Raw genomic sequence first — 72,089 nt, 5'->3', positions numbered from 1 at the left:
TAGTCATTCTTCTTCCGATACTTACACAACTTCGGAACACCATCGCAATTCCACCCTCTCCTTAGGGACCACGATCTAACCCGAGACATGTGTGAATATACATTTCCAAGAGACTTTGTTGCATTTTTTAGAAGTTTTCGAAAGTCATTGATAATACAAGCGATAACACAACCGGAATTCTACATAGTGCGATACCAGTTTTTGTATCGCACTACGCAGTAAGTACAGGCGACACACCCCTATTATTACTGCAGCATACTACCCTTACACACTAAATAGTATACTAGTGTACTGTTTAAACACAGCTACGGAAAGCGGAAAGGGACAAATGGGTGATAGTCGACTCTTGTTACTATTGTTTCATGTTGTTCTTATTTATTTGTCACTATTTATTTAATACTTTATTGTTTTTTTATTATTATAATTTTTTTTTATTATGTATTAAATATAGGTTATTATACTCCCATGCATAAAATCACACACACACAAACACACACACACACACACACACACACACACACACACACACACACACACACACACACACACAACATTTGAAACACTATAATAACACTGAGTTGATCCTCCCTTTGGTCTCAATTCATCAAGTCACTGGTTCCACAAGTTGTTGGAAACATTCGTGCGAGATTCTAAACAATCCTGGAACTATAATGAATAGACATTTGATATCCCCCAGAAACCTCCCAAGGTTTATTTTTTCATACCATTTTAGGAAGTTTTTTCTTACCACTGTTGCCACTGGCTTGCTCATTGCAGATAAACGTATATGTACTAATGTATGGCTCTAAATAAATGTCTGTTTAATCTATTTAATTCTGTGAAGCAGCTTTGGAACAATGTCTACTGTTAAAAGCAGTACAAATAGAAATAAAATTAAGCCCCATTAACCTCAGCTTTTTTTGCTCATGGTTGACATAATTGGAAGCTTATATAGCCTTCGTGTCTTGTGTATCTGTCCTACACTGTCTTGTGTTGTCTGTTTGCACTGTCTTTTGTCTGCACTGTTGGCACATGATGCACTTTTTGTGGCTAGGACAACTTGCTTTGGTCCTTAGCGCCGTGTTTTGTTATGTAGCTCTATGTTGTTTTATGTAGCACCAGGGTCCTGGATTTCACTGTCTACTGTGTCAGCTATATATGGTTAAAATTACAATAAAAGCTTCTTAACTTGACTTGCTAGTCTCTTGCTGTTACAGTTGATTCACCTGGAGTTTTGATATGTGCATATATTATATACACATATATTATATAGTTATAAATAAATTGCTTAACCAGTCACTGTATCCTTCCTGTCAGCTCAATCCAGTCAAACTAGCCATTCTCTCTAGACTCCTCTCATCAACAAGACATTTCTGTCCACAGAGCCCACACTCACTGGAACTTTTTCTTTATTGCATTATTCTGAGTAGACTCTAAAGATGTGAAATTCCTGGGAGATCAGCAGATTATGAAACTCCAACAACCATATTTTTCCCCACTCCGTTTGCCGCAAACAATAAAAGTAGCACTTGATCTATATCCATGATTTAATGGAATGTGCTGCTGCCCCATGAGTAGCTGATTACTGACACTGATAACTGCAGTTACTGGTAACTGCATGAATATGCAGGTGTGAAGGTGTTACAAATAAAGTACATGGCAAGTGTATACATGTTCAATTTCTCTTGTTGTTTTTTAATATAAAATCTACATTTCTAATTATAAATTAATATTTGCTTGATACATATATTTCTAAATATTGAAAACTTGTTTAAAGTGAAAGGTGCCAAAAAGGGTTTATGATTTTAGAAGAGTGCTCCTTTAATTTCTGAAAATGCATACAAACTTCCATAAAAAAAAATACTGGTAGGCATATTATTATAAGTATTGAGAGACTATTACCCATTAACACTTTCAGAATTATACACTACATTTCAAAATAGAGAATATAATTTGTGTATTCAACATTATAGTGTTTAAGTGTTTAAGGAATTGTACTACATATTCATTAAGAAAATGTTACATAAAGTGGGGCAAAAAAGTATTTAGTCAGCCACCAATTGTGCAAGTTCTCCCACTTAACAGATGAGAGAGGCCTGTAATGTTCATCATAGGTAAACTTCAACTATGAAAAGCAAAATGAGAAAAAAAAAAATCCAGAAAATCACATTGTCTGATTTTTGAAGAATTTATTTGCAAATTATGGTGGAAAATAAGTATTTGGTCACCTACAAAAAAGCAAGATTTCTGACTCTCACAGACCTGTAACTTCTTCTTTAAAAGGGGCTCCTCTGTCCTTCACTTGTTACCTGTATTAATGGCACCTGTTTGAACTCGTTATCAGTATAAAAGACACCTGTCCACAACCTCAAACAGTCAGACTCCAAACTCCACTATGGCCAAGACCAAAGAGCTGTCAAAGGGCACCAGAAACAAAATTGTAGACCTGCACCAGGCTGGGAAGACTGAATCTACAATAGGTAAACAGCTTGGTGTGAAGAAATTAACTGTGGGAGCAATTATTAAAAAATGGAAAATATACAAGACCACTGATAATCTCCCTCGATCTGAGGTTTCATGCAAGTTCTCACCCTGTGGGGTCAAAATGATCACAAGAACGGTGAGCAAAAATACCAGAACCACACAGGGGGACCTAGTGAATGACCTGCAGAGAGCTGGGACCAAAGTAACAAAGGCTACCATCAGTAACACACTACGCCGCCAGGGACTCAAATCCTGCAGTGCCAGACATGTCCCCCTGCTTAAGCCGGTACATATCCAGGCCCATCTGAAGTTTTCTAGATAGCATTTGGATGATCCAGAAGAGGATTGGGAGAATGTCATATGGTCAGATGAAACCAAAATAGCACTTTTTGGTAAAAACTCAACTTGTCGTGTTTGGAGGAGAAAGAATGCTGAGTTGCATCCAAAGAACAGCATACCTACTGTGAAGCATGTGGGTGGAAACATCATGCTTTGGGGCTGTTTTTCTGCCAAGGGACCAGGACGACTGATCCGTGTAAAGGAAAGAATGAATGAGGCCATGTCTCGTGAGATTTTGAGTGAAAACCTCCTTCCATCAGCAAGTGCATTAAAGATGAAACGTGGATAGGTCTTTCAGCATGACAATGATCCCAAACACAGTGGCTTCGTAAGAAGCATTTCAAGGTCCTGGAGTGGCCTAGCCAGTCTCCAGATCTCAACTCCATAGAATATCTTTGGAGGGAGTTGAAAATCAAGTGTTGCCCAGTGACAGCCCCAAAACATCACTGCTCTAGAAGAGATCTAAATAGAGGAATGGGCCAAACTACCAGCAACAGTGTGTAAAAACCCTGTGGAGACTTAAAGAAAACATTTAATCTTTTCCATTGGCAACAAAAAGTATATAACAAAGTATAGAGATTAACTTTTGTTATTGACCAAATACTTATTTTCCACCATAATTTGCAAATAAATTATTTAAAAATCAGACAATGTGATTTTCGGGATTTATTTTCTCATTTTGTCTCTCATAGTTGAAGTGTACCTATGATGAAAGTTACAGGCCTCTCTAATCTTTTTAAGTGGGAGAACTTGCACAATTGGTGGCTGACTAAATACTTTTTTTCCCCACTGTATATAAAAATGGTGGATTTTCTTAAAGAATGTTGTATATTCTGTATAAACTATAAATCACTAAAGTGTTTAATCAGAAGCAGATTTGGTAGGAGGTAGGTAAAATGCTTTTAAGTACCGGTATATATTAACAAAATACATATTGTTGTAAGTCTATTTTTATGATAAAAAAATATTTTGTTATTTAGCATAGCATAATAAGACATGACTATGTGTATGTTCATCATGGTCCAAAGCTTCATTAGTTATGACCACAATAATATTATTAATAATAATATGAATTCTATAAAATTAAAGCTGTAGCACTGGGAATGTAATGAAAAATAAGAAAGATTAGAGTCTCACAGAGTTAACGAGGCTGGCGGCAACCTTAGAAATACACCATGTGTGAAGGACGGGGGGGGGGGGGGGGGGTTCAAAGAAGGACGTTATGCAAAACATATTTACTGCAAATATACATGAAAGTTTTTTGAACAGATAGTACGTTTTAATTTCACTTCCACTTTCCGATTTTGTCAAACTCAGGGCTGTTCACTTCCCCTTGCATTATGCATACGTAGACATTCAAACATTGTGTTAGCATTTGCACATGCCCCCTGACCACTCCATGTTTGACATTATATATTATACATTTCACATGAGATATTCTCTATTAAAGGGAAATAACAGCATATATTACTAACCTGAGTACACAATTCACATTTCAGCAGCCATTTTAGTATATCTTCTCAAGAGACAGTACTATAGAAATGAAAATTAAGTAAATATTTTGGGGTTGTCAATGCAGAGCTTGTATAGCAGTACTGATTTACTGTCCTCTAAAAATAACTAAAATACAGCAATTAATGTCTAAATAGCTAGCAATACAAGTGAGTACACCCTAAGTGAACATGTCAAAACTGTATCCAATGTGTCCGTGTTTTGTGTGATGTCATTATATTTATTCCATACAGGATTGGTCAAGGCTCGGGTTACCAACAACCACCACAGGTATTGTTAATCGACAGGGTACCGGTGGAAATTGGGCTACTTTTGGCTGAAGGAGGAGAAGGAGAGGAGGAAGACATCTACAGAAACAGCGGGAAAAGTACGAGTAGGAGTAAGACCAGGAACATTGGAGGTGGTGTGGATGGAAAGAGAAATGCTGTAGGGGTGATCCTGGAGGAAGAGTACAGTAAAAATGTAATGGAATTTCTGATAGGGTGATGAATGTGAAAATGGAATTTGAAGGGGTGCTGTAATTTTATTTTATAAAAAAATGAAATATCAAATTTAAATAAGTTTTCAGACATTTTACTCGGTACTTAGTTGAAGCACCTTGGTGTGACACAGCTTTGTACACATGAATTGGGTGATTCTTTGCAATTATTCATGGCAAATACTCTTAAGCTGGGGCAGGTTGGATGGAGACTGTCAGTGGACTGACATTTTAAGGTCCCTCCAGAGATGTTCAATAGGGTTCAATTCAGACTTTTGGCTAGGACACTCTAAGACAGGGGTCACCAACGTCGCCCGCAAGGACCACATGAGTTGCCCAGGAGCCTTTTCTAAAAATAGCTGTTTCCTACCTTGTTAAATCATTGTTGATAATTATTGTGAGAAATCATTAACATTATCAGTGTCTTCACATAAATTAGGGGTGTCAAACTCAGTGTCAAATCCGGCCCGCGAGATGATTTTATAAAGATCAATTTATTATTGTTATTAATGGCCCGGCGATATGAAGCGCTGATAAACATAAACTACATATCCCATAATGCAGCGCTTCAGCTGCCTTACCGAACACTAGACTACCTGGGAACATTCCAGCGTTAATCAAGTCGAGCTTCTGTTGATGTTTTAAACCCTATTGTAAAGTTATTGTGAAGCCCCTCACAATGGTGAAGAGAAAAGTAAACACCGGTAAACACGTGTGTCTTATTTGTGGAGCGAATGTGGTTGTAATTAAGGAATTTAATCTAAGATGGAACTATGAGACAAAACATCAGGAGAAGCTGGAGAACAGAAGATACAGAAAGCTGGTGTGAAAACAGAGGAGAAATCAGAGTCATATCAGCCGGTTATTTACTGAGGGAGAGTTTCTGAAGAGCTGCATGATGAAGGTGTGAGATGTCTGATGTTTAACAGGAAATATTTTTATAGAGAGCAAAATATTTTAAGTTATTTAAAGTTTAAGATTATTTTTTATAAAATGGCATGAAAGCAAAGAAATCTGATTGTTTTGATTTGTTGTTATTTTAACGTTTACATAAAAGCACAATTTTTATTGATTTGTTCAGGATTTTTCGCAGCATGTTCATATTTCTAACTTGTATAATTTTGACAGGAGATATTTTTATGGAGAGCAAAGTATTTTAAGTTATTAAAAGTTTAAGTTGATTAATTCTGGAATAATATTCCTGTCTGTTTTTATTCATATTTATGTTCAAAAAACATTGTTTTAGTGTGTTCAATAAATGTTTATCCTGTTCGGCCCACAACCTAAAGTGTGCTTTGAGTTTTGGCCCCTTGTGCAATTGAGTTTATCACCCCTGACATAGATAAATATCATTCATTATTAATAATAACATATAATTAAAGGTAAATTGAGCAAATTTGTTATTTCAGAAGTGTGTATCAAACTGGTAGCCCTTCACATTAGTCGGTACCCAAGAAGTAGCTCTCAGTGTCAAAAAGGTTGGTGACCCCTGATCTAGGACATTCACAGAGTTATCCCTAAGCCACTCCTGTGTTGTCTTAGCTGTGTGCTTAGGGTCAATGTAAAATAGGAAGGTGCACCTATCATACCCACAGTATGATTTTGGCAAGGTTTTTGGCAGGTGATGCCTGATTTCTCCTGACATAATGTTTAGAATTAAGGTCAAAGGTTGAGGTTATAATAAATTAAATAAATTAGTTAAAAACTGGTCAAGCACACAGCAAGTCACCATTCAGGTGACACTGTTTTGAACTTGTTTTTATTGATACTTGGTGGTATGTACTTAACACAAGCGTACAGTTCAACATTAGTTCAACAGCAAGCAAAACATTTTGAGAAGAATAATTAATGGAAGTCTGACTGTGACTTGCCAAAACACTCTTATTTGTGTGATTTTTTTAAAGTACTTGAAAAGAAGGTTTTGGCCTCATGATAATTTTAATAGATATCAGTTTATTTTAATTAATATAATTCTATTAATATATTGATGTGCTAAGAGTAACATTAGAGTCTTTTCACATAAACTGATTTGATTAAGTAAGAGTCTTGTGACAAAAATTATAACTGGAACATTATAGCCATAATAAATCATAATAGTTTGGATACTTAAGTACATTTGAAGCCACAAACGTTGTACTTTTACTCAATTGAAAGTTTGAAGAGAGCACTTTAATTTCAATGGAGAAAATACTTTACCTACTGTATCTGTACTTTAACTCAAGCTTCTGTTGTTGCAAAGGATCTGAATATTTATGTACAAACCCGATTCCAAAAAAGTTGGGACACTGTACAAATTGTAAATAAAAAAGGAATGCAATAATTTACAAATCTTATTAACATATTTTATTCACAATAGAATATAGATAACATATTAAATGTTGAAAATGAGACATTTTGAAATGTCATGCCAAATATTGGCTCATTTTGGATTTCATGAGAGCTACACATTTCAAAAAAGTTGGGACAGGTAGCAATAAGAGGCTGGAAAAGTTAAATGTACATATAAGGAACAGCTGAAGGACCAATTTGCAACTTATTAGGTAAATTAGCAACATGATTGGGTATAAAAAGAGACTCTCAGAGTGGCAGTGTCTCTCAGAAGTCAAGATGGGCAGAGGATCACAATTCCCCCAATGCTGCGGCGAAAAATAGTGGAGCAATATCAGAAAGGAGTTTCTCAGTGAAAAATTGCAAAGAGTTTAAATTTATCATCATCATCTACAGTGCATAACATCATCCAAAGATTCAGAGAATCTGGAACAATCACTGTGTGTAAGGGTCAAGGCCGGAAAACCATACTGAATGCCCGTGATATTCGGGCCCTTAGACGGCACTGCATCACATACAGGAATGCTACAGTAATGAAAATCACACCATGGGCTCACGAATACTTCCAGAAAACATTGTCGGTGAACACAATCCACTGTGCCATTCGCCGTTGCCGGCTAAAACTCTATAGGTCAAAAAAGAAGCCATGTCTAAACATGATCCAGAAGCGCAGGCGTTTTCTCTGGGCCAATCTCATTTAAAATGGACTGTGGCAAAGTGGAAAACTGTTCTGTGGTCAGACGAATCAAAATTTTAAGTTCTTTTTGGAAAACTGGGACGCCATGTCATCCTTCCCTTACTTACTGGTAACTGCATGAATATGCAGGTGTGAAGGTGTTACAAATAAAGTACATGACATTTCTGTCCACAGAGCCCACACTCACTGGAACTTTTTCTTTATTGCATTATTCTGAGTAGACTCTAAAGATGTGAAATTCCTGGGAGATCAGCAGATTATGAAACTCCAACAACCATATTTTTCCCCACTCCGTTTGCCGCAAACAATAAAAGTAGCACTTGATCTATATCCATGATTTAATGGAATGTGCTGCTGCCCCATGAGTAGCTGATTACTGACACTGATAACTGCAGTTACTGGTAACTGCATGAATATGCAGGTGTGAAGGTGTTACAAATAAAGTACATGGCAAGTGTATACATGTTCAATTTCTCTTGTTGTTTTTTAATATAAAATCTACATTTCTAATTATAAATTAATATTTGCTTGATACATATATTTCTAAATATTGAAAACTTGTTTAAAGTGAAAGGTGCCAAAAAGGGTTTATGATTTTAGAAGAGTGCTCCTTTAATTTCTGAAAATGCATACAAACTTCCATAAAAAAAAATACTGGTAGGCATATTATTATAAGTATTGAGAGACTATTACCCATTAACACTTTCAGAATTATACACTACATTTCAAAATAGAGAATATAATTTGTGTATTCAACATTATAGTGTTTAAGTGTTTAAGGAATTGTACTACATATTCATTAAGAAAATGTTACATAAAGTGGGGCAAAAAAGTATTTAGTCAGCCACCAATTGTGCAAGTTCTCCCACTTAACAGATGAGAGAGGCCTGTAATGTTCATCATAGGTAAACTTCAACTATGAAAAGCAAAATGAGAAAAAAAAAAATCCAGAAAATCACATTGTCTGATTTTTAAAGAATTTATTTGCAAATTATGGTGGAAAATAAGTATTTGGTCACCTACAAAAAAGCAAGATTTCTGACTCTCACAGACCTGTAACTTCTTCTTTAAGAGGCTCCTCTGTCCTTCACTTGTTACCTGTATTAATGGCACCTGTTTGAACTCGTTATCAGTATAAAAGACACCTGTCCACAACCTCAAACAGTCAGACTCCAAACTCCACTATGGCCAAGACCAAAGAGCTGTCAAAGGGCACCAGAAACAAAATTGTAGACCTGCACCAGGCTGGGAAGACTGAATCTACAATAGGTAAACAGCTTGGTGTGAAGAAATTAACTGTGGGAGCAATTATTAAAAAATGGAAAATATACAAGACCACTGATAATCTCCCTCGATCTGAGGTTTCATGCAAGTTCTCACCCTGTGGGGTCAAAATGATCACAAGAACGGTGAGCAAAAATACCAGAACCACACAGGGGGACCTAGTGAATGACCTGCAGAGAGCTGGGACCAAAGTAACAAAGGCTACCATCAGTAACACACTACGCCGCCAGGGACTCAAATCCTGCAGTGCCAGACATGTCCCCCTGCTTAAGCCGGTACATATCCAGGCCCATCTGAAGTTTTCTAGAGAGCATTTGGATGATCCAGAAGAGGATTGGGAGAATGTCATATGGTCAGATGAAACCAAAATAGCACTTTTTGGTAAAAACTCAACTTGTCGTGTTTGGAGGAGAAAGAATGCTGAGTTGCATCCAAAGAACAGCATACCTACTGTGAAGCATGTGGGTGGAAACATCATGCTTTGGGGCTGTTTTTCTGCCAAGGGACCAGGACGACTGATCCGTGTAAAGGAAAGAATGAATGAGGCCATGTCTCGTGAGATTTTGAGTGAAAACCTCCTTCCATCAGCAAGTGCATTAAAGATGAAACGTGGATAGGTCTTTCAGCATGACAATGATCCCAAACACAGTGGCTTCGTAAGAAGCATTTCAAGGTCCTGGAGTGGCCTAGCCAGTCTCCAGATCTCAACTCCATAGAATATCTTTGGAGGGAGTTGAAAATCAAGTGTTGCCCAGTGACAGCCCCAAAACATCACTGCTCTAGAAGAGATCTAAATAGAGGAATGGGCCAAACTACCAGCAACAGTGTGTAAAAACCCTGTGGAGACTTAAAGAAAACATTTAATCTTTTCCATTGGCAACAAAAAGTATATAACAAAGTATAGAGATTAACTTTTGTTATTGACCAAATACTTATTTTCCACCATAATTTGCAAATAAATTATTTAAAAATCAGACAATGTGATTTTCGGGATTTATTTTCTCATTTTGTCTCTCATAGTTGAAGTGTACCTATGATGAAAGTTACAGGCCTCTCTAATCTTTTTAAGTGGGAGAACTTGCACAATTGGTGGCTGACTAAATACTTTTTTTCCCCACTGTATATAAAAATGGTGGATTTTCTTAAAGAATGTTGTATATTCTGTATAAACTATAAATCACTAAAGTGTTTAATCAGAAGCAGATTTGGTAGGAGGTAGGTAAAATGCTTTTAAGTACCGGTATATATTAACAAAATACATATTGTTGTAAGTCTATTTTTATGATAAAAAAATATTTTGTTATTTAGCATAGCATAATAAGACATGACTATGTGTATGTTCATCATGGTCCAAAGCTTCATTAGTTATTACCACAATAATATTATTAATAATAATATGAATTCTATAAAATTAAAGCTGTAGCACTGGGAATGTAATGAAAAATAAGAAAGATTAGAGTCTCACAGAGTTAACGAGGCTGGCGGCAACCTTAGAAATACACCATGTGTGAAGGACGGGGGGGGGGGGGGGGGGGGGGGGGGGTTCAAAGAAGGACGTTATGCAAAACATATTTACTGCAAATATACATGAAAGTTTTTTGAACAGATAGTACGTTTTAATTTCACTTTCACTTTCCGATTTTGTCAAACTCAGGGCTGTTCACTTCCCCTTGCATTATGCATACGTAGACATTCAAACATTGTGTTAGCATTTGCACATGCCCCCTGACCACTCCATGTTTGACATTATATATTATACATTTCACATGAGATATTCTCTATTAAAGGGAAATAACAGCATATATTACTAACCTGAGTACACAATTCACATTTCAGCAGCCATTTTAGTATATCTTCTCAAGAGACAGTACTATAGAAATGAAAATTAAGTATATATTTTGGGGTTGTCAATGCAGAGCTTGTATAGCAGTACTGATTTACTGTCCTCTAAAAATAACTAAAATACAGCAATTAATGTCTAAATAGCTAGCAATACAAGTGAGTACACCCTAAGTGAACATGTCAAAACTGTATCCAATGTGTCCGTGTTTTGTGTGATGTCATTATATTTATTCCATACAGGATTGGTCAAGGCTCGGGTTACCAACAACCACCACAGGTATTGTTAATCGACAGGGTACCGGTGGAAATTGGGCTACTTTTGGCTGAAGGAGGAGAAGGAGAGGAGGAAGACATCTACAGAAACAGCGGGAAAAGTACGAGTAGGAGTAAGACCAGGAACATTGGAGGTGGTGTGGATGGAAAGAGAAATGCTGTAGGGGTGATCCTGGAGGAAGAGTACAGTAAAAATGTAATGGAATTTCTGATAGGGTGATGAATGTGAAAATGGAATTTGAAGGGGTGCTGTAATTTTATTTTATAAAAAAATGAAATATCAAATTTAAATAAGTTTTCAGACATTTTACTCGGTACTTAGTTGAAGCACCTTGGTGTGACACAGCTTTGTACACATGAATTGGGTGATTCTTTGCAATTATTCATGGCAAATACTCTTAAGCTGGGGCAGGTTGGATGGAGACTGTCAGTGGACTGACATTTTAAGGTCCCTCCAGAGATGTTCAATAGGGTTCAATTCAGACTTTTGGCTAGGACACTCTAAGACAGGGGTCACCAACGTCGCCCGCAAGGACCACATGAGTTGCCCAGGAGCCTTTTCTAAAAATAGCTGTTTCCTACCTTGTTAAATCATTGTTGATAATTATTGTGAGAAATCATTAACATTATCAGTGTCTTCACATAAATTAGGGGTGTCAAACTCAGTGTCAAATCCGGCCCGCGAGATGATTTTATAAAGATCAATTTATTATTGTTATTAATGGCCCGGCGATATGAAGCGCTGATAAACATAAACTACATATCCCATAATGCAGCGCTTCAGCTGCCTTACCGAACACTAGACTACCTGGGAACATTCCAGCGTTAATCAAGTCGAGCTTCTGTTGATGTTTTAAACCCTATTGTAAAGTTATTGTGAAGCCCCTCACAATGGTGAAGAGAAAAGTAAACACCGGTAAACACGTGTGTCTTATTTGTGGAGCGAATGTGGTTGTAATTAAGGAATTTAATCTAAGATGGAACTATGAGACAAAACATCAGGAGAAGCTGGAGAACAGAAGATACAGAAAGCTGGTGTGAAAACAGAGGAGAAATCAGAGTCATATCAGCCGGTTATTTACTGAGGGAGAGTTTCTGAAGAGCTGCATGATGAAGGTGTGAGATGTCTGATGTTTAACAGGAAATATTTTTATAGAGAGCAAAATATTTTAAGTTATTTAAAGTTTAAGATTATTTTTTATAAAATGGCATGAAAGCAAAGAAATCTGATTGTTTTGATTTGTTGTTATTTTAACGTTTACATAAAAGCACAATTTTTATTGATTTGTTCAGGATTTTTCGCAGCATGTTCATATTTCTAACTTGTATAATTTTGACAGGAGATATTTTTATGGAGAGCAAAGTATTTTAAGTTATTAAAAGTTTAAGTTGATTAATTCTGGAATAATATTCCTGTCTGTTTTTATTCATATTTATGTTCAAAAAACATTGTTTTAGTGTGTTCAATAAATGTTTATCCTGTTCGGCCCACAACCTAAAGTGTGCTTTGAGTTTTGGCCCCTTGTGCAATTGAGTTTATCACCCCTGACATAGATAAATATCATTCATTATTAATAATAACATATAATTAAAGGTAAATTGAGCAAATTTGTTATTTCAGAAGTGTGTATCAAACTGGTAGCCCTTCACATTAGTCGGTACCCAAGAAGTAGCTCTCAGTGTCAAAAAGGTTGGTGACCCCTGATCTAGGACATTCACAGAGTTATCCCTAAGCCACTCCTGTGTTGTCTTAGCTGTGTGCTTAGGGTCAATGTAAAATAGGAAGGTGCACCTATCATACCCACAGTATGATTTTGGCAAGGTTTTTGGCAGGTGATGCCTGATTTCTCCTGACATAATGTTTAGAATTAAGGTCAAAGGTTGAGGTTATAATAAATTAAATAAATTAGTTAAAAACTGGTCAAGCACACAGCAAGTCACCATTCAGGTGACACTGTTTTGAACTTGTTTTTATTGATACTTGGTGGTATGTACTTAACACAAGCGTACAGTTCAACATTAGTTCAACAGCAAGCAAAACATTTTGAGAAGAATAATTAATGGAAGTCTGACTGTGACTTGCCAAAACACTCTTATTTGTGTGATTTTTTTAAAGTACTTGAAAAGAAGGTTTTGGCCTCATGATAATTTTAATAGATATCAGTTTATTTTAATTAATATAATTCTATTAATATATTGATGTGCTAAGAGTAACATTAGAGTCTTTTCACATAAACTGATTTGATTAAGTAAGAGTCTTGTGACAAAAATTATAACTGGAACATTATAGCCATAATAAATCATAATAGTTTGGATACTTAAGTACATTTGAAGCCACAAACGTTGTACTTTTACTCAATTGAAAGTTTGAAGAGAGCACTTTAATTTCAATGGAGAAAATACTTTACCTACTGTATCTGTACTTTAACTCAAGCTTCTGTTGTTGCAAAGGATCTGAATATTTATGTACAAACCCGATTCCAAAAAAGTTGGGACACTGTACAAATTGTAAATAAAAAAGGAATGCAATAATTTACAAATCTTATTAACATATTTTATTCACAATAGAATATAGATAACATATTAAATGTTGAAAATGAGACATTTTGAAATGTCATGCCAAATATTGGCTCATTTTGGATTTCATGAGAGCTACACATTTCAAAAAAGTTGGGACAGGTAGCAATAAGAGGCTGGAAAAGTTAAATGTACATATAAGGAACAGCTGAAGGACCAATTTGCAACTTATTAGGTAAATTAGCAACATGATTGGGTATAAAAAGAGACTCTCAGAGTGGCAGTGTCTCTCAGAAGTCAAGATGGGCAGAGGATCACAATTCCCCCAATGCTGCGGCGAAAAATAGTGGAGCAATATCAGAAAGGAGTTTCTCAGTGAAAAATTGCAAAGAGTTTAAATTTATCATCATCATCTACAGTGCATAACATCATCCAAAGATTCAGAGAATCTGGAACAATCACTGTGTGTAAGGGTCAAGGCCGGAAAACCATACTGAATGCCCGTGATATTCGGGCCCTTAGACGGCACTGCATCACATACAGGAATGCTACAGTAATGAAAATCACACCATGGGCTCACGAATACTTCCAGAAAACATTGTCGGTGAACACAATCCACTGTGCCATTCGCCGTTGCCGGCTAAAACTCTATAGGTCAAAAAAGAAGCCATGTCTAAACATGATCCAGAAGCGCAGGCGTTTTCTCTGGGACAATCTCATTTAAAATGGACTGTGGCAAAGTGGAAAACTGTTCTGTGGTCAGACGAATCAAAATTTTAAGTTCTTTTTGGAAAACTGGGACGCCATGTCATCCCGACTGAAGAGGATAAGGATAACCCATGTTGTTATCAGTGCTCAGTTCAGAAGCCTGCATCTCTGATGGTATGGGGTTGCATGAGTGCGTGTGGCATGGGCAGCTTACACATCTGGAAAGGCAACATCAATGCTAAAAGGTATATCCAAGTTCTAGAACAACATATGCTCCCATCCAGACGACGACTCTTTCAGGGAAGACCTTGCATTTTCCAACATGACAATGCCAGACCACATACTGCATCAATTACAACATCATGTCTGCTTAGAAGAAGGATCCGGGTACTGAAATGGCCAGCCTGCAGTCCAGATCTTTCACCTATAGAAAACATGTGGCGCATCATAAAGAGGAAAATGCGACAAAGAAGACCTAAGACAGTTGAGCAACTGGAAGCCTGTATTAGACAAGAATGGGACAACATTCTTATTTCTAAACTTGAGCAACTTGTCTCCTCAGTCCCCAGACTTTTGCAGACTGTTATAAAAAGAAGAGGGGATGCCACACAGCGGTAAACATGGCCTTGTCCCAACTTTAATGAGATGTGTTGATGCCATGAAATTTTAAATCAACTTATTTTTCCCTTAAAATTATAAATTTTCTCAGTTTAAACATTTGATATGTCATCTATGTTGTATTCTGAATGAAATATTGAAATTCGAAACTTCCACATCATTGCATTCTGTTTTTATTCACAATTTGTACAGTGTCCCAATCGGGTTTGTACATGTAATATTTTAGGTTTTTTTTTCATTATGGTGTGTGTGTGTATATATATATATATATATATATATATATATATATATATATATATATATATATATATATATATATATATATATATATATATATAAATTGTTGTATATAAAAAAACTCCTGCAAGCGTTCTTGCTGCCCACCGTTATATTAATGAAAGAATGTAGCACATTGACCAGCAGAGGTCACACCAACACCAGGCTTAAACACAAATTAATCTCCAGCAGGGTAATGATGATTACTCTTGCAGGTCCACTGCGCATGTGTAATGTATATAATGTATATAAATCTTCCCACAATTGTAGCTGATATTTAACACAATTTAACTGAAATATATTGTTAATAATTAGTTGCAGTGTTTAACAGGCCATGCTGAGTAGTTGGAATGTTGCTCAGGAGTGAAAAATAAATATCTAAAACTTGTTTTAAAGCTTGGTTTAGAGAAGGAGAAACCACTGGATATTAAAAAAGAGCCAGCGAAGGATTGGCAGGTAAAGAATATCTCTGCAGGACACTGAGAGCTGCCTGGTCTCTCACACGCACATCTTGCACTCCCCCTCCCTGCACCTCATGTTCGTGATTTCAGCTTGTTTTCTTTTTTAGTGTTTTCTATATAAAACACAGGGCTTTGCCTTGTAGAGGTTGACCTGGCAGTTTGGTGTGTGCAGTCATAAACACTAACAAAATTGATGTGTGTGTGTGTGTGTGTGTGTGTGTGTGTGTGTGTGTGTGTGTGTGTGTGTGTGTGTGTGTGTGTGTGTGTGTGTGAGAGAGACAGTGGTTGAGAGAAAAAATGAAGTTTTTACCATTCCATCCATACAGTCTCTGCGTGTGCAGGGGTCTCTCAGTGTTTTGCCCAATTTGTCTGTGCAATCTGACAGAATGTGTCCACACGAGCACTACAACTGAAAATGGAAAATGGGTGAGAATGATTTAATAAGACAAGCACTGCCCAGGAATCACAGAAATGCGCCGCACCCTTTCGGATGTGTTTTTCAATAACTAGGTATTTTAATAAGACCCATGTTAAATGCCTATGCAGCTGAAATCAAGAACAATTTTATTACAGGAGTTACAAGAACAGTTGTATTACAGGAGTTGATGATGCACACCCTTAATAGATCCCTCCAGTCATCTTTAACCATTTATGTGTGATGTCATTGTGTGTAGTAATTCTAAATGTTGACTCTGTGTGCATCACAGTCAACTCCCAAGTTCAATAGTTATGGCACTGATTAGAGAGTTGGCTATTTGAAATCTTTCCAGAGCACTGAAAGGGTCACTCCCCAAAAAATCTCCCTAATGCTTACTATGTTCCCTTACTTGACATGGCTTCATAATTTCTAAAGATTCTCATATTTTAAAGCTGGCAGATGGGGCCATTTTTATCTTTTTGGGATATTTTAAAACTTCTACTAGCCAACATAGTTTATATGTATCTAGTAATTTTAAGTGATAGATTTTGTGTTGTTTTTTTGTGGAAAAACCCCGACCGAGTACATGGTTATGTCGTTGGAAATTGAGACATTATTGTCCCAATGCATAGTGAGCCAGGATTCTTACTATGCTCAAACTCATGTACACACTATATTGTTTCACAAAATATTGTTCTAGCGAGCTAATTGAGATGCACTCCCTGTTTCCTGTTGTCTGCTTTAAATGTGCCATTTCTTTTATGATGTCACACTGGCATGTTATCATCTCAATTCTGTTAAAAGCATAGTCGTGTTAAGGTGTGCTACCTCTTCTTTAAAATAAGGTTGTTGAGTTTACCCTGGAGTTGGTTGACTGCGTTTTTGTAAACCAAAAGTTACAGTTTAAGAGTTTTGTATAACCTTTAATGCAGGTCTTTCATTTGTAAGTCATAAAAACATCATCAGTAAAACTTCACATTACTATGTAAGCCAAAATAAGACATACAGCTTACTCAAAATGGTGCTGAGAATCGAATGCATGATTTTATATCCTCCAACTGAATGTGTTGCTGGCTGGCTGCCCTGCTGTCTCTTTAATAAAGCTTCAGAATGCTGGAAAGACCATAAAAAACATCAGCGAACACTATTCCAGTCTTATTTCAGCTACACTGACCAACTAATAGATTCTAATTACAAAATTTTGCTTGCACTGTTTAAAGCTTTGGTTTAGCTCAGGCTTTTTCCCGTCTGATGTCCAGAAGCATTAGTACTTTGTTAATGATTATAAAATAAAATGATATTTCTTCATCTGTAATAGCAGACACTTTCTGGGGGGGGGGGGGGGGGGGGGTATTAGTATCACAAATAAGTGAAGTATATACTATAACCTATATACACACACTCACCAGTCATATTGATAAGAACACCTGTTCACCTGCAGATTATGTAACCATTCATGTGACAGAAGCACAATGCATAGAATCATTCAAATGCAAGTCAAAAGGTTTAGTTAATGTTCACATCAAACATAAGAATACAAATTTGATCTCTATGACTTTAACTGTGTCATGGCTGTTGGTGCCAGATGGGCTGGTTTGAGTATTTGAAAAAAAGATATCCTGGGATGTTCACACACAGCAGTCTCTTGAGTTTACACAGAATGATATGAAAAACAATGAAGAATGCATCATGAAGAATTTTAGATTATTAAAAAAATCCCCTGGTCTTTTATTTTCAGTCTTTTTACTGTGTAGTATTGAAGGTGCTCATGATTTGTGCATCAGATTATTGTTCTTAGCTCACTGTAAAGGATCCTGATGTGGTCTTCTGCTTCTTCTAAACTATTCACCTCAAGGTTTTAATGTGTTGTGTGTTCTGAGATGCTTGTCTACTCACCATGGGTTTTGAATGATTAGATAACATTTTGTTAAGTGATTATCAGAAAAATGGCATGAAATTTAATTCTAGTTCAGATTGTAGTATGCTTTCCACCGTGGTTACCGTGCTGTGAAATACCGCTGCACATAATGTCCAGTCAAAATCTAAATTACAGAAAAGAACATATAACAACTGTAAGGCTGTATGTGTTTTGATTTAGAACAATAAGCGTACAGTAACATTTGGTATTTGGAGGAATGGAATTAAAATCCTGTCAGGTAAAACGTTTAGGAGTTTTGAATATACAAAGTGAGTGCAAGATATATGAAATGAGTGTATGAAATGGGAACAATCAGGTAAAAGACACTCAAAGAGTTTTTAACAGGAAGCAGCTGCTCCTTGTCAGTGAGCAACTCACTATAAGGGGATCCAGACAAAAACACACTAATGACTATATCAAAACATACTACACTTTCTTATACACTACTTTTGACAATGTTTACTGTTAAAGATTGCCTGCTACCTTAGGCTAGGTTTATTTTCATATTTAATCACTGGCATTCTCATCTTGATCTTTTTGAAGTTAAAGTTTCTTTGCCTTAAGACAAGATTGGCAAGGAGATAGCTGTACAGATCAAACCCATACTTCATTTATTACTACTTTTTTTGTTACTGGCTGGTCAATGAAAAAGGAAATGAAAATCACTATATACAATTCTAATTGTAAAAGGGATCCAATATTTGGACCTAATTAATATTGGAAAAATATTGAAAAATATACACAATGCAAAGTACTGCAACATTTCCACAAAATTACAACTGCTCTGCACTTACTATTTCTGTCTATATAAATTGTTGCATGGGGAGATCTTTGTAACTATGCATGACATTCGGCAAACTTATGGAAATGGAATTCATTGCATATTTATCATGAAATTCTTGATTCCAAGTTACAGTCTCTTGTGTGTATAACGTTTATACATCTAATGATGCAATAGCTTCAGGAGATATCATTTAAATGCAGTGAACCCATGAGCAGATCAATTATTGCATTTGTCTGGCCTTGGAAAGGGAGTGTGTGGGAATCATTCATGGAACCTTCTGACCCCTGTTCACTTCCATCATCCATCGTATAGAGGAAGCAGCTGCACTAGGAGAACGGCCCATGCCTCCTTTGGGAGAAAGGGGGAGGACAAGTGGGAAAGCCAGGACTCTACACCCATCACAGTCCAATAGCGGTGAATCAGTGAACAAAGCAGCAAGCCGACATGTGGAATTTGTAGGAAAATGGAGGTTTGGTGTTCTGGAAAAGGTATAGAAAGAAACAAGTATGCAATGTAGTGATGTGTCATTTATTTGGAAGGAGTGTGTCAGCAGAGTCCAAAATAAATAAATGAAGCAATGGACAAGAGCATTCTTGGCAGCCATTTGCATTTTTAATCCATTCACTGGTGTTGAAAAAGTGTTTAACGACAGCTTCTGATCTTAAAATTCACTCCTCATATTGAGATGTGTTTAGAATCGAGATTTGCGATGGCAAGAATAAAAGAAATGGTTTGAAAATACAATAAAACGTTTGAGGTTATGTCTTTAAAGGGTGTTAGTATCGAAGTATGGAAGCAGTTATAGATTTTTAAAGTAGCAAAAAAAATCAATTTACCAACAACAACACATCAGAGCATGATTACGAAACCATGTTTTGGAAATGCTTTACATTACGGGTTACTAACAATTTTTGTAAATAATTAAGATGAGCAAATTGACTTCATAAATAAGTTAAAGTAATTAAAACCTAAATTAACTTTTAGAATCGTAGCATCCTAATAAATTCAATTAAATTAAATGCAAAAATTGATTTTTATGATATAAAAAACACACTTCGATTTCATCCATGCCAAAAAGTCTCATTAATCATTATATCTTGGTGGTGATTAAAATCATTACGGTTTTGTTTATACACATTGTTTATTGTACTAACATTAATCAACCAAATGTTCATAGTAAGTAAAGATTTTTAAATACTTGATATTTAGATAAATATTAACTAATTATAATGTACATTTTGGCATTTAAATGACATAAAATAAAGTTATTTTTAATCAATTAATACAAAAAAATTATTAGGCATATACATTGCACAGTTTTATAATACATTAATATACATATACATTATACTGTGTTACAGTAGACAAAAAATAATCATATACAAATATAGTAGAAAAAAGTAAAGAATTCAGAAATTATCCACCACGGGCATTAGTATTGGTCAGTCTAGTCTTATCTTTATTTATTCACCCTGTTCTATTGCCATGCGTCTGATCGGGTAGAAGAGCACTCGTCTAGTGACAAACTCTGACAGCCGTGTCCAGCAAGCCTGTGTAGCCAGCCGCACAGCCCTGGCATGCCTAAGTGGGAAATGAGAAACAGGTGCACAGATGAAAGAAGGAAGGCTGCAAAGGGGCCCTGAAATGAGAGATTCTCTCTCTCTATCCCTCTCTCTGAGACGTGGCTATGTGTAATCACCTGTCAGTCTTCCTCTGTCTCCTGCGATGAACAGATGTGTAACCTTAGGATATAGAAAAAGCTCCTTTATATCACTTGTATTTATTATCAGGTATTATGCCTTTTACCGCAAGAGAACCTCCTGTCTCTTGTTGTCCTTTACCTCCTGCTACCACTCTCGCTCAGCCTTAAACCACTAGTTCCTTTTTTTTTGCATTCCCCAGGTTCAAGGTAAGGATTTGTTTTGATAAACAGAAGCCTGTGGATTTTCAAGTAATAAGTCAATGGAAAATGGACATAAATCAATGCCATGAGCTCAAGGTGGCTCAACATTTTATTCATTTTTAGGTTTGATTTAAAATTTTACAGAAAAGTTACAAAAAGTTATTCGTTTATGTAAAATAAATCATAAAATATGCATATACAAATAAAAAAATATATAGTTTTTACAAGCTGACTTTGCGTACCATAGTTGCATTTTGCTCTTAACTGAATAACAGTATGAATAACAGTTTTGAAGTAACAGAGATAAATTTTTTGCAAATAAATAGCAGACAAATGAAGCATAGTTAACCTGCAGCCATGCTGATAACATTATGACATTAAGTTCATTACATTTATTTTTGTATTGATTTGATCCGGGTATTGATTTAATCTAAACATTGATTTGATCTGAGATTTAATCTGGGTATCACAATTTTCTAATCAGACAATATCATAATCAAGAGTGTTCAACATGTGACTTTCTGAACATTCAAATTATTTCAGGGGGGTTGAAAACATTACAGGACTGAATGAAAGTTTAATTCAAATTCAAATGTGTAATCATTTATAATGTGTTTTGAATTACAAATAAAAAAGTAAGAAGATACATTTATTCACACAAAAATGCAATTAAATTTAAACAAGGCTTTTCAAAAAGTATTTTTATGATTATATTTCAAGGTCAGGGGCACTTGTAGAAGGCTGAAATAAGCCAAATGATGTTTTCTAAGTGCTGCAAATGGGTTTTCTTTTAATATTTTATGTACTTTTGCAAGGGGAACCTGATCTAAGTACAAAATGGATTTTACTTTCTTTGTACATACATGTTTGTAATTAGAATATCAGATGAACACAGATGACATCTCAGTCATGGAACCACCCACATTTAAATAGATTTTTGTGTTCCAAAATCCCTTTGAGCAATAAAGATTTTATTTCCAACTGCACTGAAATACTGCAGTAGAATTTATGCCTTTATATGATCATGAATAATGAATGTTTTAAACAGAAATAAAGTTATTTTCCTCACGAGTCCAATGTATATCCAAACTTTTGTTACAAGAATCAGTAAAGAAATAAGATATAACCAGATTTTCCTTGTGTTGATGTGAACCATGTTCATTTGTTCAGTGAAGTTTATTACTACGAACGAGATCTGACAGACTGAGGCATTATTAAAACTTTACCACACTGGAGTTATTAATCCTGGCCTGGATTACTCACATTATTACATTTACATTTGGAAAACGCTGCTGTATTTGATCTTGCACTGAGGATTGATCAAAGTTAAGGTGTATTTAAATCCTTCTGTTCTCTCCACCAGTGACCCACAGTGTCTGGGTGTTCCATACAAAATCGTAAATCCAGGCCCAACCCGTACTTGAACGATGAGTCTTTATGAGCCTGGGAAGTGGTGTGGGTATGTGTGTGTGTTTGCTGTGGGTGAACTCTGTGAGCTCGCAGTTTTGTGCCAGTGGGGATGGATGGCGTCCCAAGCAGGGAGGGGGCCTTTGCACAGCCTGGCATAAGAAAGCTGCGAGTCACGCAAAGGTGACCAGGCAGCAGACAACCTCAGGAAACACACACTGTCTACAGAGAAGGGTTTAAAGGCAGGGCACTATGCAAGGAATGTTTAATACAAATAGAAGAAATATTGAACCTTTTTGTTGATAGATGATACAAGAGCAGTTAAACTTATGCATGAAAAACTTTCATGGAGCAATCCGATTGCAGTGTTTAAGTGTACAAGTCAGTCAAAGCAAAAAATAAAAGTCTTTATAAAGTACTGTGTTACATTAATTCTCAAAATCCTAAAAGACTGTGCCAACTTAAACTATGATTTTCACGAAAGGCTGGTCAGAAGAAAAGGTCCAAGGCCAGACTGTTTCCCATAAGATTTAGAAGCCTATGCATATCTCAGGATACACTTACTCAAAGAGAAAAATAGCTTTTTTTGGTAATAGATAAAATTGCTGCTCAGATAAAGGGTCTGCTTTTTGGCACCCGAACATGTGTAGTTACTGCTTTCTAGTACATTGGAAACACATGTTTGGAACCTGATAAAAGACTCTCACTTTTCTTCCATAAGTTGGCAGGAACTGTACATATACACACACACACACACACACACACACACACACACTATATATATATATATATATATATATATATATATATATATATATATATATATATATATATATATATATATATATAATGAAGCACTGCTATAATGTCATCAAGTCCATTAATCTTATTGGGGAGGTTTAGTGTGACTTTCCCTGGAAAGGCCTACTCATGAGCCCTTCAAAAGTTGCCGGCGGGACAGCTGGAGGTGTTTCTGACTATAACAAATGATCAAGATAAGCAAATGTAGGTCTGTTTTCAATTTACTTTTCAACTACTCATGCAGCATCCAACTCAGTGACAGTTATGCTGTTAACCAAGTGCATCTCATTTACAGGCTATAAATCATAAAGATTTGTGGTACGGGCAAGCATATGTATAATATATATATAATCTCTAATGAACTATATTTCTCCAGTTTACAAGCATAAATTTTTAACAAATAACAGTTAAGAAAATACTGTACTATAGCTGACCTCTTTCTCAGAATTTAAGGTCTGAATGTGTGTTTTATCTTTGCTGTATGTGTTACAGTAGGAAATTAAAGATGCATATATTGAAACAGTAAAATCTAGGAGGCCAGAGAAGGCTTCCACCGATCTAGATGCAGGAAACGCTTCAAAGGTGTGCACTTGGGTGATGCAAGAGTTCCAGTAGTCTTACAGCAGGAGAGTCTAGCGCTGCTCTCTGTGATTCTGCTGAGCTTACTACACCATTATTACTAATTAATGCAGGCAATGCGGAAAAAAAAGACATGCTAGGTAATTCAGTTTTAAAAAACACAAGGTATAAATTGAAAAATAACAATAACAACAATAATAATAATAATAATAATAATAATAAAAAGAAAAGAAAAGAAAAGAAAAGCTTTAGTTATTCACTATAGCCATAAACAATATCTAGTATAATTAAATGTTCTCCAAAGCCCTGGCAAAGTATATATATATATTTACATTTACATATATATATATATATATATATATATATATATATATATATATATATATATATTATATATATATACAGTGAGGAAAATAAGTATTTGAACACCCTGCTATTTTGCAAGTTCTCCCACTTAGAAATCATGGAGGGTCTGAAATTGTCATCGTAGGTGCATGTCCACTGTGAGAGACATAATCTAAAAAAAAAATCCAGAAATCACAATATATGATTTTTTAACTATTTATTTGTATGATACAGCTGCAAATAAGTATTTGAACACCTGTCTATCAGCTAGAATTCTGACCCTCAAAGACCTGTTAGTCTGCCTTTAAAATGTCCACCTCCACTACATTTATTATCCTAAATTAGATGCACCTGTTTGAGGTCGTTAGCTGCATAAAGACACCTGTCCACCCCATACAATCAGTAAAAATCCAACTACTAACATGGCCAAGACCAAAGAGCTGTCCAAAGACACTAGAGACAAAATTGTACACCTCCACAAAGCTGGAAGGGGCTACGGGGAAATTGCCAAGCAGCTTGGTGAAAAAAGGTCCACTGTTGGAGTAATCATTCGAAAATGAAAGAAGCTAAACATGACTGTCAATCTCCCTCGGACTGGGGCTCCATGCAAGATCTCACCTCGTGGGGTCTCAATAATCCTAAGGAAAGTGAGAAATCAGCCCAGAACTACACGGGAGGAGCTGGTCAATGACTTGAAAAGAGCTGGGACCACCGTTTCCAAGGTTACTGTTGGTAATACACTAAGACGTCATGGTTTGAAATCATGCATGGCACAGAAGGTTCTCCTGCTTAAACCAGCACATGTCCAGGCACGTCTTAAGTTTGCCAATGACCATTTGGATGATCCAGAGGAGTCATGGGAGAAAGTCATGTGGTCAGATGAGACCAAAATAGAACTTTTGGGTCATAATTCCACTAAACGTGTTTGGAGGAAGAAGAATGATGAGTACCATCCCAAGAACACCATCCCAACTGTGAAGCATGGGGGTGGTAGCATCATGCTTTGGGGGTGTTTTTCTGCACATGGGACAGGGCGACTGCACTGTATTAGGGAGAGGATGACCAGGGCCATGTATTGCGAGATTTTGGGGAACAACCTCCTTCCCTCAGTTAGAGCATTGAAGATGGGTCGAGGCTGGGTCTTCTAACATGACAATGACCTGAAGCGCACAGCCAGGATAACCAAGGAGTGGCTCTGTAAGAAGCATATCAAGGTTCTGGCGTGACCCAGCCAGTCTCCAGACCTAAACCCAATAGAGAATCTTCAGAGGGAGCTCAAACTCCGTGTTTCTCAGTGACAGGCCAGAAACCTGACTGATCTAGAGAAGATCTGTGTGGAGGAGTGGGCCAAAATCCCTCCTGCAGTGTGTGCAAACCTGGTGAAAAACTACAGGAAACGTTTGACCTCTGTAATTGCAAACAAAGGCTACTGTACCAAATATTAACATTGACTTTCTCAGGTGTTCAAATACTTATTTGCAGCTGTATCATACAAATAAATAGTTAAAAAATCATACATTGTGATTTCTGGTTTTTATTTTTTAGATTATGTCTCTCACAGTGGACATGCACCTACGATGACAATTTCAGACCCCTCCATGATTTCTAAGTGGGAGAACTTGCAAAATAGCAGGGTGTTCAAATACTTATTTTCCTCACTGTATATATATATATATATAAGCAACAACAGTAAGATAATTAGCACACAACATAGAGGGCAATTTTTTGAGGAAAAAAAGACAAGATACAAGACTATAAATGCACACGGTGCATGTGGATTCAGAACAATATTCAATACAACAGCTGTAAAAATGTTTAAATAGCTATAAAGATTTTTCATCTAAACTAGTGACAATGTAATTTGTCCAAATGTAAAGCTTTTCCTATTTAAGTACACGTTATTTTTATTGAAACATTATTAAAAACGTTCATAAAGCTTTTTATGTATATAATCAGAAAACATATATCTTATATCCAAGCATCTACTTGGATAGGACTATTTTTTGGTTGACTCCAAAATGGTTAACTAAAATTTAAATGAACATCTTTCTTGTGGCTGTAATTGTCCAAACCCATTCCCTGACCCAGCTCTACTAGTGGGTTGAATAAGCAGAAGATTCATCCAAAACACTCTGAAACAATTTGGAGGATCAGTTTGCTCTCACTCTGTCTCTTGCCTGATAACCATTTCACTTCAAGCTAGCTTTAGTGATACGATAGAAAGCATAGAAAGGATTTTGCCCGTTTATTATAATGGATACTCAAGGTGAGTCATCACAATTGCAGCAATAGGAATAAATGGATCTTAGAGTCTAACAAATTCAGGACTCTCCATGTTAAAATTCAATTCTGACCATTCCAGTATAGCCCAAGGGCTCCTCCAAAGACAAATAGGACCTTTAAGATTATGTTTGTTCCGCTGAATGTATGGTGAGACATGCCTGATGATACAATTGCGGACTTTCAGCATGTAGCGATTTAGTCCTCTATCCTCCAGCAGGGGGCACTAATACCCAGACTGACTTATGTCTTCAAGTATATATTGAGTAGCTGCAGCTGTGTGTGTGTGTGTGTGTGTGTGTGTGTGTGTGTGTGTGTGTGTGTGTGTGTGTGTGTGTGTACGTGTGTGTACGTGTGTGCGTGTGTGGAGTCAGGCGTGATAGGGCCTCCTGCTGCGCAGCAAAGGAAACAGAACCCTAACACCATCCATTGCATGCTACTCGCATGTAAATAAATGGCTTATTGGACAGCTGTATTAAACTGGGTGACCTGCGTGGAGCCTTTTGAAGACAGGAGCACAAAAGTTTTAAAAAAACATTTTTTACGGCCATTTAGAATACCTATGAACAGCTATATTTCTGCGATGACAGATAATGTGTTTATGTAGAACTTTTGCTCAGAGGGTTTCCATCCGGACCTGGTAATGTCGGCTGTCTCTGTGCTCAGACATTCTTGCAGTTTAATTGCATCTACTCATGTAATTCTTTTACACAACCGCTAGATCGAAACACTGTAGATCTTCTAGAGCTTCTGTGGTTAGAGGACCATTGTTTTACATTTCTGGTTTCCAACTCAAAGCCATACAAACTACAGATGCTATACACACCTCTCCTGTTGAAAGACAATAAATAAAAATCTATCGTTCATGCAGCTCCACAGCAGGACAGCACATTAATCACCCTCCTGTGAGTGAAGTGATGTGATGACAGGAATAGGCCACAACAATACAGAACTCCTTAGTACAACTTCAGAGCTGATAGAGTTTAAAAAATTGCACAGGGCATGTTTTTCTTAAACACAGAAAACTCCTGCCACATGCCAAAAGTATTTTTTTTGTTGCCATAGACATGATGCCACAAAGGACAAGTAAAATTTATATGTAGCGGTACAACTTTATGTATTAAATAAAGCTTTGAAAGAATCAAGGAAAATAAATCTCAGGAGTGCAGTATGAAAATGAAGCACTCTTAATAATAACCGCAAACTGTAGACCTATAACAGTCAAAAACCAATGCTCAGTGGTTTAAAAAAAGCAGATGAACCATGAATTATGAATGATTGCCTTTACAGTAAGGGTGTGTTAGCCTAACATGTGCCACTGTTGTCCCATAATGCTGGTAAACAGTGGTGTGTGTGTGTGTGTGTGTGTGTGTGTGTGTGTGTGTGTGTGTGTGTGTGTGTGTGTGTGAGATGATATTCTGGCAGGCACACACACACACACACACACACACACACACACACACACACACACACACACACACACACACACACACACACACACACGAATGTATAAAACATATGAAACTCATACTTATTCCTTATTTGTCACTGTTTATTTTCACACATGCACTGTGTCACACATGCTTGCCATTTTCCTCCTTATGACATCATGGCCACTAAATTAACAGACTAGGGTGGGCAAGACTGAAGGCAGAAATAAAGAATGTGCAAGGTAATGATATTCTGTTGAAAAGAAACTCAACAAGCAATAATTACACTCCTCCTATAAAAACGAAGTGCATGAGAAGCCGAGAAGGTCCTCATTTAAAGCAGATCACTAGTGTAAGTATGTGCTGAAGGTCACTCCTATGTATTTAGTTATCTGTGCCTATACATTTTTTTCTGTAAGTTTTTATGCTGTATCTGAGGAGGCATCTAGATCATCAAAGCTAGATCGCCATCATCAAAGCTAGATTGCCATTAGCACTGCATTATTGCTTCCTATCTCAATGACACCTTCAAGACTCGAAGTACATATTTTGAACTTTTCAACTGGAAAAGTAAACACAGTGAACCTTAAACACTCATTAAAATTAGTCTCATGCTCCTTAAGAATTATTTATCATCTTAAATGAGAATTTATTTATTATCGTAAATGGAGCTATGGCTTCAGCATTTGTACCAGAAACTAGTGCAGGTAATTAGTGAATTTCTGCAAAAAATTAGAGGTAGAAATCCAGCGTGGGTAAGCAGGGAAAGGCAGCCGTGGTTTAGGCAGACATAGCAGGATGTTGTTTCATGCACAGCTGTCGGCAGGAATGTTAGGCAAGACAGCGAGAGATGCCTGGAATATTGCACTCCTGTCTGAACACCAGAGCAGGTAGAGTGGACACACACACACACACACACACACACACACACACACACACACACACACACACACACACACACACACACACACACACACACACAGCTGCCTTAGTATTCATGTAAGGTTGTTCTATTAACATTAATATGGATATGTACAAATGAATGCATTCAAACTTTCTGGTTCTTTAATTTTTTTTTTTACTTTTTTCAAATAAATAAATTATTAAAAATTAAAAATAAGTCACATGCTCTGATCCTTCTGGGAATATTTGTTATAACAACTTGCCCCACCCCCACACATACACTCATACACACATGCACACACATACAGACAAAACCACTATAAAATCCTTTCTGAGGAAGATCTATCCAAATTGAATGTCTGTATATTTATCCGTGTGTGTGTAGCTGTTTGTATATTTATGTGGGTTTTTTACACATGCAACACTTTTCATAGGTGTATTTGTGAATATGAGATTGCTTATTTTTGTGTGTGTCCATGTTTAGTGCTCCATTCGTAGTGCCTTGCAAAGTGGCCAGTTGCAAGTTTGTAATATAAATTTCCTGCCTCAGGAAATTTGACATGCAAAGTGAAAGGAAAACAAAACATGTAAGACTCCATAAATGTGTGCCTGTTGATTGCTTTTTCAAAGCATGTAAAGCTATTTTAACTGCAGGCTTACAGATACCAGTCCTGTGTGGTTATGGGCAATGTTCTACAATAGTGAACGTCAAACATTCAGTACAGTGTTTATGATAAAACTAAGTACTGTGTCTGTATATTAATGGACCTAAAGTTGCATACTACTATTGGACATTTAGTTGGTCCCCATGAAGAAGTAAAAAAAATTTAAATCGTTTAATTTCTGAGGTAAAGGTAAAAGTTAGGGTTGAGGTAGCATTGCATTGATCGACAGCGTTAATATGTCAATGGAAGAAGAGCCAGACAAACCTGTATGTATGTATGTGTGTGTGTGTGTGTGTGTGTGTGTGTGTGTGTGTGTGTGTGTGTGTGTGTGTGTTTGTGTGTGTGTGTGTGTGTGTGTGTGTGTGTGTGTGTGTGTGTGTGTGTGTGTGTGTGTGTATCAACTCCTGACTCCTCTTTCTTGCTTTTCTTTTCCACATGATTTGAAAACACCTCAGACTGACCAGTTCTCAGCAGTGGAGACAGTTTGGCCAGTGGACGGAAAAGTTCACACAGTCAGCAACTGTGCAAACAAATAGCTGATATTTTTGGATGATTTGTGTGTATGTGTGCATTTCAGCTTGAGGTTTAGAGGGTGGCTTCAAAATGAGTAGGCATATGTTTGAGTAATGTATATTGTGTACATATGTATTGTGTGTGTGTGTGTGTGTGTGTGTGTGTGTGTGTGTGTGTGAGAGAGAGAGAGAGAGAGAGAGAGAGAGAGAGAGAGAGAGAGAGAGAAAGAAAACTGCATAAACGAGAGAGTCAGTAGTGATTTGTTAAGAAAAATATGTGTGAATGGTGGAGAGGAATGTAGCAGTGTACCAAAGCACTGATACAACACTCATTCGTATTTGCGCCAACAGTCCACAGACTTTAAAAATACAAAAATTAAGAAACCACATCAAAAAGATTTTTCTATTAGTTCACAACTAAGTGTAGTTCATAAATTCACACAAGGAAATTAATTCAAGTTCTCCTGTGATCCTTGCTAGATGTGATAAATAAGGCAATAACACAATCTGTCCAAGCAAAAGGGGAAGAGGGTCTCCAGCACCATGACCAGCTTGGCAGGTCGTTCGATAGCTAAAATTTGGTCTGTGTAATTTGGATGTCGATCTGGCTGCTTAACTGCTAGAAAAATAGCTTACCTTTGTCACAAATAAGCGATATTGATAATAATCAGAGACTAGATTAGCATTTTGTCATTTCCTCAGCAATTTATTCACCTAATAATAAACAATATGGAAGATTTTGTTCATTATTAAGATACGCTAAATTAGCAAGCAGCCTGGAAAACCATCCCTTTTAACTGGAAACAAACCTGTTAACATATACCATAACAATGTTTGCTCTGTTTTAGTCTTATCTTCCACTACCTGCTGAAAACAAGCTGATGCTTGAGCTGCAGATCGTTATTGGGTTATTTCTTAGATTATTTACTTCTATTCTATTTTAATCTCCTTATTGTTGTTGTTTTTTCTTTATTTTGCATTGTTGCCGGTTATTTAGAAACTGGTTCCACTATCAGTACTTTTCAGCTGCCAAATACTGGACTACCAGTTTTTTCAGTTAGGATTGTGTTTATGCAGCTGTTCTGACCAGGCTGGATTTTAAAAGGTAATTTTGATCTTACTTTAACTGAGCTTAGCCCACAAGTCTCAAAAGTATTTCAAAAGTTATATCACAAACTGCTTTTAGGCATAACACTTGTTGATTTTTTAAGATTTGTTAAGATGAATTTTCCAACCCAGCCATTCGGGTTGTACAAGCCAGTGCACTCTTAGTGCCCAAGCCTGGATAAATGTGGAGGGTTTCGTTAGGAAGGGCATCCAGCGTAAAACATCAAATACGGTTGAGGCCCGGGTTACCAACGACTGCCACAAGTATCCCTAGCCAACAGGGTACTGGTGGAAATTGGGCTACTGTTGGCTAAAGGAGGAGAAGGAGAGGAGGAAGAAGACAACAGAGACGGCAGGAAAAGAAGTGTAGGAGAGTAGAGGTTTGCGTTGGTACTTTAAATGTTGGTACTATGACTGGTAAAGGGAGAGAGGTAGCTGATATGATGGAGAGGAGTAAGGTGGATATGTTATGTGTTCAGAAGACCAAGTGGAAAGGGAGTAAGGCCAGGAGGAGCTGTATGAAAAGTTGGACACTAAGAAAGGAGAAAAGCATTTGTACCGATTGGCCAGGCAGAGGGGCCGAGCTGGGAAGGATGTGCTGCAAGTAAGAGTAATAAAGAATGGAGATGGAAATGTCTAGTTTGACTCATTAGTTGACTAGTGAGGAGAGTGTGTTTAAAAGATGGTGGAAGTATTTTAAACAGCTGATGAATGAGGAAATGAGATGGTTTGGACATGTGCAGAAGAAGGACACGGGGTATATCTGTAGGAGAACGCTGAGGATGGAGCCACCAGGAAGGGGGAAAAGAGGAAGATCAAGGAGGAGGTTTATGGATGTGGTGAGGGAAGACATGCAGGTAGTTGGGTTGAAAGAGGCAGATGTACAGGACGGGGGGGGGGGGGGGGGGGTATGGAGACAGATCCACTGTGGCGACCCCTAATAGGAGAAGCCAAAAGAATAAGAAGATAATATGAATTTTCATATTAAATTGATTTCAGTCAGTCATCCAGAAGTTTAGGGGTAGATTTGTTTAAGTTTATAGATTTATTTATTCAAACACTACAGCAGTCATCACTGAGATCACATCCTGAACCTCCCTATTGTTTGTTTAGGGAGCTCTACTATACCAGCCTATGACAGAAAAGCTAGAGCCTTTGGCAGTAAAATGGAGAATTAGGGGCGAAACAGAAGTCTAAATAAAAAAGCAACCACTGACACAGCCTTGTGTGTCTCTTCTCATTCTCAAGAACATCGGAACCACTGCATTCATCAGCAAAGCCAGTGTGTTTTTTTGCCTCTGAGCTGGATCATCTGTTTGGTGTCTTGTGGTTTACCACAACTTTGCAGAATTAACTTGATTAATGGCAGAAATATTCAGCACAGTGTTTGCCACAGTGCCATATTGTACCAATTTCCACATCATGCTGAGCCCTAGGATTTTTTTTTTTTTAATAACTTCCAAATGTTAGACAATTCTGCAGTTTTCCTTTATATATTAACCTATATGATTAATTAATGCAAAAAATACACATTGCATTGCACAATGTGTATTTATATACTAATGTATATCTAAAAATGTCATGTTTTTCTGTATCTAATGAATCTAAGAAAAGACTTCTGAAAGACACAAAAGAACACTGGCCAAAATCTGAACTTCCTCTTACATTCCTGTTCGCTATCTGTCTGCCTGTTCTCTTTGATTTGCCTCTCTGCCTGTCTCTTTCCCCATTTTTTTGTCTGATCTCCCCCTCTAATCATGGAGAGCTGAGTGCAGCATGGATCATGTAACGGAACACATCTATCACTTAGGCTGTATTTGTCCAGGCCCCAGCCCAGAACAGGGTGTGGAAGAGAAGGAGGTAGACAGTGAGAAAAGGAGCAGGAGAGAGGAAAGGAGGGGAAAAATTAAGAAGGGGGAGAAATGTGAACAGGAACGTCTTTGTAAGGTTCCTGGGCATTCCGTGCCCCCATCGCTGTGACATGAAGTCGTATCACAATGGGGCTCCTTTCAGGAGGCAAGAGTCAGGCAAGGGAACATGGAGGGGGAAATCAGTTCTTATACAGCTCTTCAGTCCCACATTAAATTCACTGTCATAGCCTCCACATGGGAGCCATACACCTTCTCCTGTACCGACACACCACCCCAACACCACTCATCCCGACTGTTTTTACATTCCGTAAAAATCAGCCGGCCGTGACTCTTTAAACGTTTCTGATTTAAGGAGGTGTCCAAATGTGGGTTAGCAGCAACGAAATGTTTCTTGGAAACTCTGAGTTAGTTATGCAAGTTGTGCAGTTTCCAATCATTTACTTTACAAGCCATATACACTTGCATGTGCGTGATTTATGCCATCATTCTTGGGATAATATGTAGGTGATGGATCAAGAGATCATAATCACACTTTTTTTTATGACTTTTGTAAGTATGGCTCACGTATTTAGTTCATTATCTGTGACTTGAGCAGCAAATAAGAATACTGTATGTAGGAGTAAATAAAATTCAGATTAAGGTTTGGGCTGCTTGTACTTTGCAGAAGAAGACAGATCACATGTCAAAATCGCATCTAGCTAAAACATGCTGGTTAATCACATTTAATTGTTTAATGATTAGTATTTAATAACATTTATTTAATAACAAAATGCAGCAGAGAATCTGATATTGCTTCCCAAAATGTTAAACTAGGATATAAAATATATTGTATTGATGTAGTTTTCTTGCTCACTGGCAAAGCAATTGTGGTTAATCAGTTAATCAGTTTGTCTAGGCAGAATCAGGACCTGGAAAATTTGCATCAATTTAGCTTTTTGTGGGAAGGACATACTGTCCTGAAAACAGTCAGTGGTTTTTATCATGAGCTCATAAGTACAGTGTGTTCTGTAGGTGTGTAAATGCGTGATAGTTAAACATTTGCATGATATTCAAAGTTTTTTTTGTCTATCTCTTTGCTTATTTGTACTGTAAAGTTAACATGTTGTAACCACACAACCCTGATAACTCTACGAAATATGACTGCAGTGCTTCAAACTGTATGTTAACATTCAAAAATCCACTATGTGGCCTGTCTGGGCATGGAAAAATGAAAATCCTGCAGTTTAAACCTCTTGGTGGAAAAACATAAGCCTGAAAATAAACCTAAGCAGACCATGGGCATGAGTGAGTGGGACAGAAAGTGAAAGAGCATACATCTAAGAGGTGCACTTAATATAAAAAAAATTTAGCAATGGAGAAGAGAGAAAGACAAAAAACAGAATGAACAAATGCAAAATAGGATGTGGGGAGGAGTTAAAACACCAGTACTGAACTAGGCTTGTTTGATTAATGGGACATTTTCCCTCTGCGTTTTTTGGCCATAGATTTAATTAAAGGGACCTCCTAGTGAGAGGGAAGATTTTATAACCAGACAGACAGGGTGGCTGAGGATAAGACAGGAGACAAAAAGGCAGAGATAATCAGTCTATGACAGAAATGTAAATATAGCAGAGCTTACAATGGAATATGCATAAATACACTGCCTGTCCCATGTGAATTAATCATTTTCTAAATATTACTCGGGGCGACTCCATTTGCCAGTAACTGCATGATATATATAACACAGAAGTCCCTCCAGGTAATATGTCATTGTAATGATTCATTTTGGAACATTGTAAAAATGTCTAATACAAAATATGGACTCTACAGTGAGGTCTAGAAATATGAGAGCGCTAGTGAAATTCCTTCTATTTTACATCTATTAAAAAAATGAATTTCATTACAAATTATATAATTGGTAACAACTAGATTGTCTTTTAAATATTTACAGGAATTTCAGAGTTTATAAGTATCCTATTTGCTTTTATGATGGTAAACTCAAGGTGGCAGATGAAGAAAAACCCTATAATTAATTTAGGAACAATTCACATTTCAGATATTAAATACTTACTTTTAAATAAAAGTAAATGTGTGCTTCTATGTTTCCATTGAAATTCTCCGAATAATTTCTCTATTCTAAGCTTTACCCTCTCTACATTTACCTTTGTCTTGCATACTTTATCTACACTGCTGCTCATGTTGTATCACAGTGGAAAGTGTTTTCTCCCTTTTTTTTATACATTAGCTCATAGATGGCTCACAAATGGTTAGTGTCACTTTTGGATAGTAAGGATTTAAAATTTCTTATAATATAGAAAAAAGATTTTCTTTACTTCACTCAGGACTAACAAATTATATAAATAGTGTACAATAGGGCTTGGCACCAGGATAATATTAAGCTTAAAATAAATTTCTGTCTTGTCTTGCCTTTGCGCTGTATAGGAAATAATTCTGTGGCACACATATTCACACCATATCTTGCAAAGTATATGTGACTAGGTTTGGCACACTTGCTTGCAATGATAGAGAAATGGTTTAATGCTAGAAAGACAGAATACACACATTAGCAATCTCCAAAGCAAACAGCAATCGTTGGAACACAGAGAAATGAGATGGTCTTATAGGGCCACGTGTTTCCATTTTTCATTAAAACCTCTTGGAGGGAAAGTACAGTCACTGGCATGCTTCTTACAGTAGTAATATAAAATCTTTCCATGGGGCTGAACAATAGGTACAAGCAAGGGAAAAAAATTGATAACTCAAAAAAAAAAAGAGAGACAAGGAGATAATATGGCATACTGAAAGAAAGGCCTTGGGTAGGAATCGAAGCAGGAGACAAAGAAAAAATATAATTTCTGCAGTTGGCAATGACCACTGGGTAACTTGAGCGTGCATAGATCTGAGAGGCCATAGTGGTAAAATCTCAAGCTATTCTTTTTTTTTCTCACCTGCATGATTCATAGCTTTCTCAATCTTTTCATCTTGTTTTCTTTCTTCTCTCTCCATCCCTTTTTCTTTTTTACAGTTCTGGCTCAGTAAGCATTCCTTTGAGACAGCAGAGCTGTAGAGCAGAGAGAAGTGGATTCAAGGAAAGCAGAGAGATAAGTGCAAGAATCACAGAGAGATTCAAATGTTTGAAGAGATTTAAAAAATAATTATAGATGCTGATAGGATCTCTGAATTAAGTAAATTCCAACACCTTAAAGACAAATGTGAAGAAAAATGTCTATTTAAGAAAACAAACTGCTTCTGTAAACATAAAGACTATTCTGTGTTTATCGCAGTACACTTATTTGCAATATGCTGATACTAAATAATATAAATAAAATATCCTTCGAGGACACTTCATGATTTTTCTTTCATTATTCTTCTTTCCTCATTAACGGTATTTAAAATCACTTTAGAAACATCAATGAATGGGCAGTTTGCAATTTTTAAAGCACTCTACCTCCTGAGAGGCAGGCTGCAATGGCAGTAAAAACACTTGCATACCCCGACTTCCCCAGTGACCCCATAAACACTACATTTCTCATGGGTTTGGCTTGTAGGGAAACAAGGCAGAGCTGAGCAGTTCTGATTTGGCTGGATGTGGAGGTGGAAATAAATTTAGGCACAGAAAGATTGAGTGGATGGCATTATTACATGTAAACCATATGACACATGCGTGTACGCCCACCTTCTACAGCTGGAAATATACCGCTGCTCTGCTTTGAAGTTTGGAGGTCGTGTACTTGCGCTCCAAAAATAAACGCATGAACAGTTGCTTATAACTCCAGAGACATGTGCAGCCATGAGCCTGCTTGTCAATCTTCAAACTCTCTTCACACAGAGAACTTAATATAGAGAACACATGGCATCCTGGGATATCACAGAATTGCACTCAGGAAGAAGGCATGTAGCAACAGCAAAGCAATTAACATGACCGGCCTCTCTTTGAACCGACTAGGGTGTTAAGATATATAATAATTATAAAACTCCTAGAAGTTCATTGTTACTCTTTGAAGAAATTGTTTTCTTACAAATTGGTCTTAAGGAGTGTTAAGTTCTCTGGTGAAATTATTTAGTTGTTTTCAGTTATTGTCTCCACCCCTGTCATTTGTCATTCTCACTATAAATATCTGGGATTACTATCTGTATTGGTACAGGGCTAATTATCTTATAACAATAGCACAAACACTGTAGCTGTTTTTGTTGTTCTTTAGATGTTTTGTTTTTAATACTTATATCTCTCGGATGTTTAGGTGGTTTTAAGAATGCTTTGAACTTTAATTCTCTTGTGTGATTCATGTGCCTACATAATTATGTGCAATTATAATTTACAGTGATTGACATAGTGAACCAGGGCAGAGACCGTTTCGAGTTTTTCTTGCTCTTTCTGTCACGTGGGTTTTCTCCAAAATCCCATGTTTCCTCCAACCTCCCAAAAACATAAGTATATTGGTAAATCCACATCACCTCCAGATATTTGAATAGTTTAAATGTGTGTGCGCGTAACCATAACCCTAACCCTGACCCCAGACATTTGTAAGCATGCGGCGGTATTACTATGGGTGACTATGTATGCTTGCATAAGCAAATTAAAAAGCAAGGACTTCTGCTGTCAACGTGTTTTCTCCTTGAACAGCTGATGGGGTAAAAGGATAGTAGGATAGTAGGTAAAGAAGGATAAAAGAAATGGACTCTTTTGAGCACAAGTAGTGATCAGATGGAATAATCCGAATCACACACCTGAAAAGAGCTACAGCTCATAAAATCAAAATCATACCGAATGGATTTAAATTTATGTGCCGGGAAAAGATATATAGTTAAATACCAATTACATACAATAGGGAGACAAATAAGAGAAATGCATCGCGGGAGACACAATGGCAAAACTGTCACATCAAACATCTTAAAAATATTTTTTTTTTGCTCATTTGCCCAAAGTTTAATACATTGCTGTTAGTCAATGTCTTACTCCAACACATAATTTCTGTTTGAAGACTAGAAATTTAAAAAACATGCTTTTGTGAGAAAAAAACATTGCAATAAAAACTAATGATAATATTGATAATATTGTCAGAGAAATAATTGGCCAGAACCTTGTCCAACTAAATAAAGTCCAACAAAAATGTCATCTCATTAATCCAGTTTCATTTTTGACCTTCATTAAAATTCAAACTAGATGTAATTCTAATTTTCGCTAATTAGCTCATATTTTTATTAATTAGCTACAAAAGTAGTGGAAAACCTTTGACCCGCTGTTTACTTTATGTCTGCACTGCTGTTCATTTGTCATGAGTCCAAGTGTGTTGAGGACACTGGGAACGCTGTGATCGTCCTTCCGTTAACCAGCATAGAATGATATGCTGTTGAATGGAGGTGGCATAAATGAGCATGTATATGTTAGTTAGATGTACTGCAGGTAAAAGTCGACAGCTTGTTTCATGTGTCAGACCTTGCAGATGCTGTCGATAATGAAGCATCATTACAGAAGTGAGAGAGAGAGATAGAGAGAGAAACAAAGAGATAGCGGGAGAGAGAGAGAGAGAGAGAGAGAGAGAGAGAGAGAGAGAGAGAGAGAGTGAGAGTGAGAGAGAGAGAGAGAGAGAGAGAGAGAGAGAGAGAGAGAGAAAGAGAGAGTGTTTGTGTGTGTGTGTGTGTGTGTGTGTGTGTGTGTGTGTGTGTGTGTGTGTGTGTGTGTGTGTGTGTGTGTGTGTGTGTGTGTGTGTGTGTGTGTGTGTGTAATAGTAAACCACAGAACCTATGAAGAGCAAAGAATAGGCGATGGGGGGAATTAGGGAGTATGCTGTATGGGACATGAAGAATCATCATGCCTCATGTCTTTAGTGAAGTGATTCAGCAGTGAGATACTGTGCACTAATGAGGGCTTGTTATCACACCTGACTGTGTTTGTGTGCAGTCTGCCAAACACATCAACCAGCCATTTTTCTATGTTTTTCTCTCTTCTGATTTTCTGCTATTACGTTTGCTATCTATTTCTGTTTCTATATTTATGTCTAAAATAGTGAATATAGCAAACCTATTAGGACAAAAAAAAAATGTAACATTGCGGCTGGGGTCTGTAAAAATTTTTTTCTTGACAATAACTGATCAAATAACTTTCCTCTAGAATTAAAAGGTGTATAATACTGGTCCTGGAAATAGCATGGCCATCATATACCTCCTAGTCATACTGCGTTCTGGTTCTTGTCTGTTAAGTTTTGGATGTTTTCTCTGTGTCTTAGTGGGTTTACATTTGTTCTCCAGTAAAACCTATCAACCTCCCAAAAACATTGACTGTCCAGTATAAATTAGTCCTAGGAGCATGTGTGTATGGTGCCCTGTGATGGAAAGTTGTACACTTAGTATTCATTGCAAGCCTGATTGGGATAAAGGGGTGACTGAAAAAATAAATAAATAAAAACTATTCAGAATTAGAATTAGTCATTTGGGTTTAGATTAACTTATTTACCTATTTATTCAGAAATAAAGTGACAGGTAAAGTACAGATACACAAAAACCAGACTCCAAGAAGAAGGATTTCTTGTTTTCTTTTGTGGTTAAAATATGGTCTTAGTCGGGAAATACCAAAAAGAATTTTTAACAAAGAGGATTTAAAAATCATGCAGCACTGACAGATTAAAATGTAGCATCATCTGTTACTGTGTTTTTGCGTTTACTCCTGACCACAGAACTAACAACTGAATAGGAACAGAAAAAAAAGTAAGAACACACTTTTGGACTCTTGTATATTGTACAATAATAAAAACCCCTCAACCATTTCTGCTTCTTAACCTTTCTCTTATTTTTAAATAAATTTTTCTTACAAAATAACATTTTTAAATTCAAAACCTTGGGAACTTACAGATGAAACCGAATATATGATTCTGAGGCTGAAATCGCACTTCAGAAAAAATAAACATGTGATCCTTTTATGTAAATGCAGAAATTTTTAAACACTGAGAGTAGGAGTGATGTTGATATTAACATCCTGTTTTTTTTTTCTCTCTTTCATTTGCAAAACATTTCAGTCATAAGTGAACAGGGCAGATACAATTTATTCAACCTGCCTTTCTACGGAAAGTAAAAAGGAAACAATCTGTGAAACATAAATGGAAACAGTCCCTGAGGAACACACACACATGCTCAGTCTCTGTTCTCTCTTTCTCTGCATCTTACACTGAGCATTATCAGGAAAGCTATGCAGATGAAAGGTAGATTGAAGGTAATACAGAAACCCCAAAATTGCAAAGCGTGATTTTATCCACCAAATATTGAGTGTAGGAGTTTAAAACTTTACAAACTGGAGACATTTCAGGCATAAAACAAACAAGAGTTATATTAGATGTAAAACTTATGATTAGTGATCACAATAATGAAACATGTATTGTGATGACAGGGTAAATATCCCTCATTGCTCATGGATGCCATTTCTAACTCTTCATATTATTTAGCAGCATGATATCAGACCCACCTCTAGCACTTTATAATGTGTGTGTGTGTACTTCTGTGGTTCTGGGAGAGTGTCCAGGCTCAGTAAGGCCCAGAAGGTACTGGGCCGTCTTGCTGTCTCGGAATGCGGAAATCCCATGAGGAAGGGATCAGCAGTTTGGGCCATGCTGAAATCAGAGCCGAGGCCTCACTTTGCATGGAACCCACTCAAGCATGTGCAATCGTCTAACCTGCCATCACTCCCGTAACCTGCCTGAATCACATCTTTTATTTAGTAATTAGCAGCAGTGCTGTTTTCTATCAGTACTGGCATCTCAGGGTTTTTTCCCATGCTGAGGCTCCAGTGAGGGGGCAGCACTGAACTTTGGATCCTGTAGGCCATCACACTGAAGGCTGTCTGTGCTAGATGGCAATCTGTCCTGCTGTCTCTCAGTTTTAGCCAACTGAGGGTCTTAACTTACACTCTTTTATAATGACATCAACCACAACAGTGAAATGCATAGTTGTTGATTGAGTAGCATTCACATAAAGATTACCATCATATATTTTATAGTTAGAGCTCTTAATATACGTAATATTTGGCAAGACTCTCCTCTCATTCTGGAAGCTGTCAATAGCACATTTGTGCTGACGAGAAACTCTGGTGTCTGAAGCTGTGCCAGACTGTCTGTCGTGTTATCTGTCAATTCAGAAAGCTTCCTTTCTTGCAAAGTGTCCAGGTGTTCTGGTCAAGATGCGTGTTTTTTCCTACAGCTTTCATATCTCCTTAGAGATATTTTGTTTGTTTGGGTTTTATGTTTTGAAATAGACAGCTACAGGTTCCAGTTTCCAAGAAAAACACCATCTTTGAATGTGTTCAGGTCACTGTAAACATTTCATGCTAATCATTTCCTCAGAAGACTTCAATAAATGTAGTCAATACTTGCAATACTTGTTGTCATGATTTTTATTTAAGAATATAAAAATAAAATACTAAAGGTATACTTCAAATAATTTTTAAGTAGGGAAAACAGCGTTTATTCTTAACCTTGCTTATAAAATCACTGTAAAAACTGATCTATTAAAATTGTCTCATTTCCCAGGTGGTAATTGCTGGTTTGATGAAGGTATAATAACTTTTTACAAGTTGAAAATATTATTGTCTTTCTAAGGAAAATCAGACAGTACAGGTCTTTAGCCTTATGTAACCATATGTAATCCTTAAGCATTTGTACAATGAAGTGCATAACTTTGAGGTGCACAAATAATTTTGAACCTATGAAAATTAAAAACCCTGTTAAAAAGGTAGCAATTCTTAAATGATGAATCCAATTAAAACTAAATGTATTTAAACTATTTGAATTAAAGCTAAAAGTCTAAAAGATCAGAAATCAGAAATTACTTTGGGGTGTAACGCATATGTCATACTAACACAAGTAAGATAATCCAGTTATTCCATAAAACATGCGGTAATTTTATGGTGAGAATATGTTTGCCATCACTTAGTTGTAAATATTTCACATTAACAAATGACTGAATCTCACGTTTCCTGTGTGTTATAAGGAAATGGCCCAGGATTTGCCTTTGTTCTGTATCTGTGGAAATGTAGATGCGAGTGAGGACTAATTTTATCCTGCACATGCACACACTAATCTGAGAATGCCTGATTGGTTCGTTAGTGCTTATTTTCATGTGCCGCTTTTCTTCTTAGTTTGTGTGAACAAGTTGAAATCCCATATCTTCAAACAATGTGGTATTTTAGAAAATTGCTCTTTTTACTTTTTTTGGGTGCAGATACGATCTGACAAGTCAACATCCTGCCTCCGATCTTGCTGTTTACTTCTCCTGGTGGTTAGGGGGAAAATGCCTAGCAGCATGACAGGGTATCATGCAGGACATGCTCTGCAGTGGCTCTCTGAATAGACTGCCTGGGTGGCCTAAAGTCTAAATTACGCAGTCTGGTTAGCTGTGGAAGACTTCCTTCACACACACCCTCTTGCCCAAGGGAATGAGGTGAAAAACCCCAGAGCAACCATTTCACTGGACCCAATGTAACCACAAGGACTAATACTAAAAGAGTGGTGATGCAGATCTCAAAAGACATGAGAAACTCATAAACAAGGCATAACATCAGACTCAAGTTATTTACTGTAATATTATAAAGTCAACATATTGTACATACACTGGGTGTGGTGTTACAGGAAAATTATCCAAAACAGGGTGGTATAATGCTGTTTCCTCCCTAAAGTTGCCAAGTTCTTATTCAACATCATGACCAACAAATGTTTTATTCCTCTTTTTCCACCAAATATTACATACTCATTAAACGATCTTTCATTTTTTTTTTTATCCGATTAATGATATAAAATGTCTGCAAAAAACAAATTAGTAGACTTTCATTATATCATTTATAAGCAGTCCCTCAAAAGCCTTTCCATTTTCCCATTTCATTTTCCACTTCTCTGCAATTTAATAACACTAAATGAGCAAAGCTTTTCATGATATTGAGAAACCAAAACTTTCCACATTCCTGTGTCAGAAATCACATTACCGTGGAGAAAAATGCGAACACCAAAGACCGACTCCACAAATGTGAAACAAATGTTAAGTAAAAATCTCCTTACTAAAACCTTGACTAACTGCACTACTTTCAGAGCTGCAGCATTGTAGAAAATGCTACACCAAACAACTCAGGTTTAAGCTACCCAATATGGGTATGTATATGAGTGACTATGGACCAGCCAATGGTCCTAGTAGTTTCTAAGACCAATCGGTATAAATCCTTTCCTCCTTTCTTAGAGTCCAACTTCTCATACAGCGCCTCATATACCATGAGGAGGGGAATCTAGCATGGTCCACTCCCAGACAAGTGGTGCGGAGATTGTGTTATTTACTTTATTTTTATCCTTATATTCTATTTATATTTTTTATTTTGCTTACATGTTGGACAGTTGTAAAAAGTATTCCACTATATGTCATACTCTCTATGAATGTGTATGTGACAAATAAACATTTTTTATTTGAATTTGAACAGTGACAGTGCACGAGTGCGGAGTGTGAGGCGGAAACTAAACAAACAAAAAGCCCTGTACTGAAAAATATTTGTACGAGTGTACCATTCTGTAATAGGTGTGCCCCTTATATATACAGTATATACTCAATCTGATTTTTTTCACTTTACATTTCTTGGTGTGTGTGTGTGTGTGTGTGTGTGTGTGTGTGTGTGTGTGTGTGTGTGTGTGTGTTGTGTGTGTGTGTGTGTGTGCTGTCACTTCAAATGGGATTTGTAAAATTGTTTCCAGTAAAGAAAGATTAGGAATGCAAATACTTAAACCCAAGCAGTGGAATTCAGGCTTCTTTCTTCACACCTTACACCTCTCTTATTATCTTACCACATCAGTCTCTAAAACAGTCACTGTTTGTAAATCCCTTTTAATTTTAGAGTTTTGAAAAGTGAGTCAGACAGTCAGTCAGTCAAAAAGTAAATTAAAAAGACTGTGTTAAATAGATTATAAATAATTTTTGATTCACTCATTTAATAATTAGTCATTGTCCCCTCAGGAAAGTAACCATATTTCATTCATTATTTTTTATATTTTTTATTGAGCACCAGAGAAGTCCGTAGGACATAAACACAGATTAGTGTCTTACACTAGACTCTTCGACTTTAAAAGAAAAGTTGAATAGCTCCATATAATGACAGCTGAAAAAATGCATTTTTGTTAATGCATACAAAGCATATCCATACCGATGCAAATCTAATTACTCTATCTTATTCAGAATTCCTGTTCTGAACAATTACATTTTAAATTGAAATATGAATAATCAAATGCTAATTTTGCTAATGTTATTCAATTAGACAATAGGAGCTCAGAGAATAAACCACAGCCTATTAAATATTTTGTCTAATGCACGGTAAGGAAAAGTGGAGAATAGCATCAGTAGCACTATGGAATGCATACACTATATGGATAAAAAAGTTTGTAGACACTTGATAATATTTGAATGTGCTTATCGAACATCCCAATCCATATTGAGTACCTTTTTGCAGTTATAATAACCTCTACTCTTCTGGGAAGATGTACCATGAGATTTTGGAGTGTGGTTGTGGCGATTTGTCCTCATTTACATAGGCATTATAAAGTCAGTTAAGGATGTAGGATGAGGAGGCCTTCCAAAGGTGTTCTTCCAAAGGTGTTCAGTAGAGTTGAGGTCAGAGCGCTTCATGAAGCTTGCTTTGTGCACATGGGCATGGGCATGCTGAAACTGGTTTGGGTCATCTACTCCCAGTGAAGGGAGAATTTAAATTTTACCTCGTTCAAAGTTTGGAGGAAGAGCCACATATGACTGGAAAGGTCATCTATCCCAATACTTTATTTCATATACTATATATTAGTGGTAAACACAATTAAAAAAACTCCCAACGAAGATCTCCAGATAAATCTAATACTATTCCAATGATAGAGCTCTCTAGATACTGAGATTATTAAACCTCAGCAGATCAGAAATCTATTTCCATATTTTCTATTTGTAATCACAGTTAGAAGGACTGTTGTGGCAATGTACATGTTAAAATGTATAGGTAATAAAATGCATTTGAATTGAGGGTACAATTGTGGACACTTTTTTTGGCCAAGTAGGAAGCAGGAGAAAAGCCTCCTGAACACACACACACACACACACACACACACACACACACACACACACACACACACACACACACACACACACACACACACACACACACACAGTCTGCCAAACCCAGTGCCAGCTACTAATCAGACCACAGCATCCCTCACATAATCACACACAGCAGGTGCAGCCCAACACACTGGGGACTCTTTCTACTACTAAATGCATTACATCGTGCCATAGAGGATTCATTCATACAGCTCCACTGAAGAGGGATAATCTCATTGTACAGCTCCAGGTAGGCCAAACGGTGTTATTCATACTCAGAGCGGCAGCAAAATCATGTCACTGTTCTCTCTCTACGGGAAAACAGCAGCCTACAGTGAGCAGTCCTGACAGGCAAAAGAAATAACACTACATTTTAAATCAAATGTTGCATTTATATTTGCATTTACATTGAAACATTTGTAAGGAGCATACAATGAAATACAGAGTCAGACAAACATATTGGTTAGAGTTTATGTAAGGATTCAAAATGTCTAGAGATTAATTATAACTTTCAGAAATTTGACACTTAGGTTGCCCTTGCATTCAATGACACATTGATAAATACATTTTTGAGCTCTAATTATGAAAACAACCCTGCTAATAACTCCTAGAAGAAACCTTGAGAAGGTCTCCTTGACCTAGAGTTCACATGAAATAAACATGGCTGTTCATAGCATCTGCAGTTATCAAAGAAGCACTTTAAACCCTTAAATTTATTTATTGCTGTATATCATGATATTCTTTCAATCAATTAACAATTAACAGAAATATTAAATTTGTTAAATCTACATCATTGACTGTACAAGTCTCAGCTTTAAGTAGGAAAATATACCTTACTGATTACAGTTAGCTGGCTAGTGTGTTGCTAACAAATGCACGATTTACATGATTTATTCTCCTCTGTGTATTTCAAGCAGATAGAGGTAGAAAAAAAAAAAAAAAAAAAAAGGACTGTTTCTGATTTTTAAATACAGTGTCATATAACACCTTAACATATTAAGATTATTATATATTATATATTATTATTATATATATGTTATTTTACATTTTTAGTAACTGGTTCACTGGGAGCAGGTCTTATTGTAAAGTCTAATAACATCAGGGAGAAAAGACCGTCTGTATTGCTTAGAATGTAACAACGATTCATACAGGGGGTGAGAGTCGTTCGCCAGCAATGATGATAGTTTAGCTACATCCTTCTTTCTCCCACCTCCTGTACATTGTCCAGAGGATTCCCCAGGACTGAGCTGGCCTTCCTGATAGGCTTGTCCAGTCTCTTCCTGTTTGCAGTAGAGATGCAGCAGACCACACCATAGAAGATGGCTGTGGATGTTGGAGAAACCCTTAAAGGCTCTCTGTAGAACGCAACAATTTTTCGATCAGAAATATTTCCAAGTGCAAAAATTTAGACAGCTAAAAAGTAGATACCATTTGGGGATGGTGGCAGCTTAGTGGTAAAGGCATTGGACTTTGGATCCAAAGGTCATGAGTGTAAATCCCAACCATAACAATCTTCCACTCCTGGGCCCTGAGCAAGGCTCTTAACTGAAAGAGCTATTTTTTACATTGAAAATGTAAGTTGCTCTGAAAAGGGTGTCTGCCAAATATCATATGTGTAGATCTATTAATACAGTATTTGTAAACATATCTGTCTTTTATCACTGACTCAACACACACACACACACACACACACACACACACACACACACACACACACACACACACACACACACACACACACACACACACATTTAAATTAGTAATTAAGTTAATAGAAATTAAAAGGAATTTGTGATTGTTTTTTGTTGTTGTTTTTAAATGTGGTATAAAAAAGTTATTAAGTTTATTATTTGACACCAGCCAAATGTCCATACATGGTTAAATTTCTATATTAGATATAAGAGATATAGTACAGTCAGCTATTCTTATATTTTAGGGACATTTGGACAAATACACACACTGAAGAGTTGTTCGGCCATTGTTCGAAATAGGGGGAAGGGATGCATGGTTGGGGCCCACCTTTCCCAACTTTGCTGCTTTTTTTTGGAGGGGTGTGTGTTGGGGGTGCTGAGCAGGAAGAAGAGCAGGAAGAACAACATGGAGCAGAAGATAAGAGAGATTAATAAACAATAATCTTTTGGCAACAGGATGTATTTGGTTAATCAACATGTGTTACATTAAGGATTAAAATATCACAACATGAAAAATAAAGAAAAGGATCCCCAAGAAAATTAAAGCGCATGTTAAATAAAAAAATGCTGACCAAAGTTTCCAGTGAATTTGTGCTAAAATTCAAGTTAATAAAAAACCTATTGAAATTTTATCTTCCAAAATCAATTAAAACAGTTTGAATTAGATTTGGCATTAGAACTGTGGATTAATCATACAGGAAATAAATGCACAAATGCAGACTTCTCCAGAGCCTTTCTCTGAAACGAAGAATTTTTAGTGATTCATTAAGTCTGGAGCTAATGCAGCTCATGAAATAATTTCCTTGAACTGAACATGGTGTGCTGGATTAGAGAAAAACAAGAGCTGCATGTTCTTTCATACCACCTTGAATTGTAACTCATTATAATTATGTTTCTTTTTTGTATTCTGTACATTCATTAGAACACTAACCGTCTTACTGCCACCTCCTCGCTACAATTCACAATGTTTTTTTTTTATGTATGTCCTAAACTGATATTTCCTCTGAGTCTGGGTTCAGACTGAGACCAAGGACCAAAGAAGAACTGACATTTCTTTGAACATCGTGTAATGACTGATGTGATCAGTAACCACTTAATTCTTGCAGATAAGCCACAGAAATTGCTAATTAATGTTTAGAAAAAAAGACTTGCTGTCGCTCTTTCTGCCAAACATATACACAAGTAATGTTAGTAGAAAATTATTAATTAATAATTAATTTTGCTGACTTTGCTAAATGCTTTCTGCACCATGTACATTTCTCATTATTTGTCATTATTTTTGGACAGGTCCTAAAGTTGAGTGTATAATGGAAAGAGATTTAACAGTATATAACTGTTATTGCTCAAAACACAGAAAAGGGTGTGATATTGGCTTTATATTTAGACAAACCGATCCAATAAGACTGAAATTTTAGTGCTCAAACCAGTAGGAGATTCTGACCGGTAGGAGCTATTTGCAGGCTGTCCATCAACTTAGAGGTGTGCTGTAAACAGGAAGTAGTAATGAGTGAAAGCAGACATAGCTATTGTTGTCTGTTTAAAACAAAATGGCGTCACAAAATAAACAAAGACGAGGATGTTGGAGCTTTCAACAAGAGCCATGCTTTAATTGTTGCCACTTGAGTAAGATATTGTTTCTGTCAGTCTAAGCCAGATATTTTATAAATGTATCTAGAGATGTATAAAAACACTAAAACCATTAAAGAAAGTGCTTCATTGCATTGCAAAGTAGAAGCCAGCTGACATGAAATACTTGATGGGTTAAATATAGTTTTTTATAATCCAGTTGTTTTGCACAATATTACATTGACTACCTTTGAAACCTACTGTATAATGTTTAACAGTACAATGTGCAAAAGATAACTACAAACAATATTGTATTTGTAAACATAAACACAATGTTGTGCAAAAACAGCAAGATCAGCAATCGAGAGGTACAAAAAAACAGCAGTGATTTGAGTATTGAGTGTGTGTTTGAGTTCAGGTTGTACATTTCAGTAACACACAGTTGAGTGTGTGTGTGTGTGCGTGTGCGTGTGTGTGTGTGTGTGTGTGTGTGTGTGTGAGAGAGAGAGAGAGAGAGAGAGAGAGAGAGAGAGAGAGAGAGAGAAGAGAGAAAGAGAGAAAGAGAGAAAGAGAGAGAGAGTTTGATATAGTTGAGTTCTGTGTGTTGAGAAGCCTGTTGGCTTGAGGGAAAAAACTGTTGCACAGTCTGGATGTGAGGCCTGAATGCCTCTTTCCTAATGGTAGAAGGGTGAAGAGTGTGTGTAAGGGGTGTGTGGGGTTGTCCATTATGCGGTTGGCTTTGTGGATGCAGCATGTGGTGTAAATGGCATGATGAATGAAATGAAGAATAGCCTTTATTTGTCACATATACAGCACAGTGAAATTATTTTTTTTGTCAGAGATGATAGAGCACCCCTGGAGCAGAGAGGGTTAAGGGCCTTGATCAAGGGCCCAAGAGTGGCAGCTTGGCGATAACAGGGCTTGCACCTCTGAGCTTCTGATCAGAATTCCAGCCTTAACTCCAGAATTCGCCTTAACCCCTGAGCTACCACTCCCCTATGATCGAGGGAAGAGAAACTCAAATGATCTTCTTAACTGTCCTCACTATCCTCTGTAGGTATTTGTGATTCAAGACGGTGCAGTTCCCAAAACTACGCATTGATCCAGCTGCTCAGGATGCTCTCGATGGTCCCTTTTATAGAACATGGTTAGGCTGGGAGGAGGGAGATGGGCTTTTCTTAGCCTTGTCAGAAAGGGCTTTCTTGCTGATGGAGCTGCAGATGAATATTCTCCATATTCATGCAACTACACATCTTTTACTATAAGTGATTTTATAGTAACTTAGAGAAATCAGAGTAAATATTGTAATTTATAAATGAATATACATAGATGAATAATAAACCGAGACTTAAAATAATAAAGTCTAGACAAACTACTAGATTCATAACACCTTAGTAATGGAAACTGTACTTTAACAATAGCCTCTTTACTTGTATAATTCCTCTACTCGCAATGCCTTTAAATGCATTCATCTTGACACAGAGCAACAAAGCTCCCAAAGATTTCCATCCCTTCATAAGTCACTGTCGCTAATAGTGCATGAATATTCCCTGTGTCAGTTTTTTTTTTTTTTGTTTTTTTAAAGAATGCCATCAAGGACTTGGAAATGGACTTCATCCCACTTTAGCAACTGGTGCTAATGATTAATATAGAGCTGCAATGAGAAAGCAGGTACTGCTTCCCTTAACTAAAAAGGAATTCGAATAAAGGTCATAAATCATAACTTCCAACCTCAAACAAGGAAAAAAATTCTGTGTTAAGCTGAATGCAGCATAAGAACTTGTTGTGTTGTGCTAAAGTCGCATAGCTTTTTTGTCTCTTTCAGAAAATACACTATGCCGCTTAAAGGGAAATGATGGCAAGGGAGGACTAGCTGGTGAAATTAGTTGTACATTATTACTCTGATACTATAATCAAAACTGAACACGCTTTAGGTATATAAATCTCTCCAGTGTCCAGCATCTAAAATATTTAATAAACTGTTATAGGAAGACCGGATATATATTAATTGTACCACAATAAAGTAATATATATTATATTGGAATAACCCAAGGGTTTAAATTGCAAATGCCAAAAAAGCTTTTGTTCACAGTTGTATTCAGGTCACTAAAGATGCAGTGCAGAGCAGCACACATCTTTCCTACAGAGTGGGCTTTTCTCTGAAGCCTGTTCACATTCAAGAATAAATCATAATGCACTGGAAGGTATGATAGGACTGTTTATGAGGGTGAGACACATGTGTGTTATTGGGGTGTTAGTCAAATACATGTGTAAAAGCTATCAAGATTTGCCAGCTCTCTGTATTATCGATGTGATGAGCACTCGCCTTCTGTTCTGCTGAGAATGCGGCTAGTGATAAGACACAGAGCTGTTTACTCCCTCGTTCTCTCTCTTTCTCTTTCTCTTTCTTTCTCTCTCTCTCTCTCTCTCTCTCTCTCTCTCTCTCTCTCTCTCTCTCTCTCTCTCTCTCTCTCTCTCTCTCTCTCTCTGTCTCTGTCTCTTTCTCTCCTGTTTGAGATATACATACAGACAAGTGATTATTCTATTTCATATAGTGAAAACACACACACACCAAAAATCTTCCACATGTTGGGAATGTTTTTTACATTTCTTGCCAGCAGTAGCTAGAAAAAAAAAGATCTTAAAAAGGTGAAGGTCAAGATGAGGAAAATGATCCAGGAGAAAAGATTAATAACCTTTATCATCATCCTAATAATTTGTATCTATTAAATTTGTCAAATGTATTTATGTATTCATGTATTTATGTAATTATTTATTTACTGTATTTCTTTGTTTGTCGATTTATTAAGTTTAATGACACCACCGCAAGTCTACTTAAATAATACTCAAGGTCAGGTTCTCTGCTTTCTCAGCTCCTAATACCAATAAACAAACTACAAAATCGAATTCACTTATGAATAGTACCATTGCGATTATCATTTTGTTGCATTTTATGACTCTTTTGTTTACAGACACATGAATGTGATGTTGTTTTTAATCTCTTTGCATAGTTAATGAAGTGTGTGTGTGTATCTTTATTTGATGTTGTCTACACAGGTGGGACATTTGGCCAGTCAGTAAAGCCATTCGAGAGAGACTGTGAAACAGCTGCAGCCACAACGCCACCTCACCTCTTCATGTGCAGTCACTGTGAGTGTGACTGAGCCTATCAGTGCACTGCATATGACAGACTAGTGTCAGAGTGGGGGAGTGTGTATGAAGGGTGTATGATGTGTGTGTGTGTGTGTGTGTGTGTGTGTGTGTGTGTGTGTGTGTGTGTGTGTGTGTGTGTGTGTGTGTAATGGGCACACAGGGTGCTGTGAGGGGATAAAAGTGCTACACCAGTTGGTCACATGACACCTGTGCTTGATGGTTGTCTCCCCAGGGGTTCTGTCTATCCTTGGACTGGGCCTCACACACACACACACACACACACACACACACACACACACACACACACACACACACACACACACACACACACACACACACACACACACACGGTACAGTACCTATTAACATTCTATTTAAATTGCTGTTTGCATAAAGATGAAAATCCTGCCTGGTCCTAAATGAACAGAACAAGAATATGAATATATTTATGTTTAATCATTAGAGTAAATATGAATATATTTAGACGGAGAGAGTAAGACAGCCAGATGGCTTTTTCCTCATCATAATTATTCAGCTCAGGATTCAAATTCAGATTGCTTGTGGGAGTCGAGCTTGACAGGCAGGCACACATCAAATGCTGCCAGATAAATATTGCTTAAAGACAGAACCATCCAACACACACACACACACACACACACACACACACACACACACACACACACACACACACACACACACACACACACACACACACACACATACACAGTCTCATTTCATTTAGCAGCACGTACATGTGCCATCACAAAGAGGGGAAAAAATGATGTTTTCTGTAAGCTCTGACCCCATTCTCCTTTTATATAGAAATAAGACATTTGATGGATTTCGTGACAAGTTGGTTAATACGAAACAAATATTCATTATTCAGCTGTGAGATGCTCTGAGCAAAACACTAATAATATATAAACAAACAGTACCATGCATCTACATCTAACTACTAACTACTACATCTTAACCAGGGAACACATATTTAAATTGCACATTTTATTTAAACTGCTTTCAAAATATGTGAGGTTTTGACTACAACCATATGTTAAACAAACCCTTGCTATTTACCTCCAATTAAAGCCAGTTTGATCATGTGTATTGTGTTAGTAATGAGAGTGTGGCAACAATCAATCCTTCCTGCTTTCATCCAGTTAAAGGAATAGACAAACACATGTCAGCCCAGTGTTGGCTCCATGTGTTGATCCCCAACCTAACAACTACCACCCCACTTCCAACACCCTTGTCTCTCCCGCACCATAAAGGTGAGAGATTTTGCAAATGTTTCTACCTCCTCACCTCCTACACTACCATTTGTAGAGTGACTGAGGTGGGAACATGCACACCTCACCTACTCCTACTCTCAAACCAAACCCGCTTGACAAAGCTAAAGGTCAAATGTGTGAGTGTTATGCTTTTCTTTGTCCTGCAGGGGGTGCATTCTCTCACATCTCAGTGCTGTTGTTCATCTCAAACTATTCCTCAGCATCTTTCTTCATAACAGTCTTTCAACATCAATTGAACAATCACATAACTATAATCATTTATTAAGATATAGATAGTTTAGTGGCTGTGCTGAGACAGCACACATTCTTAGCCATTGTGAAATGATATGCTTGTTTACAGAGTCAGTATCTGTACTGTGCTGCCTGCAGAGCGCAAATCTAATCAAAGCCATGATTATCAGCTCACCCACTCTGTCTCTCTCTCTCTCTGTCTCTGTCTCTCTGTCTCTCTCTCTCTCTCTCTCTCTCTCTCTCTCTCTCTGTCTCTCTGTCTGTCTCTCTCTCTCTCTCTCTCTCTCTCTCTCTCTCTCTCTCTCTCTCTCTCTCTCTCTCTCTCTCTCTCAGTCTCTCTTTCTCTCAGTCACAGGAGATGTGGATTCATTCCCTGATGAAAGGTAAACTTTTGAACAATGGGTCAGAACACCTTCTAAGTGCTGTTAATTTTGCTGCAGAGGTGCTAATAGCATTTAAGTTTAAAGCAAAGGATGGAAATTAACACAGAATGAGGAATGAAGTGGCAAGCTCAAGCTGATAGGACTCCTGGTACAGTGTTTGTAGTGGTTTGAAAACACCTTTCAAAATGACCAAATTCTGAGCTCTTCTATTTTATTTGTACTGTACAATTAATAAAACAATGGCTTATACTGATTTAAAATCATTAAAATTGCAATCTATTTTGCACAGACTTTTTGAAAATTTGCATTTACAGATTTCAATCCGTGTTCCACTGAAAAAATATATCTTTATATTTAGATACTAAACACACATTACTGTCGAGTTTTAAAGAATTATAAAATACTGTAACATGGCTGTAACCTGTGAATAACCTGACCAGTGAATGACTTTGGATGCATGAGAAAAGTTCCAGACATTTTTCAACAATGCACCAGATACTCCTACACTGTCTCATTAATTCAAATGACCTGTGCATGTCGACAACTAAGTCAAAGTTAGTAAAGTAGCCAGTGAGAAAAATTAATGCTAGTAAAAGATATAATAGTTCTAGTAATTATTAATATTTCCAACTACTGTATGTATCATTAAATGGTAACAACACTTCACTTCCATTACACTAGAACTTTCTCTGCGCTGCTCTGTTCTTACCAGTGTCAGTTCTTCTGTGTGGGCTTTTTTATAATTAATGTACTGTATGCAGTCCTGTGTAGGTCTGCACAGCCGTGAGTTCTGTGTTGTAGAACCATGGTGACTTGTTTATTTTGTACACTGTACTGAACCACCTGCATATTTTTGAAATGACTATAAAGCACTTGACTTTTCTTCCTCGAGTAAAGATGGCAATATATTATTGATAGAAAAACTACCCACTGTTTTTTTATTCCAGAATTCAGCCACAATGACATCTGTGAAGACCGTTGCCAAGACCACTATACATACACTATATGAACAAAAGAATTGGGACACCTGCCTTTTTCCAGCCATATGTGGTTCTATGCCAAACTATTGCGACAAAGTTGAAGGGACACAATTGCATAGGATGCCTTTGGATTCACTTGAACTAGGAGACCCAAACCTGTTCCAGCATGACAATGTCCCTGTGCACAAATTGAAATCCATTAAGTGCATTGTGTCAGAGCACACAAAGCAGTATACGTTGCTACATGCAAAGCTGACCCTAGCTTTTTTAAGAATCTTATATGGAATCTGATTTGGGGCTCCACCTCACAGCATGTTACCAATATTTTCCCCTATCTCACAGACCCAGAAAATCTCAGGCAGGATACTATTGAGTTTACTGATGAACACAAACTGTTTCCAGACACACTGTGTACATTTCTTCATCCACTAAGTGCTTTGGCCTTGTTACAAAACTACGAAAAGCTACTGTAATGTAAACACACCAGCCACATAATCATTTGAGGTTTCACTAGAAGCTGCAGCTGTAGCTTTTTGTGGGATACGGAAGTATTTGAAGTACACTACTAAGAAAAATATTCGATTACATTTGAAATATTTTTTTTTTATCTGAGAACTACAGAAAGCACAAAATATGAAAAGTATAGAGTTTGATCAATCCAGTGTAAAACTATCTTAATTTTTACCTAGTGGAACGATTACATTTATTTATTCTACAACTTTGTTGAATTCTCAACTGTGATTGGACCAAAATGTTATTTTCTATATCAGCAGCTTTGAGCATAGATCTGGCTGTATGACAATTCACAAATTAATATTAGACAGGCTCTTGTACGACAAGTGCTGCACATAAATCTTGGTATAGTTAAGTTATTTAGTAGTTTTGAACGATTCTCATGCATATGCACTTTGTAACATTAATGTAACAAGAAATGAGAGTCTTTGAGACAGAAGCCTTGTAATTTCTGGGGAGAAGAATAAAGAGTCTGATTAGGAAATGACTGTAGCTGTTATAATGCAAGTGACAACAAAAACTTACATCACAGTTCCACAACAGCAAATGCACAACCCAAATGTTTGTTAAGAGATATTAGAAATAAAATGTTTAAGCGCACATACAGACAAATATTAGAATGATCAATCAGACTATTCATTCATTAGCTACTGTTCTTCCCAGTATCCAACATTTCATAGTTTGGCCACCAACTGCTTGACTAAACATAATTTAATGAAATGATCCTACTTCAACAAAGATCATAGTACAAAATATGCAATCTGCAATATTTACTTGGTGCTGATATATCATCAAAAAGCAAACATTTTGTGATTAACTAGCTGATTGACAAAAGTGCTGCAAACCCACTAACACTTTCAACACAGAAAAGTTTCTCTTTATACAGTGAACGGAGCTTTCTCTGAACCCGAAAAAGTATTTAAGTTTGACATGTTTACATTGCCTGGTAACACAGTGCTGTTTGTCCAACAGAGTCAGAGAAAATTAAATAAAATTATCATCTATCAGATTGTTTTAAATAGGTCAATTTAATTAAATTGGTCATACTCGTGTAACTGTATATGAAACACATTGGGGGTTATTATAATATTTTTATTATCTTAGACTTTGTTACCAGTGTGAGCTCTGGATTTATTTGTATAGAATTATAATGTGCATTTCCATTACAGCTTCGGATGACATTTCATTTTGACTGGATGCGTTTCCTCTCATTGGATCCTGATATTCACCTCTTTTCGAAAGAGAATCTGAGCTCAAAAAGAAATATGACATAATAATCAGCATAGGATTTGCCTGAAAGTGAGACCGTCTATCATGCTAGATCATATTGACAGACAGGTGGTTTTGCACATGTCAGATGTGAATTAATTTTGTTCTCCAAAATGTCATGACACTAATCTATGTGGCTGGTAGAAGTTCAGCCATGTGGCGATCTCTCTGAACTCCCGGAAACTGATTACTGCAGACTGAGTGAACTTGACCCAGTGAAGCATAGCCTGAAGAAGCCATGCTGGAATAAGCGGATGATGAATCAGAAGGAGAAACAGTGCTGACCATATGGCCCAGGCCTGCTTTCTGCTCTCTCAGCACGACAACTCTGACCTGCTCTCCAGAGGCCTGCTCCTCGCTTCCACAGCTATTAACTCATGCAGACAAATGGTTGAACACACACACACACACACACACACACACACACACACACACACACACACACACACACACACACACACACACACACAAATAACTTTTATTTTTCTTCAATTAATTTCACTTAAATCCTGTGCAGTGCATGACATTACAGTTAAAAGTTGAAAGAAGAAACATTTCTTATTTTCTCTATTAATCATGAAAAATACCTATATATTTATACTTTATATGTTACGTTCAGGTCACTTTTAATAAAGTGGTGATATATTTTTTAAATGTATGACCATTATATTACTGCCCTATCTTATTTGGTCTCATAAATAAATAAATAAATAAATAAATAAATAAATAATAACTTGAAGTTGCTTTTTTCATCCAAAAATGGTTAGTATACCTCAGTAACAGCTTCATAATGAAAAAAACGCGACTAGTAACCTAACTGTTTTTCATCATACAATAGTTCTGAAAAAAAATTTTAACTGTTATTTTTTCCCCCATAAAATCAAAGCTGAAATCCATTACATCTAATCAAATAGAAATAAATGACCTTCATTTAAATGCCATTATAAACATTATTTTGGTGGAAACATGACAGAAGAGATGCCTTATTGTGATGCATTCCTTTACTTTACCCCCCCAGCAATTAGCATGTCAACTACAACTCTTCTTTCTGATGGAGATGGCGAACCAAAGGGGGTAAAAATGGCCTTTTGTCGTGAGAATGGCTCATGAGCTGTAATGGAGGTGGGGGAGAGACCACAGAAAGCTAATGTTTCGACCTTAAAAAAGGGGATAAAACATATTTTAGTCTGTACAACCAGCACTTAAACACCTTGCTATGATTTCTTTAAATACACCTGGATTTTTGGATAGAAAATGAAGCAAAAGGCAGAAAAGGAGAGCAAAGTTAAAAGAAGAAACAGGTTTCATTCCTGTACTGGTTGGTGCTATCTTTGTGCTTCACACCATGCTGGAGCAGATGGGTTTCTCTGTGGGGGAGAGTAAAGGATTCTCTGTTAGCAGACACAGCAGCCCTCCCCCACACATTAGCATAACCTTTCTCAGTGTGTCAGTAGGTGGAGGAGGGGATCTCGGCCTGACTACCTGAGGTGTATCTCCCCCCCCAAATAAAACAATCCACCAAACCAACAGGGTTTGTAGCCACTAGAGTACCAGATGCCAAAATCATCTGGTTCTAGGACTGTAAATAAACAGAACTATATAAACAAAAACAAGGAAAAATAACAGTCAAGAAAGGAAGAGACCAACACACAACCCCTTTCAAAAAACACCATCATATCACCCTGACCAGTGCATCCAGAAGTATTCTGTTCTGGATGCAACTCCACCTGTGAGAAAGTCTTCAAATATTGATGGAGTGATGCAAATTAAGTGCAGAAATCTTTGCACTTCTGAACTCGAGAGTGATTACTGGCTTGCACTTGCCAGCTCTTTGATGTTCAAATAATTCAGAAGCCTGAGCCAAAATGAACTAAAATTGCTGTTGTTTGAAATGATTAATGTGTATAATTGAAAAAGTGTAAGTCAAAGGCTGATTGAACCACTTCAGACAGTTTTTAATCATTTACATATAAATCCCTATATATTTTCAGATTTAGATATAGACATTGTCAATTCTGGATTAAACTTACTTGAACCCCTGAAAACTCTGCAAATGTCTAAGTGTTCTGGAAATACCATTGTTTCTCAAGAGTGCTGAGTATTGCTTCTTAGCCCAGAGGTGTAGCCACATGTGTAAGGCTTGATGTTCCAATGTGAATGTTAAATCTTTCTGAAATGACTTTTATTCCTATGAAAGTCATGCCGATCCAGTGAATCACATCAAGGACATGTGATATAAAGCATTGAAACTAACCAGGTGGTGGTGAGTCAGTATTAAGGACTCTAGACTACAGATTGGATGGTTGTGAGCTTGACCACAAAGCTATCACTGCTGGGCCTTAAAATTAGAGTTTTAAAAACACAATGAGATATCTTAAGAGCACTGATCTGTTATCTACTTTTTAACTGTCATTTTTTTTTTTTTATGTGCCTTGAACTAACTAGTTAAATGTGAGGAACACAAAATAGTTGAATTCTAATTCTACAAGTTTAATTCTGATTTGAAACTAAATGATAATTTTAGTGATGCCACAGGTTTTTGACTTATATGTTTAAGCTGAATTTGACCGTGATGCTGATGGTGACAGATGACTATTACCAAAACACATCTGTTAAGTCTTATTAAATAATTTTGAGTACTACTCTTTTTCAAAACACAATATCATTTACATAGACCAGGGGTCACCAACGTGGTAGCCCGCAAGGAAAACACGAGTAGCCCGCGGGCCTTTTCTAAAAAATAGCTGTTTCCTACTTTTGTTAAATCATTGTTGATAATTATTATGAGAAATCCTTAACATGATCAGTGTCTTCACAGAGATGAATATCATTAATTATTAATAATAACATATAATAAAAGGTAAATTGAGGAAATTTGTTAATTTAGATCAAACTGAAAACTGTGTGTATTAAACTGGTAGGCTGTCACATTAATCGGTACCCAAGAAATAGCTCTCAGTTTCAAAAAGGCTGGTGACCCCTGACATAGACAGATGGAAAAGCCCTAATAGTATATATATATTGCAGAAACAATTTTCCTGTTAAGTCTGGGACATTACCATATTTAGCAAACCAAAATTTGATAAAATGGCTTTTAATTATATAAAAGCAAGTAAGGAATGTATCATTAAAAAATGTAAGTCATTTTGCTCACACTGTTAAATTGAAAGGAGGACATGGTCTACCCTACAGGGGAATCTTAAAAAATGGTGATCAGTATGGGGTAGTATACTGTAATTTGTCAATAATTTAACAAATTACAGTACAAAATTTATCAAAACAGAGCAATTTACAGTAACACAGTGTATCAAATTCACTATATATATATATATATATATATATATATATATATATATATATATATATATATATATATATATATATATATATATATATATATATAAATAAAACCTTCAATGGAACACGTTTATTCACAACATCCTTTCTTTACTCAAACATAAAAAAAAAAATATTAGTATTAAAAACTTATTTAAAAAGTATTAATTTAAGGTACATTTAGAAAAGATAAAAATGTGTGATTAAGTTGCAATTAACCGTGAGTTAACTCCATGACAATCATGCAAATATTTACAATTTAATATTTTTAACCGATTGACACCACTAATATTAATAAGACGTGAGGTCCAGTTACCAGCATGACACTAAAACAGGTAATAGTAACAACTACTTTTTACTTAAGTACATATCAAAGCCCAACTTCTTTACTTTAACCTGAGTACAAATTTAGGGTCAGTACTTCTACTTTTAAAGACTATTTTAAAACATGTGTATCTGTACTTCTACTTAAGTGAAGGATGTGTGTACTTTCCACCTCTGTATACTTGTCATGTGTATCATATCCCAGCAAGCAGGGGTCAGAGCACAGGGCCATGACACAGCCTCTATGCTCTAGGATCTCCTAGAATTAAACTCTGCCAAATGTTAGTAAGCTCTATTTTGCTAACCTATGGGCAACAATTCTGTCATGGCTCTGTGTCATAACTTACAGCTGCTTTATAAAGAAAATGTGTTGCAAAAATGTTGCAAAATCAACAGGTATCATGTATTGATTGATAATTACAACAGGAAATGGACACCAGTCTAGGACAGGCCTGCAAAACGTTTAGCGTCTAAACTTTACTGGTGACTCATCCTTGAATGATAGCCTCAAATGGGGGATCTGCTCTAAATCACTCAGACACACAACTAAAAAACCTTTTATAGCTGCAAAAAAGACTGAGTGTAAATAAAAAAGATAGGGCTGTGTGTGTGTGTGTGTGTGTGTGTGTGTGTGTGTGTGTGTGTGTGTGTGTGTGTGTGTGTGTGTGTGTGTGTGTGTGTGTGTGTGTGTGTGTGTGTGTGTGTGTGTGTTGGAAGGTCAGTGGCTTCAAATGGGACAACATTGTCCATTCACACTGACCATTACAGGGACTGTGGGTAAGTATTTACAGCCAGGGTTATAAAGCACTTTGTCACAATTCAGCAGGAGGCTTTCAAGGCTGGAGGAAACACTCATTAGCAAAGAATGAGAGAGAAAAATAAAGAGAGATATAGAGAGAGAAAAACAGAAAGAGAGAGGGAAAGAAAGAGGTGAAACATGCTGAAGATAATGAAGTATAAAGGAATTTAGATGTGTCTCAGCTGGAGAAGTAATGGGCTGGAAAAGTGAAAACGCAATCTCAAAGTGCGTCATTCTGTAGCTGATACACACTTGAAATTTTATGGTTATGGAAGAAAACACAAAGTATTAGAATTTTGTCTTCTGATCGCTGATACTTTTAAAGAGTTTTTTTGGCATGTTATGCTGTTCTTCGTTGGTTATTTGTGGTGACATTCTCATCTTTGTATCGGAGAATTCCAAGTAAATAAAAAATCTTATACAAATGGGTGATAATACATAAACAAATAATAAAAACAAAACAAATCAATATTCTACATACAGTAGATGGTTAGGAATGATGTTCAAATGTATTTTTTAACCTGTTGCTCCCATAAATATTTCAATAATCAGCAATGGCTAATTAATTAAAGCAGGCATAAGAACTGAGGTCTAAGTAATCCAATTAGATGAAAGCAAGCTGTAGGAGGAGGCCTCAAAATGAACCTGTAGTTCATTATAAAGTCATGATAATCCCTTCAAGCATGTTAAAATGAAGCACAATGTGCACTAGTGTTAAATAACTAAGGAGATTATAGATGGTTTGTGGCCTCTGTGTGACCACAGAGGTCACAGGACTCTCTTCTACTTCTTCTTTCAGCTGCTCCCATTAGGGGTTGCCACAGCGGATCATCTGTCTCCATACTACTTTGTCCTGTACATCTGCCTCTTTAAACCAACTACCTGCATGTCTTCCCTCACCACACCCATAAACCTCCTCTTTGGCCTTCCTCTTTTCCTCCTTCCTGGGGGCTCCATCCTCAGCATTCTTCTACCGATATACCCCATGTCCCTCCTCTGCACATGTCCAAACTTTCTCAATCGGGCCTCTCTCACTTTGTCCCCAAAACATCTTCCCTGTGCGGTCCCTCTAATAAACTCATTTCTAATCCTGTCCATCCTCATCACTCTCAATGAAAATCTCAGCATCTTCAACTTCCACCTCCAGCTCCACCTCCTGTCTTTCACTCAATGCCACTGTCTTCAAACCATACAACATCACAGGTCTCACTATAAACTGTCACTATCTCTATATAAACTTTCCCTTTCACTCTTGCAGATACTCTTCTATCAAAAATCACTCCTGTCACTCTTCTCCACCCACTCCACCCTGCCTGCACTCTTTTCTTCACTTCTCTAACACACTCTCCATTACTTTGCACTGTTGACCCCAGGTACCTGAACTCCACCACCTTCTCCACCTCTTCTCCCTGCAACCGCACCACTCCACTGCCCTCCCTCTCATTCACACACATGTACTCTATACTTCTCTATCAACATTCTCAAAGCAAATAATGCATCTGTGGTGCTCTTCCTTGGTATGAAATCATACTGTTGCTCACAGATGGTCACCTCTTCCCTCAGCCTGGCTTCCAGTACTCTTTCCCATAACTTCATGGTGTGACTAATTAACTGAATTTCCCTGTAGATTCTGCAGGTCTGAACATCTCCCTTATTCCTAAAAATTGGTAACTGCACACTATTTCTCCATTCCTCAGGCATCCTCTCACATTCCAGAATCTTGTTAAACAATCTGGTTAAAAACTCCACTGCCATCTTTCCTAAACATCTTAATGCTTCTACTGGTATGTCATCTGGTCCTACCCGTGACTTTTCACTCTTCTTAATTAATTAACTTTCCACTCTTAATAGCTGCTCTGACTTTCCATTTACTAATCCTATCCACTTCCTGCTTCACTATCTTCACATGATCTCATCTTTTTAGCAAAATCTACCACCATCTGCTCTTCCACATTCTTTTCCTTAAGGCCATACCTACACATCACCTCTGTTCCCTTCACCTACATGACAATTAAAGTCTGCCCCAACCACCAATCGTTCTTACCTAGGTTCACTCTCCTCCACTTCATCTAAATCACTCCAAAATCTTTCCTTCTCCTCCATCTCATAGCCCACTTGTGGAGCAAGTAAAGCACTGATGACATTTATCATCACCCCTTTAATTTCCAGCTTCACGTTCGTCACCCTATCAGAATCTTTCTTCACCTCCACTAAACTTTTACTGTACTCTTCCTTCAGGAACACCATTTCCCTTTCCATCCACACCATGATAGACCGGACTCCTGAACACACAACATATCTACCTTTCTCCTCTCCATCATATTAGCTACCTTTCTCCCTTTAACAGTCATAGTACCAACATTTAAAGTACCAACCTAACTTCCACTCCCCTACAATTCTTCTTTTTCTGTTTCTGTAGACGTTTCCTCCTCTCCTTCTCCTCTTTTTGCCAACAGTAGCCCAATTTCCACTGGTACCCTGTTGGCTAACAAAACCTGTGGCGGTTGTTGGTAACCTGGGCCTCGACCGATCCGGTATGAAATTCTGGTTCGTGAGCCACATATAATTTTGCACATGTTTTACGCTGGATGCCCTCCCTAACGCAACCCTCCCCATTTATCCGAGCTTGGGACCGGCACTAAGAGTGCACTGGCTTGAGAAACCCTAATGGCTGGGTTAAAGAGAATAAGAATCTAATGAAGAAAATAAGTGCTATTTTGGCCCAGTATAGCATGGAGGATGACCGGGAACAGTGTCTCAGAATCGCTCAAAAACTCAAAAGACATCCTACATACACAAGTAGATACAATCTACATACAGTGTAAAGAGTATGAGAAATATTGAGACAAAATACATCTAAAACAGCCCTGCACTTTCTGGCCAAATGCTTAAAAAAGATGTGAGGAGTCTTTTATAAACATTATGCATTATGTAGCATCATGAATTAAAAATCTACTTTACACAAGTTTAGGCTACATGAGGATTGTGTGTGGCATAAGCCACGTCATATAGCTTTTGTTGTCAATTCAGCCATTTATTGTAGCGTAGAGAGTAGACAGTAAAACTAAACACTGCTCATCCTGGTCCATGGTGCTACATGAAACAACATAAATTACCACAAGATGATGCAAAACCCAAAACTAACTAGAACACTACATAAAGTGTATATGTGCAAATAACATTTAGTGCAAACAACACAAAACAGTAAGGCAGCAAACACAGTGACAGTGCAGTACTGACCAGTACAGTAAATGTGTTAGAGAAAATAAATTGTCCATATAGAAATATATGTTTACATTTTACATGTAAACATTTGGTGGTTGAGCAGCAGTAATATGTGAAAAACATTTTAATGAAAGGGTTAATTTTGTGTGGTTGGTGTGTGTGTGTGTGTGTGTGTGTGTGTGTGTGTGTGTGTGTGTGTGTGTGTGTGTGTGTGTGTGTGTGTGTGTGTGTGTGTGTGTGTGTGTGTGTGTGTGTGCGTGCGTGTGTGCGTGTGTGTTTCTGTGTGTGTGTTTGTCTGTGTGTCTGTGTGCCAGTTCAATCATATAGTGTAAATGTCCCTGATGGAGGAAAGAGAGACCACACTGCTCTTCTCTGCTGTAATAATTTTCCAATGTAGGACCTTGCAATTCATAACTTACCAAGTATTGATTAATTTGAATTTAAAGAAAGTAAATTATGTAAAACAGAATACATGGATTTGATGGCTGTGTGAAAATATCAAAATGTAAATTGTGATATATGGTAAGTGGTTATCTGTTCTATATAAAATTATATATATAAGATGGAAAAAAGGGAATTATGAAATTATTAGGAAATTATGAAAAACAAGGACCAGCTTCATGTCTCTCATAAGAGCTCATTGAATAGCTGTATTAGGTATTAAACTCAATAGTACAATAAATTAGATTTTTCATTGTACTGTAAATGTCACTGAACTTAACTAAAACTAAAAATGCATTAGTTAAATTACAGAGTAATTTATTTTAAACATTATTAAATAATAAATGAGAGGAACATTTATAATATCTGGTATATTGGAACATTTCATTTAGACCCACCTTTCTCAATTAGCTGTGATTTTTGGCCCTTTACAGGAAAGAGTATGGGCATCTATCCTTTACTCATTACATTTTTCCTCAGTGAGCTGAGTGGCAGCTATATTGCTAACATAATATACCATATGCTATGCTTTCATGAAACACACAGGAGAATAAATGTTATACCTAATAAATTTAATATAAACTGTCATGTATTTACACTTACTATTACTGTTACTTATTACTTTATAATAGTACATAAATTACATTATATATTTATAGTACAATAAAATATAAGCCATCGTCCAGTACAATGATTGCAAACCTATTTTTAACATGCTTTGCAATACATTGGCGTTTTATTGTTTTTATTGTTATTTATGTCTATTCCTGGCTAGACATTGGGAACAGTGCATCTAGTTACAGTGGGCAGCTTTCACACATTTCACCCTCTTCTGAATGAATTCATTTTAAGAATTATTTTTTAAAACACAGTACACAAAGACCTCTAAAAGACTGAATCTGATTTTGGATACACCTGAACCTTTAACTGCTCAACTAATGTGTGAGTAAACTCTAGATAAAAGCATCAACCAAATACATTTGTATTTGTAAGTAAATTGTTTCATTATGGATCACAGCATATGTGTTGGATGTTTGTCCATCATTGGCTATTCACCAGCAGCATATTGCATATTCACCAGCAGCATATTGCATATTACATACAGCTCACATGTGCGTGCGTGCGCACCCGCACCCGTTAGATATGAAAATGTTAGATATCATAGAGAAGGAAGATCATACTATGGGAATCTAATCACATAGGTACACATAACTGGGAAAAAATGATATTGCTTGTAAAAGGTGCTGTTCTAGCTGTTAAAACTAACTCCACTGACCAGTATTTTGCATTGTCTTCTATATTATGCAGACATATTATTTCTATATTGTCTATATTATTTCCTTCCAAATTATTGTAATCTATCCACAAAGTGCTTTAATACAGGTGCCCAGAAGCCCTACAGAGAAGAATGTATTTTTTAAAAAGTACAATATAATGTTAATCTGTCATTTGTATTACATGAAGGGATCTCAGTCAGTCTGCAAACTGCATTTAATATTTCCTAACATTTGAATGTCAAGCATTTTCAGCTTTTACTATAAAGTCCAGTTCTTGCGGTTTGACTACAGCTGCTTGATCACTCAGAGGCCAGTATAACAAGCACCCATGACCTCTGAGCTGGCATTGTGAATCTCTGAATGTGCTTAGCCAAGGAGGGTAGCCACTGTTATTTGCCAGACAGATTAAGTGACTTTTGGCATAAAGAAAATGTGATATTCTCTTTTATAGTGATGCACAAAGGCACATGAACTCTATGAAATCTTTTTAATTACTCAACACTGCACAGAAAGGGGGACTATGAACTTTCATTTGTATTACTAAAAATAGCTCTTTAAATTGCAAAGTGGTGCTGCCAGAATTAAAATAGTGTATTGCAAAACATATTAAATACAATTAAAATAGAAATATAAGCCAATAACCAATTGAACCAGGGAATACATTTTACAATAGCAACAATCTGAAAAAAAAAAAAAAATTTTTAATTAAAACATTTATCAACTGGTCAATGACTGTTCAAAGAGGGTGTGATTCAGAGAAGCGGTAAAGAGGTGAAGAATAACATCGGAAGACCGGGAGATATCTACAGCCCAGGTGGGAAAAGCTGTTCACAGGACAACCATGTACATTTCATTTCATGAAACATAACACTTTCCCAATATACATGCTATAGACTTAAAAGAAAAAAAAAATTTCTGATGATATACATTTTTTACTTTATGTCCCAACATTGCTCATCACATGAAAACACAATCATTGTGAATCATGATGACAGCATCACATTGTGGTAAAGCTTTTCATCAGCAGGGACTGGAGAATGGTCAGGGATGAGAGTTAAAGAAAGCAAACATAGGGTAATCCTAGGAGAAGGCACTATGCTAAAAAATGGGAATATTGCAGTCAGTCATATTTAAAAGAACATACATTTAAATGCCATATATATCATGTTTCGAATCAAAATATGATTAATTGCTTATACTACATTGCATTTAAACAGATTTCTATGTTTCTATTTAAGTTATGTAAAATGAATGTGACCAATTCAGCCATTATATACATGATCCAATTATGTTATGAAATCTCACAAAGATTTTAACCCTAGTGGGAAGACAGACTGTAGTATTAAAATGCAGTATAACAAAAAACAGCAGGAAAAGTTCCTGTCTAGCAACACCAGCAACCTGGGGTTTTATCATAAGCATGTTAGATGCAAAAAACAAATTGTGTTAATGTAATGCAATTCAACCACACTGACCTGATGTACACATATGAATTAAATCAATTCACTGATCTTTCTACGTGGTCTTTACTCAAAGGTTGAAATATCATTTTTGGTTAATTAAAATACTTTGAACCGTTAACACTTCTAAACATGTGTAAATCAAATATGGGAAATAATCCCAGTTAGGTCTATTTCAGTTCCGGGTTGTAATACTACAAATTTTGCCTGAATATATAGGTATTGTTTTTCCTTTAGATTTTGAAATAAATACTCTGATTTATTTTACTATTGTATAATTGCTCAAATTATAAAGTGCTTCTGTTGTCTTTTACACAACACACAAGCATTCCTCGGAATGTCTTTTAAAGTGCTTTGCCAGAGCCCCAGTGCTTTAGAGAGCCATACATGAACCTCATTCTTAACCTCATATGGAACTACAAACTCTCAGCCATCACATAAACCCAAAAAAACTATCAGCTGGAGCATGGAGCCAGTTATCAGACATGTTTCGAAGAAGCAGGCAGAGATCTTAATGCTGCAGGGCTGATTCATTAGTGTAATGTTGCTGTTGAAAGATTACTTCATGTCTCTCTTGGCAAACCCGTTTGCCAAAGATTTTTTTTTCCATAAATATCAGGAAATTTTAGTTTGACAATAGTTACGTTCATAGCCAAAGTTTTTCGAGACTATACGGTGGTTTGTATAAGAATTCTGTTAATAATATGTACTAGTTGTGCTCTGAAACAGTCCTTTTTTTTATAATTTAATACATAAAAAATAATGGCAGAAATAATTGAAACCAAATCTATCAAGAGAACACCTAAAACATCCCCATCTAATAAATCTTAAGCTAGCTGCATGTACTTTTTTCTTGCCTTATGTACAAAATGCTTTCTCCTTAAAGTTTCTTTATAAAAGAAGGTTTTTAATTAATTAAAATGTATTGCCTATGGAAATTAATGATAAGATTTAATCCAGTTACACAAAAGGATTTTTGCTGCATATCTACTCCAGAGACAGAGATTAATACATGATTCTGGTTAATATGATTAAAAAACAGATTTGTGGCAATATTTGAAATATTTGAGATCATGAATTAGTGATTGCTGGAATAAGTGGGAATATAAAAATAAATGTCAGACTGCCTTTCAGCTACAGCTCCTGTTTATAATAGAGGACATATATATATATATATATATATATATATATATATATATATATATATATATATATATATATATATATATATATATATATATATATATATATATATATATATATTTTTTTCCTTCTAAATCTATGCTATTTGCCTCTCTCACTCAACTCGCTGTTATGTTGGATTTTTTAAATAAAGGCAAATGAATTGAAAAAAACAAACAAAGAAAATTTCCTTTTTGAATAAAGGATTTGAGGAGAGAGTATTAAAAGTGGGTAAAAAATAATCTGACAGAATACTGAATGATGGGCTTGAGTATGAGACTAATATACTTCCCAATTTTTAGCAATAATGAAAGTCTGCTCTGAGTTCATGTTTAATTTAATTTCAGACAATACATCTCAAGGGATTTGAAATGCTATTTTTTTTTTTTTGTCAGAAAGGGCCTTATCCACTCAAACATGGCATCTCATACATGCTACTACTCAAGTACTGTGTTATGTTTAATGCAACATGTCAATCCTCAGAACTAAAGAATGTTTCTTCATTTATCTTTAGTAACTCTAGATCCAAAGCCCATCCCAGGAACTTTAAGTGCAAAGTGGTAATACACCCAGGATGAGATGCCAGCCATACACAACTAGGAGCAATATAGAGCATTTAATCTATCTACTGTCCTGGTTTTAAGAGTTGGGATAAAAAAGGAGATCCCAGAATAAACTTGCATCAAAACAAGAAGAACATGCTTCTCATAGTAACCTGAGCTCAGGAGCCTGAAGCTGTAAGGAAGCATTACTAAACATTTCTCAGCAGGAATGTTTAATGTGTAGCAAATGTACTTGGCGACTAAATAGCAGCTGGCGAGAAGCAACAAGGGTTATGCCACATTTAGGGTGAAGGAGATGGAGGTGTTTGAGGCTAATCGGGGGTTTTGAGTAAGATAGAGAAACTAGGAGTGGGGGCAGAATGCAGCAGAGGAAAAGGAAGGTCTTTGAGATGCAGAGGGGGTTAATTCGAGCCACAAAAGGGTGAACTGACAGGGCTCAGGACCTGCTCCAAAGAGCGGGGCCGGGCCAACAGAGGCCAGCGGGGTCGTGTTCAGCCTGGCGTGCCATTGAGCCTGGTTTCAGGGGGGTGATGGGGGAGGCCCCGCTGTGAGGCCCTGGGGGGTATTTTAATCCCCTCTTACTTGGACAAGAGATTAAGAGATTCCTGCTTTATTTCTCCAAATTTCCTGCTGCTTCTTGTTTTGCTGTGACAGCCAACAGTTTGGGGTTTAAATAATTTTTTTTTTTTACGATGAAACACACGATACGGAACACAAGCCTGTCGCAGCTTTGATATGGTGTACTTAGCTGAAAGTTGATGACATTGTATGGGGAATGGCTGTGAGGATTTTGCACAAAAGATATGCTAAAGTCAAAAGCTAAAGTGCCACTAAAATGGAGACAAAATGGCCAAATGGTGTGGAGTGACAATAAATACGTATAGGAGTGTGAGAATAAGGGATAAAGGATTGAAAAGGTTACAGAGAGACAGAGAAAAGTAAGATGGTGCTGCAAGAAGACAGTGGTGCAAAATAACAAAAAGAAATAAATTCTGACAGGAAATTGGCTGCAATGACTGAACTTTGTTCAAGAGAAAAAATCACTCAGCAACAATTAAGCATTCCCGTCATGGCTGCCATGTCCCATGGAGTTCAGTGCACATTTCCTGAATGTCTCAAGCTGTTTCAAGCCCTTCTTTCAAAAAGCAGCCTGTTAGATAGTATCTTGCTGACAGCTAAAACTCCAGTGGGCAGCCTCAGATTCAGCCAGGCAGGAGCCAGAGAGGGGTCAAGAGCTCCGAGCCAGGGGTCTTGTTTCTCTGTTGATCCAGCAGGGTACCTTAAGGAGGGCTCTAGAGCAATGCAAACACTCCTGTGTTTCTTCTCTTGTAGACACCATCGGTTTAAAAAAAATCCCTGCCAGCACTGCTGCAGTTCACTGTTATTCCCTGCTGATCTGTCAGATAGGTGAGCATGCTGATCTGTGAAACGCAAACACTGCAGGCTATGCTGAGAGCCAACAGGACACACAAGTAAGAACAGCAAGCAAAGTGGTAGTGTTCTCAGCAAACACTGTATAATCAGATCAGTGCCATCAGATAAACTGAGACCAGACACTTTGCTCCAGCATGCCAAGGTAGTAAATTCTTTACAAACTGTGGGAATAAATGAACCTTTTACTCTCACTGAAGATCAGCATCCCGGTTTGGTTCCTAATTCAAAAACATTTTGCAGAGGCCCCCTGATCAGTCTTCAGATAGCTCAAAATGAACACTGTTAACATTTAAAGATACCTTGTAAGAGTTTGCAATGGGGGTTCCCCTGGTCTGTGTGGCTCACATGATGTGGCAGGCTGCTCTGCATTCCTGCAATAACACTCATTCCACCCTCACCATGTATTGCAATAAGGGCCTGAAAGCCCCCTCCCAAACCCAAACCTGAACACAGACAGGATGGGATTGAAATAGCCTTTCGAGAGCATAATCTTTTCTCACCAGACTGCGGAGAGGAAACTGCCTCAGGCTGCTAAACAACAGATCCATCACTAGAGAGACAGCTCCAGAGTATAATGTAAACATGTACAATAGACACACATCACTCAAAAGTGTATTCGTTTTGTCAAAAAACAAAACATGAATGGGAACGGGGGTCAAACAACTACTTGGAAGCTGTTAACAGGAATGCATGATTGATAACTTCAGAAAATATATTTTTGCACTAAATTCTTGTTTCATGTATTCATGAGTTCCTACAGTCACCCCTGCTTCCAGTTTCAACATAGAAACCAATATTATTTGAGATATTATTATTATTTTTTTTATCTGTCTAACAAGGAGTATGCAAATTCTTCTCAAATCCACATCTTCACAGACTGGCAAATTTTTTGCATTTGCAAAACTCAATTTGAGGGATTAAGATCAAGGTGATAAGTGTCCACTTATATGAGACATAACAAAACCCAAACGTCAACTGATTTGAATTTGTACCAATAATTCAGTTCAGGTTGTTCTTACAATTCTTACAGTGTAAAGCCTATAGGCATTTAGTGGAGAGACAAAGAAAGAGTGTCTGAGAAATAGAGCAAGATGGGAACGAGTAAGAAAAGAGGAAGGAAAAAGGTAAGAAGAAACGGACCTTACAGTGACCCCCAGCCAGGCTGAGAGGCTGCCCAGGATTTAGTGCTGTTTATGCAGCTGTTTGAGGCACCCAAGAGATCACGGCACTGGAAAAGACACACACACCCAAATTCCACACCTTTTGAAGTGACATGTGGGATCTAACGTTCTGTCGTGATAAGGCTACAACAAGAAGGCATATTCTCCTTACAGTTTCCTTTGCCGATGTATCAGTTCTTTACTTTAATGAAACATCATTAGTATATTAAGAACAATGTTATGTGTATTACTTTAACATAAGATGCTCTCTTGTTCAACTCTGTTCAGCGTTCCAGTCAAAATCCGAGTCTAGCTTGTTCTGTTTTACAGATGGATCCACATACTTGATTACATACATGATTACATAAAGACACAGAGTCTTGAGCAGGGCCACAGGAACAGACTCTGCAAAAACAAACACCATTTGTCTACGTGTAATAAATCTGAAGGAAACATGTCCCACATACGGAGCAACCCCTCCACACTTAACGTTCCAGTCAAGCAAAGCGTCAAAAACATCTGCAACATTTATTCTCTTTGTTGTTATTTATGGATTAAACAACCAAAAAGTCTTTACTATATCTAAAAAAAAAATACAACAATTTTTTTTTATAAAGTCTGCAGTTAGATCATCTATGATGACTATGGTGTGTGTTCAGTATGTTGGTGAAGGGCCACTTATTTTCAATGGCCCAGTACCATGTGGTCTGATGCTAATGTGTCCACAAACTGGAGTAACCTCTCTAAGTGTGTGCCAAGAGCACGACTTCAACACAGACCTTAAATTCTCTCTCACACATTCGCACGCACCAGGGCTTGTTAAATCAGTCAGGATGGCAAATATAGATTTAATACGATGCACTTATTTCACTGAACTAACCCGTTAAGAACAGAGCTGAGACATTGACTGGGGTGATTTATTCTAGGGTAAATATGGTCAAATTTCCCAGCGTCAACAGGAGGAGAGGGATTTAGAGCAGGATCAAGAGAAAGATCGTAGC

At 36.9% G+C, this 72,089-nt stretch overlaps 1 protein-coding gene and 1 long non-coding RNA gene across 5 annotated transcripts in view; one reads left to right on the top strand and one right to left on the bottom strand.

The window, feature by feature from the left end:
- The window catches only part of als2a (alsin Rho guanine nucleotide exchange factor ALS2 a), a 20,226-nt gene extending 19,956 nt beyond the window's left edge, over positions 1-270 (bottom strand). The window contains exon 1 of one of the 2 annotated variants that reach the window (XM_083537974.1): positions 26-270. The gene's annotated coding sequence lies outside the window, so the exon portion shown is untranslated. The remainder of the gene's footprint in view (positions 1-25) is intronic. The other variant, XM_083537975.1, reaches the window with a different exon arrangement.
- Positions 271-28,040: 27,770 nt separating this feature from the next.
- Positions 28,041-56,406, top strand: LOC310724276. Of its 3 annotated transcripts, none has more exons than XR_014533018.1 (4): positions 28,041-28,572; positions 51,127-51,219; positions 53,092-53,125; positions 54,073-56,406. It is a non-coding gene; the product is annotated as an uncharacterized lncRNA (long non-coding RNA). The 3 variants fall into 3 exon arrangements; XR_014533019.1 differs by lacking the exon at positions 28,041-28,572 and adding an exon at positions 44,911-45,062; XR_014533020.1 differs by lacking the exon at positions 28,041-28,572 and adding an exon at positions 44,911-45,062 and having other exon boundaries at positions 53,076-53,125.
- The last annotated feature ends 15,683 nt before the right edge of the window (positions 56,407-72,089 follow it).

The sequence above is a fragment of the Silurus aristotelis genome (assembly GCF_946808225.1).
Source record: "Silurus aristotelis genome assembly, chromosome: 3".
NCBI classification, from domain to species: domain Eukaryota; kingdom Metazoa; phylum Chordata; class Actinopteri; order Siluriformes; family Siluridae; genus Silurus; species Silurus aristotelis.
The sequence above is the reverse complement of the archived record's forward strand: the minus strand, read 5'-3'. Positions and strand labels throughout refer to the sequence as shown.